This window comes from Electrophorus electricus, chromosome 10 (genome assembly GCF_013358815.1).
Source record: "Electrophorus electricus isolate fEleEle1 chromosome 10, fEleEle1.pri, whole genome shotgun sequence".
Taxonomy (NCBI): domain Eukaryota; kingdom Metazoa; phylum Chordata; class Actinopteri; order Gymnotiformes; family Gymnotidae; genus Electrophorus; species Electrophorus electricus.
Window position 1 is genome coordinate 15,713,163 of NC_049544.1, and position 72,089 is coordinate 15,785,251.

The window sequence follows — 72,089 nt, forward strand, 5'->3', positions numbered from 1 at the left end:
GCAAGGCCCTTAATTGCTCCAGTCATAGTTGTAAATTACTTTGGATAAAAGTGTCTGCTAAAAATGTAATTGGCAAATTTGTTTCTAAATAGTGAAGCTTCTCCTCTGTTTTACACATTGCCACAAACTTTTGACAACAGGCTGGGGAATCCAATTAATGCTATATTACATGGATGCAGTTGAATGTCCTCACTGTGTGTGACAGGCTGCACATGACATACACATACTGTATGTGGCTGTGGCATCCTAAGCATGAAGTGACCCAGTGTTGGACTGAGGTATACTAGATACAATCTCACCAGCTCCTTTGACACTGACTAATGTAACATTATATACTAAAGAGACAAGATTTGAATAAAGTCCAGTTTGGGATGTGTTTTTCATTAGAATTTATGTTATATAAACTTCTCTTTATACAAACCATGAGAGACAGTGTATGTATCTATTGTTATTAGACACATAAACTAATGAAGCCATGTAATAACTGTTCAGGATGCAGTATATTTAAAATCATAAACAAAATAACAAATGAAAGACAGCGTCTTTCAGTTTTTAGAATTTTTGAGGACCAAATTAAATTATGTGAACTTAAATAAACAAATTAAATCAAATCAGTATACAAATCAATCAACTAACCAATCAATGTCAGTTTGATGCAAATTTACTGAACAGATACAGTTCATTATTCTTTTGGTTAAGTGTATAAATATTACAGGCATCTTATTTGCAATCAGCAATATTGGAATCTAAAGGAAGCTAGTACTCCAGCAACAGGTACAGCTATTAAAAGGAATAATCCAGCATTAAATAACACAAATATGTTATGCAGTGTGTAAAGTAGTTTAAAAGTAGTGTTTTTTCAAGGTGTTTTTTGTCAAATACTTGACAAAAAATGACAAATATTATGCCCTGTGGAAGTTTATAGGAGGTAATGTAAGATCCAGTTTAATATCATGTTTGCCCTCAGTAATAAGATTCCCCCAGACACCCCCAGAGTTAGAACTCACTTTTTTGAATATTATGTTAAGGGAAATTCACCTTATTAGACAGACATGTCTGTGTATTATTGTATAGGAGAAGCTTCTCTAATATAAAAAAAAATTCAAAGGAAAGTCATGCTAATGGTACACTAAGCAGTGACACATCAGTTGCTCATCACACCCTACAGCTTCCACACCTCACCATCTGTGATGTACAAAAAGAATCAGTGTTGTGTCCAGTGTCCATCTCTGTGTTGTATGTGTGTATGTGTGGAGTCTGGTTGTATTCTGTTCCAGATCCACTTCTGAATTTCATTACTGAGATTCATGTTCTCAGGACCAATCACAAGACAAGATTCTGCCTGAGAGAGAATAAAAGGAAGAAGAAAGAAGGAGAAGACCAGCAAGGTGAGCCATGGCAGGAGAGCAGGGAGACTAGTGTTGGCTTATATTTGTACTCTGATAACTGACCTGGTGAATGACTTTGTTTCCCATTTTGGCTTTGCTCTTGTCTGCTGTTGCATATTTGCATATATTTCACTTTATTCCATTGCTGAATGTTCACTGGTAAGTAGGGAGTGACTGTCATTTTGTTTGGGGTGTGGGTTTTGTCTATGTTTATTCACCTAGGGAGTTAGCTAGCTTGGTTGTGTGTGTATTTTCTTTTGTCTGTGTAGGTTTAGTTATCATCTTTTGTTTCTAGCGTGGGTTGGTTTATTATTTTGCCCTGGGTCACTCCTGAAGTTACAAACCAGTCACACTGTCTCATGTGTATATACTGGAAGTGCGAGTGCAATATACCAGCTATCATTTAACAACTTTGGTCTCTTTAATGATATTTAATCATTTCTACTACACACTTTGTCTTGCAGTATTTCTCATATTTCCTGTTATGGCCTTGAGCCTAGACAAGGCTGTGACACCAGCACAGAAGATCTTCTTCCGTATCATTCTAGGGCAAACAATTAAGGGCAATAAGGATTGCTTTAGAGTATTGAGACACCTTTCAATTGTATTCAATGCGCACACAAAACAATGGCGTCTTAATAGAGCATTACTGCCAGGTATATTACCATAAAATAACTATGCATGTCTACCATAATTATGCTAAAAACTGCACCCATTATGCTAACTTATGGCCTCCTCTATAATTCTAAAACTAAGCATTTAACAAAAAACATAAATATTCTGAAGACTTCATAAACCTGTCAGGAAGGAAGGAAGGAAGCAAGCCAACTAAAAGAGGCAGTGGTAGCTCAGTGGTGAAGGTACTTGACTTGTAATCAGAAGGTTGCTGGTTCAAGCCCCACCACTCACAAGTTGCCACTGTTGGGCCCCTGAGCAAGGCTCTAGTTGTTCGCGCTCATAATTGTAAGTTGCTTTGGATAAAAGTGTCAGCTAAATGCCATCAATGAACAAAAAGAAAAGCAAACAGAAAAGTGCACTACAACAAAAGAGGCTGTATAACATAACAATGACTGTCAAAGTCAAGGATAAAAAAGCAGGCTTAAATAAAGAACAAGATAATGATTTCCAGGGGTTGTGGCTGCTAATTACCTCCCCTGAGGGAGGTGTGGACAAACAAAACTTTGACAAGTGATGACACAAACGAAACAAACAAAGTCTCCATCTTCACTGCTGTCGGCAGGGAATGGCAATGTGACAAAACCACACAAGAGTCAAATCAATAAAATTAATATCTCCTATTAATTTCTTTAGTGATTGCACCAAAGCTATAATGTGAACAATACCCTCCAGTGTTTCTCCAGTGTACAGTTGCATGTAAAGTCTTTAACTACACTTCAGTGAAAGATTGTAAAATGGTATTGCTTGTGTCACATAAACACATTTTCCAGTGTTGCTGCCATACCTTACTAAAGATCAAAATCCATAGTCTTAAAAAATCTTTGTACCAGCAAATGGCATTTGAGTTTGACATTTAATTTCACTATCTAGACCAAGGCTTGGCCTTACAATGAGTGATGTTTTTTTGGTTTTCACTAAAGATACAGGAGTAAGTTGTTCAGCGCCAGTGGGAACTGCTTTGAGAGCCATTATAAATATATAATCTGCATTTAGTAGTTGGACAGCCTTCACTCAAAGATATGCTATTTTTTGTTTTATTAACATGCGTGTTACCTCTGCTAATCTAAGATACATTTCCAAAGCATAAAACAAAAAGAGGCATCTCTGCTTATTCTGTATTTAACACAAGGTATTTGTGAATGGCCAGCATGTTCACATCTCAGATGATTAGGCACTATCAGAATTTGTCAGAAGCACTTGAAAATGTAAACCTCATAATTCTTCTTTTATTTTGTGTAAGTGAAATCCTGGCGAGTAGATAAGATGTTCCTTTTTATGCTGAGTGGGCAAGACTCTGTGAGGCAGGATATTGCAGTGACTTGCCCTGAAGCTGACACTTCTGTTGCAGGTGAACTATGACTAAATGCCCTGTTGGAGGAAATGGAACTTCAATCTCAATCTCCCTCAACAGGAAAAGAGTCAGTCCCACAAACAGTAGATATAGTGTATTAGTTATTTACTTGTGTCAAGAGGATTCATTCACATTGTCTATTCATGGCATTCTGAGAGGATTGAACTGAATTTGATGAAATTTCTGGAGCCATTTACTTTCATAGTTGACTTTAGGGTAAAAGGGTTATTTCATCTGCAGGAAGGAGAGAGGAAGAAGAAGATAAAAATAGTCATTATAATAGAATAGCAGTAAATTAATAATAATAGCAATAAATTAGCTGAGATATGACAGAAGTAGAGAGACAGAGACAGAGTGAAAAAAATGTCATAGATCAAGGATCTTAATGATAACTTTTAGATGATAGACTGTTGAATAGTTAGTTGTAAACAACAAAGGATAATAGCCTGGAAATACAAATGTTCAAACATAGTCATTGCCAGTGTGGTGTGCTTCACAAAACACATGGTATCCTTTGTAAATCTGAAACCCTAGGAATACTAGAGGGGTCCAGACATTCTGAAATAGTACTTTTTAATATAACACAATATCAACCTCTTAAAGCACTTCAGTGAAGTTTAAGTGAGTGCAATTTAACCGAGACTGTCCACTTTGTTTTCTTTGGTATGGTATTGAAAGCAATTTTGAAAATTGGCAGTTTGAGTCTTTCATAAAGATTAAAAATGTCTGTAAAATACATGCTGGGTGCTACATGCTGGCAAACATGTGCTAAGCCTCTGTCTGGGCCACCAGATTTAGAGATGCTGAGACATTTAAATGTCCATCTCACATTGTACTTAGAGACAGTGGAGTTGCAGTCATGTGGTTCTGGATGATTCTGACTGGCACACTCAAAATAAACAATCCAGCATTTATTTCATCAGGTGTTTTTATAGCTTTTTCAAATAGATGGCTCAGTTCGCCTTTTGTTATGGGAATAGGAGTTTATAACAATTTTACTAAAGTTTGTACAATATGTATATTTTATGGTATAATATTTTGGACAAATTAACAGGAAATGCATATTTGTTCCACTTTCTTGTAAATCACATTGTTCATTTTGGGATTCTTTTGGTGTATGGTAGCTTCTGTTTTAACATATTGTTCACATCAAATTTTCTTGTTTGTCTTTCTTTCAAGTCAGTGTTGATCAAATACTCCAATATCTGAATTTAATACTAATATGCAGGAATTATTATTATTTCTTAAGCACTCAAGCTGTGTTAATGTACTGACAGCAAATAACAGTTTGTGAAGACTGATAGCAAAGGTGCTGAACATAAAACACAAATTTAAATTTGTGATTTCATGACTTTTACTAAAGGCAATTTGATATAGTTAAGTGGGAATATGAATAAGTCATAACATTGTATTTTACTTGTAATGACTCCTTATAAAGATATAATCTCCTTGTACTATTTAATGAATAATCAAAATTGCCATGGCAAACTCTTTTAAGTGGGACAGACAACAAACTGTATACATTGAAATCTAAAAATACAGTTTATTAAGTAATTGTTCAGTCTCAGTATTGTGGTAAAGTACTACTGAACCAAATAAACAACAGTTCTGGTAAGGTTGCTAAGATTGCGTTAATATAATCAGACTAAAACATGTCTGCAAAACACTGCTGCACTCTACTGGTCATTCATCTTTACAGGTTTTTCTTTGAGAAAGAGGTAGTTCTTTGTTTTGTTACTAATTATAATTTTCTAGGGCATCTTAACTGTTTAAGTGATATTTTACACATATCTATTTATCTAATATATATATATATATATATATATATATATATATATATATATATATATATATATATATATATATTAGATAAATGTTGTCCCAGTGGTGATAGGGGTTACTGTGCGTGTGTGTGTGTGTGTGTTTTGAGTTAAATCAATGCTATGACTGAAAATGAAAACAAATGACATATAATTCAGCCCTATGGTAACTATTTTAGATATTGGATAAAACTAGGGTAGAGGAAAATTTCCATATTCACCTATTAGTTTGTTAGTTTATTGGGTATTGAAAATTTTTTTCTTTTTCATATTATTTAATATTTATTTCGTTTTCATATTTAGGCCTTTATTTACTGTTACACTATTTATTTTTATGTTTAGCTGTTCACAAACAAAAATAAATGCACTCAAGAGATAAATACATTACATTTTTCTTTCAAAACTGGCATTTAGGAACTCAAATAAAGGTTTTTTTAGGCGATTTTTAAAAAATTCCATAAACTAGAATTTTTATTTAAAAGTTTTTTTTACCCGTTACCTGTAATTTTCCCCCATAGATTGGGAACTAGCTAGGTTTAGTTAGCTAAACCAATTCACACAAGCTAGATAGCTTAGGTAGCATTAGCTAACCTACCATGCAAATTATTTCCTATTGTGGCGTAGTAGCTAGCACAGATAGTGTCTAACTAACCTGTCCTGTCTGTGTTTATTGTTTATTAACATGTTTTTCAGAAAAGAAAATCTGATCTTTTTGCCCATAAAGATAATCAAGATGTGTCAGAAACAAAGTTAAGCATTAGAAAAAATTGCCTTGTCTTCTTCTTCTTTTTTTTTTTTTTTTCTGTTTTATCCGTCCTGTCTCTGTGTGAAACATCTTAACTTTCATTTGTTTTACTGGAGTTGTTTTGCTTTTTACTTCTTGCCCTCTTACCCTCTTTACATCAGAACCTGACAGACTCTAGACTTTCCAGGTGCTTTTTAATCCTAAGACCTAAAAAGATTTCAAAGAACGCTTTGATGTTGTTATAGTGATCAAATAACTGTAAATCCCAAATTCTTTTTGTTCTCCTGAGAAAGGAGGTTTTGATATGAAATTGATCATTATTTTGGATCAAATCACTATATATATGACTTATAGGGTATTCAAATTTTAGTATTTCATATACTTCACAAATAGGGTATTAGTACAGAACAGAACTTGGAGAATAAGTGTTTTTCATGCTTTTACTGCGAAAAAGACATTTGGATGACTTAAGGTACTGGTACAGAATGTCTGAATACATGCCAGAGAAAAGCCTCATCGCAGTACTTAATGTGACAAAAGTTTCTGATAATTTGCTTGTCTGTGTATGTGAGGAGTCTCACAGATGAGAAGACTCCAGTGTGCCATATCCTTTAGGTTTTTTATGTCCGGAGATCTGAAAAACCAGAACCTTCACACTAGTAAGGCCTCAGTGTTCTGCAAGCTCACATAAATAAATTATAGGACTCTCAGGGCTATATGGAAATATCTCAGTTAACTCAGTTGACTTCTAAAAATGGCCTTCAGGTTAACCAGGAGGATGAAATAGGAATTATAATGATGGGCCATATAATGTCCCAGAAAATATGGCTTCTTGTCCAAGTCCAGTGTCAGATGGCTATGAGGAACATGTTCAGTATGGCTAATGGTATTGAGTCAAGCATGTCTTTCAGCTATTAGACACATAAATATAGATTGATCATAATTTTGTAATGTGTCCAAACTGCCTGCAGGGAAGGTATATCTGAGTATTTGATATGTGCACTTAAAAAAAAAGTAGTTTTTTTTTTATTTTGTTTTGAGCATAAAAATGTGACAACATCATATTAAGCTTTGCTAGTTTGGATGGGAGGGCATGTAAAGTGAAAGATTTTGGAAGTGTAATTGATCTTACTTTTCAGAGACTACCAAAGAAAAACTAACATTTCTGCAGAGAGACTTCTATAGATCTCTGTCAGCAGGTGAGAAAAGGTTTGGCCAAACCTTGCTGCTCAGCAAGTTCACACTACAGAAGGCTTTAGCTAAGAGGAAAAGTTATCAGTTCAATGTCACACACATGAGAAGCCTCAACAGTGTTCAGTGTGTCACAAAGAGTTTGCTATGAATTGCAATTTTTTTCATGACAATAAGGACCACTTAAAAGTCCACAATTATATTCATTTTTTAAAAATTACATTTATATAAAAATGTTTTGGCATAAAAGTGTATGTGTATGAGAATTGTTACATTTTGCACTGAGTGAATGTGATTTTCTTATCTTCTCCAAATCCTTTAGTCACCAGGGGCCAGTTTTTCAAAAGAAATTCAGCTAGATCAAAGTAATCAGATCACATCAAATAAGAAAATTACATTTTTCAAAAAAAGATATCAACATTTCTGATTGCACTTATTTGGATTTGCATTTTGTAATCCAAATCCAGTTATGAATCAGGATTAAATACATTTAGATTTTTTAAAACCTGGGGCTAAAATCTAGTTTAGTTTAATAAAAAACAACAACAACAAAAAAAAAAAACGGAATATGTTGATATTACATGGCAAGGTGGATTTGGTGTAGCTAAACAGCAAGGAGTGTATTATTATTTCATTGTTTTGGGTCAGAATAAGGGTCTGACTGTTTAAAAGAAGTTGGAATGCAAAGAGGTGTTTGCATTGTCCAATAAAAACACTTAATGAGACCCCATGACGGCTATTCTATCTGTTAATCTTTACTTAGCTAGTATCCTATATTGTGCTATGTAGTTCCATTTAGAGCAGTGATAATCTGGGTTGGTAATCTTGAAAATTGGGTATCTGGATCAGGGAGATCAAGTCCAATGTGGCTTTGAAAAAACCAACACAAAAGTAAGATTGATTACCTGATACTGGATAGCAAAACATGGGATTTCCAAATAAGGATAATTCTGATCTGGATTAATTAATTTTTTTTTATCAAGTGGGTGTAGATGATCCTATAGTAGGGAGGAACAGCAAAGCTGAACTCCTTTCACACCATGTATAGAGATATTGCCTCAAAATAAAGTACCTCTTAAAGATGACTGAAAGGTTTGTGGTATACATTTAAGGTTCATTTTTATATCCACACTTGTTTTTCAGAATATATTTACTAATGTAGTATAATTAGCATGAAGTCATATTTAGTATCATGCAACTCCTGAGCACATTTAAAATGTACTTGTGGCCTCTAAACAATGATCATTACTGCACTGTAAACAGTCCTTTATGATCACTTAGGGAATAAAAGTGTGCTGATAATTTGATATTTTATGTAGGAAAGTAAAAAACTGGCCATGTCATCAACAAAAAGGTCTTTACCAGTTAAGAACATACAAGGGATGTTGTGACATAAAACTGAACCACAGTAAGCTTCAAAATCCTTGCTCTGGATGTACCTAAAACTGCAGAATTGACACTGAGGGTTCATAGGCTCTGCAGATTTTGTGACCACAAAATAACAAATCTCATAAAGTTCAGGTGTCTCTGGTTAATAGAAAAAAACAAAAACAAAAAACAAAAAAAAACTATCGTGAGCACCAGGACTGAGGAGCCAAATGTGCTTGCACACCGAAAAAGAAAGTCAGAAGTGCAAGCTGTTAATTAAATCAATCATGCATGTGGAAGCGCCTATTCTCCGATTCTTTTCCGTCATTTGCCTGTAGGTGGTAGTGAAGAGCCACTAATTCCTACTGTAGGAATTATGTGCACTAAGAATTTTGGGAATAAATCTTTTGCAAACCTAGGTTTAAAATTAAGAAAGATTTATCATGTTAAATGGAGTAGGAACCACGTTAATTCATTAGGTCATTCATAACCACATGATTTCATTAGCATGGCTTACATGTGAACAAGCGATATAGCCTGTTTGACAAGGTATTCTTTATCATTATGTTGGTTAATTTTGGTTAATAGAAAATGGTAAAACAATAACGTTTCTATAAATATAATGAGGAAGTACGTAGGTTTGTAATGCTTAAGGCACATTTAGTTTACGCTTTCATTTTCATGCCAGAAACGGCACAGTGGCTAATTTCTCCTTGATTGGTTGATATTATAGAAATGTAAAAGTAAAAATTGTTACGCCTTCACTGCTTCAACTGTATAGGGTTGTTAATTACAACCTTCACTAGTACGGTAGTAGCCTGACGAGATCTGATGAACGGCAAAGAGTAAGCTTTTGCAGACTTGACGTCACGGGCAGCTACAGGATAAGAACACGCACCTTTGCGATATGGCTTCCTCCAGTGGTAGCATCTAGAACTTCTCTGAGGGATGACAAAAATTGTGTAATTTGAATAGTAGTTTTCTTTTTGAAACGCAGACCTGGAATTTCGAGGCATTTTATTGCGACAAGTTTAATACAAAAAGGTAAGAGTTTTGTCTTTTTTTCACAAATTCTTACTGCCTACTGTAATTCAAAAGTGTAGATTTGTATCTTAGTACCGTTACACGTCACTGATGTAATAATGGTTTTTATAATAGGTTTTCCTAAAGCGCACAGGAAATGTACAAAGTTCCCTAAATACCCCATAGCAATGTAACAACTTTTGTTTTTTGTTTTGCTTTATAATCTTCAACTAAGGCAAGTCATAACAAAAGAAAAAATGTTACATTAAGTTGGTTTATGTTTAGCTATCTTTTCCGCAAATGCCAATTATTATTAGTTTTTACGTAATTGTTAATTCTACAATAATTACTGCATTCTATGACATCCTCCTGTCGATTAATATTAGGAAGCTATTGATCTCTCACCCCCTCTGCAGGGCAGGTTGTTGAGTTACTTCTCTGCGCGCAACAAGGACATTATATATTGATCGCATAAATTGAAATATCATTTTCTGATTCCCCGTTTTGCTTTCTTTTTTCTTTCTTTAATTTTTTTTTTTTTTACATCTGGATTAATATTATTTAACTATAACACTAAATATAACATTCCAGAGATCAGAATAGTAAAGCTGAAATATACTTAACCTCCCAAGATCTCCCACGATTGCCTTTATACTTTTAGGGTGTTCACATGCAGAAAAGAAACACTAAAATAGCACCCTGTGTTTTTCAGTGGGACCATGTGCATTTTTTGTTAAATACAGGTTTTCCCCCAAGAAATTGATTTTTGGCCTACTTTTTAAAAAGTTAAATACAGTTTGCCTTACATTCAGAATTCCTGTTAAAGTTAAAAGTTCATGAGAGACTGGACAAATACTTAAGTTACACTATGACATGGTAATAGTAGATGCAGCTGGAGTAACAACATTTACCGGTCACATATTTCTTTCAGGTAGTATTATTAAGAATGAGTTATTCCATCATAAAAGCCTTTTGATTATACCGTAAACCTTGCTTTCTGATTTTTGGTTCTGTGTTGTTCATGGTTGCTAAACTATTAATTTTGCTGTAAGTAAAGATGAATGATCTATAATAGTGGTCACAAATGTCATGTTATTACCCATTTTGTGTAATGTCACTTGCTTAGCAAGCTTGGTTTCTAAAGCTACAGTCTATTCATGATTGGTATACTCATTTACAAATGTTTATTCTAGAAAAGGTGAACATGTCTAATGTGGTATATATTTCAGGTAAAGTGTTTCAGAATGAAAGTAGACATGAAATCAGGCTTTTCATGTTAAGTACTGAACAAGTCTAGCTGTTTCTGATTTATGGTTCCATGTCCTTGCCATCAAGAAAATATCTGCTCATAGTTGCTCATTTTTAATATAATGTATTAGGTTTGATATGTTAATTTAGTTGTCATTGAATATGTAATGTGTAATGTCACTTGTTCCATAATCTCTGTTTCTAAAACTGCAGGCTATTTTTTTTTTTCACTGGAATTCACAAATGTTAAAAAGTATAAAATGTATAAAAAGGTGGACATGTGTCTCATGTTTATACTGCAGCAGGACTGTTTTACATGAGGCCTCACTACTTATACATTTGTACATATGGTGATTAGGTTCAAAGGTGCAGCCACCTATGTAATTTGTGTAATTTCAGTGGCTTTTAGACCAAGTGTAGCAGTTCCCACTTGGCCAGACAAGGATGGGGTGAACCTGTCCAGTAAACATGCAGTTCCATGCCTGAGTGAGCTTCTAAAGGCAGTTTGTATGTTGTACCATACGTAAAACTTAGTGGCCTAGGGCATGGAAATTCCTCACTGGGGCAGAACTGTCTCAGTTTTCAGAGACAGAGACATATGGGAATGTAACAGACAGTGCCTCTTTTGGAAATAATGCCTCATGCACCTTATATTTATTTAGGTGATGTAAATAACTGAAAATGTCATATATCTTAATTTACCAAAACCCTGCACATGGAGTTTTGAGAATTATATTTATTTAAATGACTAAGTGCCTTGTATTTCTGCTGAAACAATCCATGTGTCCCATCAATATCAAGGAAAAACAATACAAAGAATCTTCAGTGCACAAAAACTCTGCTATGGCACATCACATTTAGTACAGGGGAATATCTGCCTTCCCCACTGTGCTCTGTGGCTAATCAAAAGCTCTTTCCCAGTGCAGAAGCTCACCAGCGGACATCAACAGGAGATATATATATATATATATATATATATATATATATATATATATATATATATATATATATATATATATATATATAACAAAAGCCAGGCTCCACATGTGGACCTAGCAGTAGAAAAATGTGTCTCCACATATTACCATCAGTAAAATAGTTACTGTTTCCAGCCTACTTTATTTCAGCTTGATTGAGCATGTATATGGAATTTTTCACCCAAAATACTAAAGTATGTAATATGTATGTAATATAATAATATTCCAATAAGGTTTCTTCACTCTTATAAACTGCCTGGCCAAAAAAAAGGTCACACACTCTAATATTTTGTTGGACTGCCTTTAGCTTTGATTACAGCAAGCATTCGCTGTGCCATCGTTTTCAAAAGCTTTGGCAACGTGACAACATTTATTTCTGTCCAGAGTTGCATAAATCTTTCTCCAAGATCTTGTATTGATGATGTGAGATTTTGACCACTGCGCAAAGTCTTCTCCAGCACATCCCAAAGATTCTCAATGGGGTTCAGGTCTGGACTCTGTGGTGGCCAGTCCCTGTGTGAAAATGATGTCTCATGCTCCCTGAACCACTCTTTCACAATTTGAGCCTGGTGAATCCTGGCATTATCATCATGTAATGTGCCCATGCCATTAGGGAAGAAAAAATCCATTGATGGAACAACCTGGTCATTCAATAAATTCAGGTAGTCAGCTGACCTCATTCTTTGGGCACATAACGTTGCTGAACCTAGACCTGACCAACTGCAGCAACCCCAGATCATAGCACTGCCCCCACAGGCTTGTACGGTAGGCACTAGGCATGATGGATGCGTCACTTCAGCCGCCTCTCTTCTTACCCTGATGCGCCCACCACTCTGGAACAGGGTAAATCTGGACTCATCAGACCACATGATCTTCTTCCATTGCTCCAGAGTCCAATCTTTATGCTCCCTAGTAAATTGAAGCCGTTTTTGCCAGTTAGCCTTACTGACAAGTGGTTTTCTTAAGGCTACACAGCTGTTTAGTCCCAATCCCTTGAGCTCCCTTTGCATTGTGCGTGTGGAAATGCTCTTACTTTCATTATTAAACATATCCTTGAGTTCTACTTTTGTTTTTCTATGATTTGATTTCATCACACATTTAAGTGATCGCCGATTATGATCATTCAAGATTTTTTTCGAAGATAATGTTTCCCCAGTGTCCTTCCACTTTTTAATAATGCGTTGGACAGTTCTTAACACGATTTTAATAGTTTCAGCAAACTCCTTAGATATTTCCTCTGCTTGATGCATGCCAATAATTTGACAATAATTTGATTAACATCTTTTCCATGACCACAGGATGTGTCTTTTTACATGAGAAGCTACTCACTGCATCAGATAGGGTTAAATAACTTGTTGCCAGCTGAAACATAATCACCCATGCAGTAATTATCCGATGGGAGGCGATTACCTATTTGCTTAGTTAAATTCAGGTGGTGATCTTTTTTTTTTGCCAGGCAGTATATTTATAAATGCAATATATATGCAGATGCTATGCATGAATTTTTAGATGATCAGTTAGGCTCCTTGCAGCAGGTATATCTGGCATTTGGTAATTGCTAAGGGAGGCAGGATGTGAAGGCTCCTGTATATTGCTGTCCTCTGTAGATGTGTATGAGACAGAAGATGGCAGAGCAAGGGCGTGACTGACCTATGAGCAAGCGCCCTTTAGACTGAGCAGAAATACATTCAGAACAAAATCACTTGATATTGCCCGGTTAGGGCACTCTATTGGTTCCTGTCATGTTAAGCTTTCAGGCCATAGTTATAAAAGGTCATGTTGTACTATAAGCTCCCACAGGTTTCTGCCCTTGGTGTTGGATCTTTTTATAGTTTGTCACATTTTGGGTAGCACACACCATTGTGTCAGACCCTATAAAGCACTGAGTGCCCATGCCCTTAAGAACATACTAAACGTCTCCTCATGTTATCTTTTTACAAGACACTACTCTGCAGCAACAATGGCTGTGTTACAGAATGTATTCTTATAACCCATTTTCTATGGCAAAGGTTAATGTGCTTTAATGTGCTTTTAGCAAAGTAAATGTGTAAACAAAACATGCTCTTTGCTAAGCGTTGTTAAAGTAAATGTGGGAAAGCAATACTTGAACAATATATCACAGGTCCTGCTTGACCAGGGTGCAATTATGTGTTATGCTACTTTGGACTAAAGTCAAATTATACCGAGATCCAGCTTAAAACTGACAGCACAGCTAATGTGTGAGGAAAACATCCAAACACTTGCTCTTTTTCTATTTTACTTATATTACAACTAACTGCAGAATAACTGCAAAATATACCTAAAGCAACCAGAAGAGGGCTGAATTTTGTCCACATATACTACTCTGCTCAGCTTAGCCCCTCCATAGGCTTGCCAGCACCCAGCTGCCCTGTATTTATTTTCATGTTGTGTTCACCAGCTTCCTACTTACATTGTTATTTTACTTGGCTGCAGTCTGTGGTCTGCGAGACAGCTCACAGACTTCACTGGAGCAGAGCATAAAATCAAGACCACATAGTTTTATGACACTTGAAAAAATGACCTTGTATAAAATATTTTCACATTATATATATATATATATATATATATATATATATATATATATATATATATATATATATATATATATATATATATATATATATATATAATGAGTCCTTTACCAAAACAAGTATGAAAGATGGGAGTGGACACAGAAATTCCATTGACTGTTAAAGTGACTGTATCATCTATGATGTTTTCAAAGTTTGGCGGACATACTGCCTAATTTAACAACACCAAATGACAACAACAGTGTCTTATAGATTGCAAGTTTCTTATTAGCTCCACTTTTTAGACTTTTCAGTATATATTTATATTAATTTTGGTGTTTATATTAAGTGGGGATTTAGAGAATAATTACTTATGGTGCTTATGGTATGCTGTGTGTGCTTGCTCCTTACCATCTTTGAAGAATGTGCATAATGAGTAAGAAAATGAATTCTTTTGGTGTCGGGGTGACATCAGACAGAAACACTTAGTATGGTTGATATACTATTGTTGATATAAAGTTGTTTAGGGGAAATATCATATTCAGATGACATTTTTAATTCCTCTTTTTCAGGATCCTGAAAACTGAAACTTAATTTTACCGAAGAAAATATTTTTAAAATGTTAATATTGAAGTTACTGACAGCAATACTGCTCCTCACCTTTATACAATCAGTAGAAGAAGAGGATATTCGGGCAGGTATGTCCATACTGTGTTCATTTCACACTAAACAATTTTTATTCATTCTGCAATATTAGCCAGATCTATAGTAGATCCATAATAGAGATCTATAGTACAGCTATAGTAAGGAATCTAATAGGTTCACATTGAATTTATAGGTCAAGGGTCATAGGTCTTTCACCATGTATTTATAGTCCTTTATCTGACTATATCTGTGTAGTTCTGTATTCCTATTTATAAATCATCTTGAAGTTTCTCAATAGATGTTATCCTTAAATGCTATTACTTTTTTTTTTTTCATTGAGATGCTTAAGAGCAGCGATCTTGCTGTGAAAAATATAACAAATCTGGGCCCCTGTATTCTGTAGGTTGCAGTACAGCTGTGAATGATCTTGTGTACATCATTGTTGGATCCTAGAGTGTGGGCAATGAGGACTTCAACAGAGCCAAATGCTGGTTGGCCAATGTCACCAGTGGAATCGATGTGAGTGCCCACTACACCCAGGTGGGAGTGGTGCAGTACAGTGACACACCTCGCCTGGAGATCCCACTTGGCCTGCACCAGACCACACACGAGCTCATTAGGGCCATCCGGGGCATCAGCTACCTAGGTGGCAACACGCAAACAGGCCGAGCCATCAAGTTTGGTGTCGACCATATGTTTGCCTCTTCCCAGCGTGGTGGCTCCGTTAAGAATCGCATTGGAGTAGTAGTGACAGACGGAAAATCTCAGGACGACGTGGTGGATGTCAGTGTGGAGGCCTGAGCTCAGGGCATCATCACGTTCGCAGTTGGGGTGGGCTTAGAGATCACCACCTTGGAGTTGGTAGCCATTGCGAACAAGTCGTCCAGTGACTATGTGCTATATGCGGAGGACTACACTACCATTGATCGCATACGCGAATCCATGCAGCAGAAATTGTGTGAGGGTGGGTTTCTGCAAAAAGACCAATTCAATCAAAGGTTTTGAAAGGCTTTGGGATTGCTTAGGGTTCTTGTGTAAGATGGGCAAAATAATGAATTCAGTGGATGTGCAGACATATGCATGTGTAGTGAGGAATAGCTCTAATATTGTGGCTGCGCTGGGGAGTTAAAGGCGTGTTTTACTAATTTTTTTAGTGCGCACGCACATTTCTTGTCATTTATTAATTAGGTGTACAGAAATAAATTCATGTGCAAGATGGGTGGAAAGGCATTTGCAGGTGCAACAGTATTTTTAATCCATTTTGGTTGAATACCGTGCTTGCGCTACCGCTTCCTCGGAGCTGCTCTTAGTGCAACACGGTATTTTCCTCAGTTCATGAAGGCACATAAAGATATGTTCTCACGACGAGATTTCGACCACGAACACCTCACCCTCCCACAAAAAAGTGTGTGTATTCGCTACCATGATGAAATTATCACTATGTCGCCGGCTCACGCTCTGCTTTTAAAAGGAATAAGAGGAGTTAATCGGATTGGATACTGTGACTCCTTTCAAGTAGGATCTGCAATAGACACCCAATACTTCTTACTGAATCTGTTACAACTATAGTTGGGGATTGGCCCTATAAACATATCTTACAGAAATTAGTTTGATTATGTCCAACAATAGTATTTTAATATTTTAGGGTGTTTTGATGAATTACACTATAACTTATTGAGTCAGCAAAAGTAAACTTGGAAGTGTTTCAGTTTGACCAGTTCTAAATCTCCATTAGGCTGAATATAAAAAAGAGATCTAGCAGAAGTTACTATTTAGAAGGGCCTTTCCAATGTGTTTTTTTTTTTTTTTTTTTTTTTAAATGACCCATCAAGATTTTATATTTGAACACATGGTAATATGATTTGAGTGAGTTGAGCAAGAATAATGCTACGATTTATGAATACTAAGAATTCATTATAAATAAAGCTTGCATTAAATTTCCTTATTTTGCAAATTTGTAAGACACTGAGTGTTGGTTTTATGTAGCAGAAGGGTTCCACAGCACACTTCTATCTTCTCTTCTTCAGAGTCTGTTTGTCCCACACATATTCCTGTAGCCTCACGGGATGAGAAAGGCTTTGAGTTGATCCTGGGGATGAGGATCCATACAAAGGCCAAAAAGATCCAGGGCTCCCTGATGTCAGAGACAGCCTACCTGCTGAACAAAGGCATAGACATTACTGAAAAAACAAGGTAGGAAAAATCAGTCAGTCCATCAGTAAATCAATCAATCAATCAATCTCTCTCTCTCTCTCTCTCTCTCTCTCTCTCTCTCTCTCTCTCTCTCTCTCTCTCTCTCTCTCTCTCTCTATATATATATATATATATATATATATATATATATATATATAACAAATTCATGCCTTGGAGCTGAGAGAAATCCTGGTGTCCTTTCCTGCCAATGACCATGTTGCTGTTGTGTTCTCACATACCTAATTCTGAATTACATCTGTCAGATACACATTTGCACTGCTTTGTGGTACACACACTCACAGTTTTGAATGGAATCTCAAATTTGTTTTTATAACCCCCACATGCTTTCCTACTGTGCTACTCAGAATGTTCTTATTTTTACTTATTTTCACTTTTTCACTTCCACTGTCTAAGTATAGCCTAGATGCATTAAAAGGAGAGGCCTTCTTCAGTATTTATAGCCAATCAGTTGTACAAAGATAGTATAGAAGACATTTTAATTAGCTGTTTTCTAAATCAAAAGGCCATATTTAATTGTTCCCACCCATATGTGTGAATCGTCAATTTGCTCCTATGCAGCCATGGTGTCTCTTCATCCTTCAGGCTCTTCAGGATCAAATGTAATGTTTACCCAGATGTGTTTATGACAATGAATGAAATAAATGAATATACCATAAAACAACTCAATGGGGATTTTCCTCCACATTCATTCTAAGGGAGATCTTCCCAGAGGGCCTCCCCCTATCCTACGCATTTGTGGCCACACTGAGGCTGACGGGTGCTGTGAGCAAGGAGAGGGTTGACCTGTGGAGAGTGCTTTCTAATGATCAACATATTCAAGTTGCTGTGACACTACATGGCCAGGACAGATCTGCCACTTTCATCACCACAAACACAGCAGATGGAGAGCAAAGAGTCACGATGAAAGCACAAGGCATTCAGGTTTGTAAAACGTTTTTCAGGTAACAAAAAATGCTCATAAATACTCAGAGACAATCCTTTTTACTATTTATCACAAGAAATGTTAGATAAAGCATTAGAATGATTTCGGTTACTCATGAATTCATCTATGTATCTTTAAACAGCTGGGTGAGCAGTTTAAAAATATCTGTAAAATACAAAGCACTTAGATGTTCTCTATTCGCATGCTTTCTCAAAGCTCTTTTGTAATATCTGGGGATGTTCCTTGTGTGACTGATGATGATGCTTTGGTGGAAAGCCACAGAGAACCCATAGGACAGGAAAAAAAAAAAGTTTCTACTTACTTTTTCATAGTGTTTAGTGTTTGAGAGTAAATTTACAGACCTATTTTCCAGGTAGCCCTGCACACCTTTGATAAGAAATTTTCCTGTTTAGCTGAATTTAGAAAAAGAGAAAAGTTCAGTCCTGTATTTTAAGACAGAATTTACTGTGTCTCTGAATTTTAGTTGTATCCATATTTATTGTTATGAGGACATTTTAAGTGAGAATTTCATCAAATGTCTATAAAAGCTTCAACAACAGAGGTGTTACAGTTGACACAAAATTATACATTTGTTTGCAATCTGTTAAATGAACCTTTCTTCTGTGCTGGGCAGAATTGCACTATACACAGTCTTCCTTGATTCCTGATGAAGAAATATACTTTTATAATTTTGAAATGTGTTATAATTCACACATAAATAATACATGCATAACAAATAAATGCTAGATTTCTTTGAACTCTCTTATAGTTAGTTTCATAATTAGTTAAGATGCCCATTGTATGCATTACCCAGCCTAGTTATTGATGAATGCAGTCACAATAAACATTTTTCTTGGCATGCACTTCTCCTTTCACCAGTGATACCTTTGGTGGGTATAAAAAACTTAAGAACAATCAAAAACTTGAGACATTACTAAAGTTTTACACCTCTGTCTTTGACTCATATATCAGCATGTCAGTTCTTCATTCTGGGAGAACCAGGAAAGTGCACAGTGGTGGTATAATTGCTTGAGTGCCGGCTGCATGTTGAGCTCAGCTCTAGTTTGATACACATTTAAAAGGTTGGTAAATTAGTGACCCACATTTTATTAGGAGTTTATTTGCCTTGCTTATGTCTGGACATGATAGGTCACTCTGGACTATACAATATATACTGTTTGTTTCAGACTTCTCAGTGAAAGAACTCTCCTCTTGGTCCAATTAATCCAGAACATATTTGTGTTCTTAATGTTATGCAGTAATTGGCTTCACATAGGTTGCATCATAACCTACTGTGTATAAGCCACTGAGAACCACTCAGCCAGGGCTGTGCTCTGGAAACTTCAAGTTTTTCTTAATATCACAAGGACTCTTTGATGGAACTTGGCATCAGCTGAAACTCCTGGTTCGGCCGAGACAGGTCTCCTGCTTTGTGGATGATCAGATTATTCAGGAAAATGATCTGGAGCCAGTTGTTCCCATTTACATCAATGGCAAGACCCAGATCGCCAAGCGCTACAGTGCTGAGGCCACAGTTCCTGTGAGTAACAATGAGAATATTGATTGCTCAAGTCTGACTCTTGACTTCAGAAATAGCTATATGATATGATAGCCTTGCAATTCCAGACAGCAGGATCTTATGTACATATGCAGTATAAAAGATCTCAATAACTTTTGCACAGCTGTATATATAGATAAAATAAAATATATTCAGATAGACAGTTCCCAGTTATGCTATAAAATCTGCAAGATGTTCATTGTACACAAATTTCAGTCCCCTAATCTATACATTATCAATATTGTAGAGCATTTTTGTTTCATGATTTTCTGTTTAAATTTTCATAGATAGAAGTCCAAAAACTGAGGCTCTATTGCGACCCAATGCAAAGTGAGAGGGAGACTGCATGTGAGATCTTGTCTGTGGTAAGCTTAAATGTTACAAATGACAGAGTTATTGATCTAAATGTTTGATTCAGCTAAAATATATGACATATATAAACCCCCTGGGTGGGCTCTCCTCTGCTGTCATTAGTCTCTACCTAACTTTTTTTTTACTCCTTCTCTTTCATTTGGATAGGATGATGAGAGGGTAAGTGAGATTTTTAGCATTATTCCTTCCCTTTGACAATCTGTGAATCTGAGCATGGTTACAGTCTGTGTTTCTTTCTTTAGTGTCCCCCTCATCGGGAGTCACCTATGGACATGGAGGAAGCATGTGATTGTGGCTGGGTAAGCACTGGGCCTCCTGAAGCACCTGGGCCAAAGGTCCATATTTCCCAGCTGAGGTTTCAGTACTCCTAAACACCAACATAAAGAATGTACATTGGATATGTTATGTTTCATTATTACAGGGTGTAAATGGCCAGGATGGACACCCAGACCCTGTTGGTAAGCCTGTGAGTACTCTCCAATGCTTTCCATAACCTACTTCAGAAAAGGTTTACATATCTGTTATCACAGAAGATCATTGTATTGGATTTATAGTATTAGTCATGTGACTATGATTAACTTTGAAACATATTGTTCTGAAGGGTATCAGAGGTGAGCAAGGAATGCCAGGAGATCCTGGTAAAACAGGGGAGAATGTGAGATCTCTGCCTAACCTATTTTTAAGGAGTGCTTTTTAAAGATGTGCAGAAGAATATGCTGTGCTCTAAACCACTGTGCTCATTCTACATTTCCCCACCCTAGGGTAAACCTGGTTTACCTGGGCTTAAAGGTGATCCAGGAATAAAAGGCAGCAAAGTAAGTTAATCTGAAATGATCTAAATTTGTCAGATCTAATAAGTCAGATCTTCACCAAAGAGAAGATAGTTCTAGAAATAGAGGTGATGCTGCCTTCATTTAATTTATTCAATTAAATTCAGGACCAGTACATCCTATGGTAGTGTGAATGGCATTATCATTCTTCCACTGTGTGGTACCGCACTAGTTCTGTGTTCTAATTTATTCTGTATCTACAGGGGGACAGAGGACAACAAGGGTTGCCAGGGAAACCAGGCTTACCAGAACCCAAGGTAAGACCAGACCCAAGCAGGAAAAGCTGTTGAGTCTTTCTGGCTGTAAGCCATGTGGAATTGAGCCATACGTCCCTATCTCAGTGGCTGTCTTTATGGCCTTCATTAGATCTCAAGGTTTGTTCTCCTGTAGCTCATCTGGTATAGCAGGTAGAACAAGGTGCTGTTAACACCAAGGTCATGGGTTTGAGTTCCAGGGAGGACACATACGGTTGTTCTGATAAACATGTATGGGATTGTGGATAAGTATGCCTCTCAAATGCTAAAAGAATATAGACTATTTTAAACAGATTCCTTGAGCAAAGCACATGGCAAGGAAACAAATGAACTTGTCTAGTGTGTAAGAGCTGACAAAGTAAGAAATGTATCAATAAAATAGCCACAAGGGAGTTTAGACTTCCCTTTATTGTAACCCAAGGGCCCTAATTCAGTGTGGCCAAACAAGGAGGCTGCTGGAAGACCCTGGGAAAAACACAAGCCATGGATTTGATCTAACATTAAGTACAATTATAAAAGGATGGGCTTTTCTGGTACCTTTAGCATCACCCGTGTCCAAACAATGCACTGATTTAAAAAAAAAAAACATCTTCTCAATAGTGACCTCAAGGTGAGAAGGGTGAACAAGGACTCCCTGGAGTGCCTGGCTCAAAGGTAAGCAAGCCTGATGTTCACAACTATGCAATTGCACATGACATGGCACACAGTAATTCCTTTAAAAGTTCTTTGGGTGGAAGCTTGAATTTGTGATCCCTAGCATGCTCTGCTGTCACTGCACGTTTCACAGCTATCCCAGCTGCCCTGAACCAACCATGTGAATGCAATATGCCAAACAGACTTACACATGGCTGGCCCTAAGAAATGCCAGATAAAATGAATCCCTGTAAACTGAATGTTGTGTCTCATTTCACATATCTAATTCAACACAATGGCTCAAAAACATGTCCCCTTCATGTCCCCTCAAATTAGTTTTTTTCATATCCTTAACACACAAGACACAGAAGTAATATGCTAACTTTCATTGGGTCACCTGATGTGGACTCTTGTCTGTGTGATAGTAATATAGTAGATTTCCTTTCCCAACAGACTCCCATTCTCCCTAGTTCATTCAGTGTCCTTAGGGGACTAATTTGTGTAATTGTGTTTCCTTTGGCTCATTTAAGAGTGGAATTTTGTTCTTGTGTTGCCTTGTCCTACTTTATCTCCTTAAAGTCCTGGATTTCTTATCCACAAGGGGATCCAGGGATACCTGGTATTATGGGAAGAGTTGGCCCAGTCGGACCAAAGGTCAGTCCCCTTTAAAAATGCTGTGGGGTGGCGAGGAGGGCATAAACTTTGTCATGGTGATGCATGTGAATTGTGTTCACAGGCCTGATTTAGTTCACTTGTTGAGGACCACATTCCACATGTCATTGTTTTGCTCTCTTGGGCTCGTAATTTCACAGTCATTAATATCAAACAAGGCGTGCTACAATTCAGTTCACGTCCTGAGATTTTGCAAAGTGAAATGGTATTATGCATTGACCTTTATTTAACTGTTTTGGTGCTTTACTAATCTATGCATTTTCGGAAAAAGATCTGTTTTAGTCACCAAGAGGCTACAATGATTGCTGTAAAATTAGCCATATTCGCTGAAAAAACCCCCCAGCAAAAAAAGCATGTGAAAGTTTCTCTAATTATTCCTCTCTGTGGTCAAGACACCCACAAAGACTTGGCTTCAAAAGTCCTTGGAAACGTGGTTATGTCTATGCAATGTAACTTGACTAAGCAATTTAGGTAGTTTTCCTGTTATTAAAATGATAGTTGGAAGTGTTCAGGTTTGGACCTGTGATGTAGAGTGGAGTGTATCTCAGAATGTGGGTAGACAGCTGCTGCTCCCATTTTGAAGGCACTCACACTTTGAGTTACTAATGCAAAACACATGCTTGCCATGGCTGAGAGTGAGTAGTAAGACTAAACAGTCATATGTTCTCACCCACTGTACACAAACACTTTACATCAGATGGCAGACCTGGGATGAATCTGCACTGTTTAATGCTTTCTATGCTCTGATATACATGATTTAAGTCACCAGCTAATTATCAGGCCCTTTATGAGCTGGATCAGGTGTTTAAAGGCATTAATGATCACACTATGCCCTCCCTTTTCATATTTGAATTGGGATACAATTACCCACAGGGTTTTAATTTGCTAGATTTTCATTTTTAATTTCTTCCACTTATGAACAATCAATGTCTCTGAGTGCAGTCTACGTTCATTATATTATCTCCAGCGTAACTCAACCAGCTCTGAGTTCCAAGCTTACCAACCTTGGAGTATTCCCATGGTAATCTTTGGCTACACAAAAACAATAAATAAAGTACATTGCAGTGGATAATGATTTACAGGAGTCAGGCTGTATTTCAAAGACAGAGCTGTTTCTGCTTAGTTTACGTATTTGAATTAAACTCCCAATTACCATGGCAATAATGACTATTTTTGCATGGAAAAAACAGGATATTACCTAAGGATAGCTTGTCATTTTATATGGAGAGAAGCCATCTAAATTGAAGCAGACAAATCTTTATTAAATTAACAGATGAAACAGTGAGACCACTGATTTCTATGCAAGCAATGTAAAATGTACTTTACGTACGTCCCTTCAAATCATTTAAGAACTAATTCAACAAAGCTAATATATAATAACAAATGTATAGTAAAGAACATTGATCATTTTCCTACTTACCATAGATGACTCTGTTTTGTTTGTAGTGAGGAAGTGCACACTGCCCAGTGAGGCTCACTGGAAGACTTTGTAGTATTATAACTTCATGGCCAAAGTAGTAATTCTGTCTTGTTTGATCATAGCTGAGCTGTGCTTGAACTGGATGAATTCAGTAGGATGAAACATAGAGGCCATGTTCTTGTTGGCAATGTGTTTATTAAAACATGGTTTTCTTAGCAGGAACATGAACATAACACACAGCTTTGTAAAAAATTATTTCACTTGGAGGTGTGTTAGATCAATACAACCCATATCATTTGATCACTGTGAGCAAAGGTGATGGCATGCACTAGTCCTGTATACATAAAGTTTATGCATTAGTTAATTAGTATTAGTAACTACTAATTAGTATATTAGTAGTTTATGCATTTGCAGTTTATACATTTGTTCAGTATTACTGGGAGTTAGCTTCAATTACTTCTACAAAAATAGTTTAGTATTTATTTACTTAATTATCTGGGCAGTGGGATGCACAGCAGTTATTGTTTTTTGATTAGTATAACTAACTAGACATAAATTAAAATATTCTGTGTAGAGTGTGTACAGTTTCAGTAAAACACACCATGATTATTCACTAAATCATTAAAAAATAGTAAAAGGCATTATATAAGAATAGTAATTAAAGAGAACAAGTCACAGAAGCCTTCAAAAATATATTTCATTTTTTTTTGGATTAACAGTAACACCTAAGCTCTGAGTTCAAGCCACTGAAAACATGCATCTACAAAAAGCATGTGTTTGGCTAACTATCCAGGGGACTTGTATATGGGATCATTTTCTTTGAAAAACAGGTCTTACTGCTGTTCATGGCAGTTTTTTCGACTGCCCAGCCCTACCTAGGGCTCATATACTTCTGGGCTCTGGGCAAATTGTAGCATTCTATTCAGGCTGTAGTGCATATGGTTAGGCATGACAGTTTGTTAAAACGTGGTGGCATGCTAAAACTGTTGTCTGGATTTGATCCAGAGTCTTGCTGGCTCCCCTTTACAGCATGTTGATTTGGAGCATATTTTTTCTTCAGCTTTCATAAATAAATGCTTCTGGTTCATGCACAAACAGTGTCAGGTGCAGAGGAACATGGCCAAATCCTCAACAAATGTTTTTTAAATAATTAACCTGTGTAGTCCTTTGGGTACTTTACTTTGGCGCAGGTTGTTCTTGGCAAGGACAAATGCTGTTGTAGGAGGAATTTCAATGGAACAGTTCACTATAGTGGGGCAGTTTTCTTAGTTTTGTTGAATTTCTAAATGGAGGTAAATATTATTTGTGGCTTTGCTGTGTGCTTGCTAACTGTTAAAATATTTCAAGCCTCTTTAAAAAGATTTCAAGACCCTTTTTATTGTTCTCAGGAAGTTCACTCTATTCTTGTTAGTAAGAGTAAATCTCAGATGAATAGAAGACTTTCATCTTATAAAATATCACAAGTACAAGCCTTTTCTTTTTGTGTGTGAAGTATTGGACACACATTAAAAATTTCTTTGGTCCTGTGTACTCCCACATACCACTATGTGAAGGCAATAAAAATGAGATCCAAAAATGCTGAAACGGGGGCCTTTCAGCATAAGGACAAGAATATCAGTCCCTCATTCCTTTCTGGTTAAAATAGCAATATGCAATAGAAATAGTCTGTTGGGTCTGGAGTAGACACTTCGTTTGAGTTTGTTAATAATATATGAAGTTTGTAAGTAGATGTTCATAACACTTTATTGAACTTTTAGATTACATATGTAAAGGATAGGTAATAAAAGCAATTGGGGGCCTCTCCAGTAGAAGCCCCTATTGATAGACATGATAATTAAAAAATATAGACATGCTAATTCAGTTGTTAGGAATATGAAATATCATGTGAAACCACAGCTGCTGACTCATGATGATAAGAATGACACACTCTATAGAACAGCAACAGTAATTTGTCTTCTACTCTAAATTTGGGCTTATAAACTTATAAACTTACAAATACCTGCATGCTCTTGTTTTCACAGCTGCCTTGGCTTGTAAACCATATATTTACAGTTGTCTCTAATTTCATATCCGTTCATCTGATTCTGTATCTTTGTAGTCTAAGAAAAAAAAACCCACTCTTTGTTTTTCCTCCCCTTCCTCTTTATCTCTCCATCATGTTACCCTCATATCATATCTGACTATATTTATCTTTCCCATCACGTTTCACCCTGCACTTCTCTCCACCGTCTCTACCTGTCTTCTTTCAATCTTTATCCAACTTTCAAATTCACCCCTCAGTTATTTTAAGGCTCTGCTTTTTTCATTTGCTTTAAGACATTCCTATTTGTTTGGATTCTCATCATCATCTTATTTGTTCAAATACTTGTTAGTTACTTTGTTCTTTTTCACTTATTAGTGGCTGAATCATTTACCAAAGTCTGTTTCTCTTCCACAGACTTTAACAGACACAATAGAATGGGCAGTGTTAGGTCAGTGGTTACGCTCTTTGTCTGATAATCAGAAGATTGCCAGTTCAAGCCCTGTTGGCAATGTTGGGCCCCTGAGCAATGCCCTTAATCCTCATTTGCTCATATTTATCAAAGTTGTTTTGGATAAAAAATGTCAGATAAATGTAATGTCTGCATATTTTATAATGAAACCAGTGAGCATTAACGGATGAATCTTATCAAAGTTGTTGCCATGACTCTTACATTTGTAAAGTTTTTTTGCAGTGTTTCTTCTTTTTCAATTTTTTTCTTTTTCAAATACTTCTTTCTCTTTGGTTTTACATTTACAAAATTGAGAAAATCTTTTCATGTTTTTAATCTTAAATTACATACCAGTTCATTTAGATGTCCTTTGATGACCTCAGAAAGAAGAATGAATAAACAATAGACAAAATAGACAAAAATATTTAAAGGTCTTTAAAAAAAGCTCTTTCAAAGGATTTTACAGTGACGTGGTTTAAGTGCAGCTTCTAACATAGAATAATATAGTGGAACAGATAACCTCCAATTGCAAATAATGGGCTGAAACCTCCCTTTTCATTGGATTACAAGGCAGTTAAAAAACCATAATACCACAGAAGATGCCTGTAAGGCCTCATATTAAGCATGAAGAATTATTCCCCTATATAGCATTGCATACACACAGCTGTCAGAAAACTAGGTCCTTTTACAGTTCAAGCAGAAAAGTTGCTGGATTGTTGTACTATCCAATTTTCATTTTCTTTTGTCACTGTAGCACACAGAGCTTCTTGTTCAATTTGCATGAAACTCATTTTTAAAATACATTTTAAATGAAGAAATGACATGTTTGACCTTTAGATCCCACAACCCCTCTGTGCATAATTAAAAAGAAATTGGAACATTACATAATGTTTATCAAAATGACACACTGCTAGATATGTTATAAACATGTAAGCAACTGGATTTAGAAGTACAAATTTCACTTACTCACTGATATATGTTAACTATCTTAAAATATGTCAATAACATGTTTAAACATGTTACCTTTATTCTATACTGTTGCTGTTTTATTGTATATTATGTATTACTGCATTAAAAGTGATAGTGTTTTTAAAGCTTGACCTACTTTTTGTGTCAGTCTGTAGAAAAACTAGGCTAGACTTTCACTGAGCTCTCCTTATTAAGATGTATTTGTAATATAACAGCAGTGTGACTTTAATGCCATAATAATGTCTGCCAAAATCAGTGAAGGTACAAATAATTACAGGTAGATCAATTCACAGGAACTGACTCCCACTTTGTAACCACTTCTGCAATTTCATCAACATAAATGCATAAACAATTTGATTTCATAGCAAAGAAAGGCTTTCTGCTGAAGTTCATATAGAAAATGACCCTAATATTCATGATTAAAAAAGGGATAGGCAGTGTTATCAAACAATATTATGCATGTTACTGTTACAACTCAGTTGTTCATGAGGCAGCCCAGAAACCTGTACCATTTTCTGAGATAAAGCAATTCATTGTCAGAACTCTACAGGAAATTGTATCACTACATTTGGCCAACATTATGCTTTAAATTGTCAATCTAGGATTCTTGGATTAGTTAGTATGCAGCATGTATACTGGATGTTTTATGTTGCATTTTTTGCATAATTCAAAAGTGAGTAGGAAGAGTTTACTGTAATGTTTACTATCATTTGCTAGTGATATTTTGTTTGTAATAACAAACGAGTTTCATGGTTTTCCTCCTTGGGCACTGTTGTTCCCATGTATTGCCAAGTAACATAATTGTGTTTTTGTTTGTGTTTCGATTTTGAGCACCTTGTCTGGTGATTTGTGTATCTCTGTCCTTCCTTGTGTCCACCTGTGATCAGTTTCCCTGTAATCATCCTCCGCCTTTTCCTGTATTTGTTGTCTGTTGTTGTAAGCTCCTTCCTAGTTTCCGTGCTTTCCATTGTTAAAATATTCTTGGACCAGTATATGGCTTCTGATTGTGGATTCACCCTTAATCAACAATGCTCAGCACTTGCTTCCTGACTCATCTCCATCTGTTTCACAGAAAGCCTTTAGCCTGTGTTACAACCCCAGTGTACTGTCTCGACGGTATTTATTGCTTATAAATGTTTGACTGATTTCTTTATTGCTTTGTCATAGCAGCCTCAAATCACATTGGACTGGTTTTAGATGTCCAGTTAAGCACTTTTCAAAAAAAAACAACTAATTTTCTGTAACTTAAACACCTTCATACTATCCTTTACTTTTGATTGTACTGTGAAAACACACTTAACTGTATAACTTTAAATTGCTTGATTACACTGTTTTGCAGATGAACTTGCTAATCTTCATGCTAAAGGAAAGTTATCTTCTAAATACCTAATCGAGGAGAAATTACATTCTCATTCATATTTGAGGTGTTGACATGATTAATTTGTGCTGCTATATTCCCTTTCCACTACTATGTTAGACTCTTTAGTAAAAGTATTGTATGGGACTCAGTATAAATAATAATTAATAAACATTCCTGCCTTGTTTTTAACAGGGTGATAAAGGAGACACTGGGTTGCCAGGCACAGATGGACCACAAGGAGTGCCAGTAAGTTGTTTTTCTTCCTGTGTAAGTGATAGCAATTTGGAGATGTACAGGTATATTCAGATGCATGCACACCTTTTCATCATTGCATATTTACTGAATGGGTGAGCACAAGAAAATGCTAACATCTGGTGCCAGATAGAAGATAAATGAAATAAACAAATGCACTCTGTTGCTAAGTTGGTCTATTCACTACTAAAGAAAAAAATCTTTCTTTCTTGGATCAGCGGGGTAATGTTAATGGAATACTGTATTTTATATTCAAGGAAATGTTATTTTACCTATCTTATATGGCTTGGCAATTGCAACTGCTACTTTTATTTATACATTCTACTTGAAAGTACCTAATTAATTAATCACTTAAATAATTAGACCCTTCCAATGCACATTCATGGTAATAGAGCTTTTTGAAAAATGGACCACTTCTTTACAGTGTTACATAAACTTGTGAAGGAAGAAAACATTCAAAATCAAACCTTAAAATAAGCATACAGCTAGGGCAGTCCCAGCCAGGGGCCTTGCCACAATTGTGTGTTAAAATCCTCAGAGCACTCTGCACTGCCATCATGTATCCCATAACAAGCAAACCTCTCTGAACATCCATGATGGAGCCACCATGTCAACATATGGAATATCTTACCTTCCAATCTCCTTACTCTCAAATGTTGGTATTTTACTCAATGGTACTTCAAGACCATGAGTTGTCAAAACATTCTATACACATGACAAATACACATAGACCTGCAAATGGTACTTTGAGTTTTGTTGAGTCCTTGGACATTTTAGCAATTATGACTAAAGACTAAAGTGGAGGCACTAAAGGTTTCTAAAGTTGCTTTCCCAAATGGAAAATTAAATTGGGTGAGGTGCATGCACATGTATTTAAAAGCATGTAATATTGTAACTAATTTTGCTTGGTCAGCATACGTATGTTGGACATGTCTTTAATGTATTTTTGGTTTAATCATTATATAGTAATTAAAATAATAACAATAAAAATCCCATTATTGCCAGTTATTTCTTCTTTATTCTCTTCCTTCATAACAAAAGGTGCTGAGGTTTGCATGATCACTAAGTTGCAGCTCCATATATTGGTAATGATATGAATATGAGCAGATATGGTTACTATAAGACTCACTTTACTCTTCAGATGTGATGACTTTCATTTCTGTCGCGTAATTACATTTATGGCCTTAATCTACTTCTCACTATCACACTTCCACAGTGTGTTACAGTCTTACTCTCTCTAGAGATCTCATCACCTTTGCTGTTTGATTCAGTGTTATCCCTCCCATGGAATAACCTTTTAGAGGGCTGCATGCACTTCTCTCACCATCAAATGAATCATTAACCCAGATCTTATGCAGGAAGCATCACTTCAAAGTGCCGCACCTGTTCCCCAATCCATCACTCCCTGCTCTCATCTCAGAAGCCCCAGCAAGTGAGATTGGGGCCCTTGATGTTCCCACCGTGCTGCTCTGTGTCTCACAGCACCGAGGAAGCTTGAGCTTGAGGTGCTTAATTAACCCCATGTCAGAAGCATTGCTGATATGGGTGGAGAGGGTTCCATGTATCTGGGTTGCATGCTTGTGAGTGCTGCTGTAAGAATTGTTATTCTCCATTTCAGTAAAATGACAGTAGATTGTTTACTACTGTCTGTGGTTCTTTGGGCTGCCAAATGCGTGTGCTGATAAGATCTGCATGTTTTACATTGGTGGGATGCAGGACCTGCCTGGAAGTGCCTCTCTTAAAAACGAACTATAAAGCCATCACGCCTCATAGTGTAACATAAAGCTATATATTTCTCTATAAAAAAGTGTTTATCCTCCCATTTCATCAGGGTATCAGACAGGGTGAGGCAGCTGTGCAGTCTGTGGCAGGGTAGAAGCATTAAAGTGCTAACGACTGTGTTTCATACTTCATTTAGTACTGCCAGTGATTCAAGTCTTCAAATCCTCCTTTTTGATCTGTTTTTAATTGTTTGTATTTTTAGTGTTTGCTTTCATGTTATTTTAATAATATAACTGATTTCTCCTTTGTGCATTTTAAAGGGTCTTTTGTATCTTTAGCAACAAAAACATATGATTTGGCGAGGTGTAAAATCTATCTGTGGTGCCATTAGAAGAGAAGTACTTTTTCTTAAACAGTTTTAACAGTTAATTGCTATCCTACATGTGTATGTAGTTATATGTATAGTCTGTAAGATGTGTGTTATGGACTTCTACAGGAAGCAGAGGAGACATGGTATCTCTGTTAAACCTGTGCAGTGTCCTGTAGTACAAGCAGGCAGTGTATGGACCTCAGACTTATTTATCTTATATAATCTATGTACCTGTCTCTGATCCTGTCATTGTTCTTGGCAATATCATCTGTTTAATGACTTAACCAGAAATTGGAATTTAATTGGTACCATTGCAGTAATGATGAGGTAGCTGAAACTAGAGAAAAGAATCATGATTAATGATAGGTACCCATGGGGTTTCTTCCTTATAGTGTGCACTATCACCTGGCACTCAAAGTGTTGGCATGTATCTGAGCAGTACAGTAAGGTGGATTTGCCCTTTTGTATTCAGGGTATTTATGGACTTCCTGGTGAAGTGGGGCCAGAAGGACCTCAGGTAAGGCCTCTTGCACTTCATGCACTTCAGTTTAAAAAAAAAAAAAAATTCATGACTCATTTCTTACTATTACTTGCTGGTTTTGCTGAAAGGCTGTTTAGGTGAAGAATACAGAAAGGCTGTGTATTATCATAAACCTCTTATTGATTTTCATAGAGCATTTTTTTCTCAAATATTAAATATTGCGCATGTAAGCATGTAATGAAAACATGTAAGTGCATGCAGTTCCTTGCCAGTTGTTGTAGCCACAATACAATGTTATTAATATTGGATTTGTCTCCGGAGCTTAGGGGGCCAAGGGACCACCTGGACAGAAAGGAACTCCTGAACCTAGAGGACCTCCAGTAAGTGAACATTTATTCTGAGCACTCCAAGTTCAGCTCTTTACCTTGTCTTCCATTTGTGACAATTGACCCGTTAAAACGTGAGAGAAATCAGATTGAAATTTCTTCCAGTCACCTTAAGATACAGTCATCAGTTCAGCTATAACAAAACAAGGCAGGGATGAGCAATTTGGACATAGCCAGAGTTTAATCACAAAATGATCAATGGGATTTGTAACAGAAGCTGGTAAGCAATGATAGTGCCTCAGCATGTCTAAAATATACACCAAGAAACACTCAAAGAATCAATAGTTGTCTGACCTCTGTTGGTGGGGGTGGAATATTGCAGTGGGCAGTGGTTCTGCAAAGTTTTTCAGTTACTTTATTACCACCATCTTCTGGTATTACAGTTTGATCTTCAGCCATACTACAGCCATACTTGCTTGTACTTGCTTATACACATATACAATATGTATTTACTACACATGTATTTCATTTAAACCTTCACCTGAACAGGATATGAACCCTACACAACACCAAAGCCTAATTTGCTATGGGACTAGTATAAACAGGAAAATATGAAATATAAAAAAGGGAAAAAAAATACAATTTTAATATCCAATTTATCAATAAGTATGAATTAAAACACACCCATGAAAATGTCAAATTTTCTTGTACAAGCCAAAGTGCTTTACAAACAAACCTGTCCAAACCCTCAAATTTAATAGCATTCTATGTTGCTTCCTCCTTATGATCAGGGATTGCCAGCTCAGTAATGACTACAAATACAGCCACCAAAGCAACAAATCAGAGACCAGAATTCAAAGGTTTCAGGGTGAAAGTGGCAGAATGTAATGTCACTGTAATGATTAGGTGACCCAGAGGTCATCAGGAACACTACATTCTATTTTGGATTATGAAGCTTTCAAAAATATGTTTTTAAAAACGCTACAAAAAAGTCATTTTTTCTACAATAACAATTTAATTGATTTAATATTTTTATATTAATCTAAATGTTATTTAAATTATAATGTGGCCTCTTTTCAGATATGTAAATATGGATACAAGGTAAAATATTTAATTATGTCTTCACAAAGGTCTAGGTATTATAGACATTTTGGAGAGAGTAAGATGAGATGAGATGAGATGAGATTAAATAACTAACACAGCACTGTATTATTCCCTTGATTAATGCCTATCAAACTAATGTTTTTAAAAAAATTAATTTTACATTTTCTGTAAATTGAACAGCACAAGATTTACTGATAAGAAAGGAACCAGCTGCATAACAACTGTGCAATTTTAAATAATTTCTTCAAAGCTGTTTTTCAAATGGTATTGTTACTACAACCAACAGTTTTAGGAAAATCCGTATTTATATTCACACCAAAATCAAGCTGAATCCAATTAGTTCTCTGCTTAATGTAGCTGTCACGTTTGATGCTCAGGAAAGCATTTCACCATATGTGCACTGTATTGTAAGAGTAGCTGGCACTTCTTATTTATGTAGCATTGTGATGCTAAAACAACGATACCATTTTCTAGTGCTAGGGAACTGCTACAAAAAAATGCTGTTACTAGCTGAAAAAAATTATTGCAGTAAGTAATTTAAATCAGAAATAAAGTAACTTTATATGATTTTGTTGTACCTGATTGCTGTTTTGTTTAATACCACAGTCATAATTTTTCCCAGAACTATGGTAAAGTGATAGTGCCTAAAGTGGGCAGACCATGTGATCACCAATGACCACAGTAGTTAAACAGTGTCTGTTTTAATCCTTTGGGGCATTCAGGGACCCCCAGGTCACACTGGAGCAGATGGACAAATTGGCCCCAAGGTTAGTATTAAAAATTGCCTGTTGCAATTATGCTAATGCACTGACTTTCTCTATTCAGGATTGTTATAGTTATATAGAGACTTCATTATCTAGTGTTCAGTGTTTGTCCAATGGCCAAGTGTGGGGGTGTGTTTGTACAATTTGGTGAATCCTGTTTACTTTTGTGAAGGGTAGTCCAGGAGAAACTGGGGAGGCTGGTCTTCCAGGTGCACCAGAGCAAAATGTGAGTTTTATATAGATCTTTTTCTTTACAAGAGCCAGCTTTGGAGCTTTGTTTGTTGCATGATTTCATGGTCATGGCATTTAGTTAAAGATCAGATGTGTCATAATGGTCTCAGGGCCCACAGGGTGAACCAGGCTTTCCTGGATTACAAGGTGCACTGGGTTTTCCTGGATTTAAAGGACATAAATAATCAAAAAAGCAGTCTAAGAGAAATGGCCAAACCTGATATCTATTAGCTATGTAATTAGCTTTATAGTTGCAGTACTATTCTCAGACATAAATATATGTGTTTCTAATAAAATACAAAATTAAACTTACATATAAATAGGAGTTAAGTGTTTAAACATGTCAACAGTGATAGGTGTGAAAATTTCAGCCAGGCTGATGTCAATAGTTTCGCTTGACCCAACTGTATTGTATACAGTTTGTAATTTGGTATCACAGGGGCAATAGGAGAACCTGGTCCAAAAGGCACTCAGGTATAGACACTCATCTGTTTATTTTGAACCTTACTTCTGCTAGTCACTTTAAAGTGATAAAAGTGAGTAGGATGTATGCACTCTTTACTGGACATAGAACTGTTAATATGTGTTTGTTGTTTTTGCGGAGATAAGATAATCTACTTCATTTGAATATTAATAAAAAATACCATACGGAAACCAAACGACCAGAGCTGCCACAAAAATTATTTGTTGTTTCATAGTGCAACAGTTTCTATGGCTTTCAGTACCTAAATCTGCACGGTCTGTTCCAGCTAAACTCAGGCAGCATGTTCTCCTAAAGGTTACTCTGAGCCTCAGGTTGCTTTTAGGCATTAAATGCTAATGATAACCTTTCAGCATCTAAGACCCCCTAACAGAAACCAGCCTTCATCCTTTTTCAGGGTGAAAGAGGCAGTGAGGGAGCACCTGGGGTGCCTGGCCTATCAGTATGTGCACATAAACCATCTGATCACCAGGTGGCAGCACATGGCATGTGGTTTTCCCAGCATTGCTGATACAACAAACTACAATAGTGTGGAAAAAATGGAAAGACTATTGTTTTAACATGATATACAATTACCTTATAACCTTTATTACATAACCACTGACAAACAACCAATTATACATTGGCCACAATCAACATTGTACATATTGTTGTACTGCAGGACATTTTACACACGACTTCTTAGTAACATAGATTCATTGCCTAGATTACTCTAGAATCTAAACTCGGATATTATGAGCAGTTCACATTAGGAATTGTATTCACTTTTAAAGAATTGAGTTGTAGTGACCTGGTACATGTGACTCTTGTACACAGCTTTCTTATATTTCATTATGGTACCTCTAGTTCTTTCTCTCTCCTCCTCTTACCAAGAGCAGGAAGGCCAGTTTTGTAATAAGATAAATTTTACTCTGTGATATTAATTTAGTTTAACAGGTATCTATTCCCTTCATTCCTTCTTCCCTTGCCAGGGTGAAGCTGGACCCAGGGGATGCAAAGGAGAGGTTTGTACAATTAGATGCCTGCATTACATTTAATCTATTCTGCCTCATTTTACAAAGGAAGCAAGATTGTCCCTTCCTGACAAAGAAACTAAAAAGAGTGAAGCAATTCAAAGTTGTGTCCACAGGGCATTTATACTGGACAGGTTGACAGTGATTGAGGTGGGTTTACTTCAGCTGGAGTGTAGGCAGGGTGGAAGGGGCCATTCAATCACTCGCACTCATGCTTCAAGAGGACGTACAGAACACATGAAATTTTGGTCCTGGTGGGACACAGCATTACACAGTTCAGTGTTTTCCTTGCAGTTTTTCTGGCATATTTCACTTTATCAAGAACATCATAATGAGATAATTAGTTGGTGGGATGAATCAGGTAGAAAACAGTCAGAGAGACAAATAAGTGTAATAGAGGCAGATCAGCAGTGTGGCTTCTCAGGAGTTTCCCCATCCATGTTTTACATTCAATGATTCTTTAAATCTGTGCTTCATTGTTTATATCACTGTGGCTCTTCTCTCCTGTTTAGAAAGGTATTTTGGGAGAACCAGGGGCTAGAGGTCCTCAAGGGAACAAAGGTGATACAGAACCAACAGGATCAGCTGGGTCTCGCGGCTCTCCTGGGCAAGATGGCTTACAAGGACAACCTGGTGTTCCAGGCTATCCTGGGAAACCTGTGAGTCTACCGACAATTCAACTGGCAGAATATTGCCTCGCTTCTGATTCAAAATGTATGGTAATTTTACTAGTGTATCCACAGCAAAATTCTTCGTACGGGAAAAAAGCATGTAAACTGAGTTATCAGAAGGTAATACAACCTTATCAGAAGTTAACACTTGAAACTCTGTTTTAAGTTAGTAATATTTTCTAAGATTTATCATGGATAGTGTTTTGAATGTATTCATCAAAAGTCAAAGAAATTAAAATACTTAAAGGAGCAATAAGTCATTTTCCCAAGGATTCTTCTTCACATTATGAAACAGTCATTAATACTGACACCCAGTGGGCTGGATGTGTGAGAGATTTTGTACTAAAGTTTTAAACGTCTGCCTCTGTGTGGGAGACTTGTTCTATGGAACATAAAGTGGTTTATTTGAGGACTTCAAAGCAAATTAAGTCTTTGTCTTGTGTGAGCTGCACTTTATAGAAAAATATAAAAAATAATCATCACTCAAATATTTTTGGTGGTGAAAATGACTTACTGTTGCTTTTAAAATAAAGGAATTTTAGTTCAGGTCCAAGCTCAGCTTTAGGGGGCCAAAGGGACTAGTTAGCATTAAAGCCACTGTTCAGGATGAAGCAATCAAGTTCAGGGATTACATCAGGAAGGTCATCAAGTGATGAAATGCTTAGTGAGTAACTCAATAAGTACAGCAGACACCTGAAGAGAATGGGAATGAGGAGGAGCTGGAACCAACATGGGAGGATAAAACTCTCCATGGTATGTACCATGGGCAAGTAGTGGAAGTGGCTGATATAGAATAATTCTACCAATGGATGAAAATGACTGGGTTGAAAGACAGCACTAATCATGGCAAAACAAGAACAAGCTCTGAATACAAGATCAATATAGACTGTGATCTACCACACCAGGCAAGACCCCAGATATAGGCTGTGCCCCTGAGACAATCCAGCACATAACAGCACATAACAAGATGCTAGCAGGCAGAGTGGAAATAGAATGCCATAACCAAGTGGCTGGCATAGTATACAAAAACATCTGTGCTGAATACAGGCTGGAATTTCCAAGGTCAAAGTGGGATACACCCCAGAAGGTGGTGAAGAATGCCTGAGTTAAGGAATTTTTTAGAGAACGAGAAGGAGGGAGAGACATATGTTTCTGACAGAGGTCATCAGCTGTGCAAAGCGTTTCTAAATTAGTAGAAGAAGTAGATGTTCAAATCATAACATTCATTCAATGGGGTTCTAAAGTTCCAAGAGTATAGTTCAGTTCTTTTATTTTGAGTTTCCTAATTTCATTACTGCCATTGCAACTGGGAATACAAACAGTTAATGCAATGTCCATTGGTATTAAAATAAATTAATGCAATGTCCATTAGTATTAAAATGCCTTGCCACTGGAAATTACAAATACTTAATTTGGATGCACTGAAGGCCTTCAACAAACTGATCAGCAAGCCTTCTCATGGTATATAACTCCCGCAGTAATGCATGAGGATGAATTGACCTCTGTCTGAAACATCCTGTTTCTCTGAAAAGCAGCTTCGTATAGTTTCGACACAGTGGCTTGTGGCTTCCTGGACAATCACAAGGCTGAAAACTATGTGGTGCTGGTTAAGACTCTAATTAAAAACTAAGGCAGAATGCGCTGCAGCATGTCCCTGCAGAGTCCATATCCTTGATGCTCATCTGGATAAATGGAAAACATGGGAGCTTACTCAAAGGCGCAAGGTGAGCACTTTCACTAGGATATACTGGATTTTGAACTGTATTACCAAGGACAGTATAACAAGATATTAGATATTAAGATATATTAATATTTTACACATTAGAAATTGGAATATATCACATAGATGCCGGGAACAAAAATGCTGTTACTTAGTGTTATAGAATAGAATTCAGAGAATTCAAATTTTGAAGAAGTGCCCAATGTATTGCAGGGGAAGTCTCCTTCTGATGAATACCTGAAAAAACTGTTTAGACATACTGAGATGTGAGTAACTTCAGTGAAGTTCAGAAGCTCACACAGGGCTAGTAAGTAATAACAGTAACTAGTAACTATACAGTGTCATAGTCTATGTCGCAACATCTGTAGAGATGTCAAAGGGAAGGTGCTGGCTTCTATAGATAATCAGCAATGTGAAATGATGATGTGAGAAAACCAGTTCCTCTTAGACTCAGAGCTGATTAGACATGTCTGATGGTAAAGTTTTTTAGTCTCATTGAAATCATGCCTTCCCTGGACTTTTCTCAGAATAAGCAATATGATTTCATACAAACAATTCTTATGAAGTTTGACCCACATGTGCTCAATATTGTTGTTTTTGTACCCACTTCATTTAGATCAGCTACCCCAGCTTCTGCAAACAATGACTCCTCAAAGCTGTGAGCCTTGTGAGACAGTAAAAGGGCCCCCAGGACAACCTGGAGCCCCAGGGCCAAAAGGCTCCACAGGTTCCCTAGGATACCCAGGCAGACCAGGCTCTCAGGGTTACCCAGGGTCAATGGGCTTGCGGGGGCCTTCAGGGGTCAAAGGTAACAGAGCCATACTATATCTGACAAAAAAGGATTAAAAGCTTGTGGTGAAAAATTGTAAACTGTGCATATACTGTTTGTGCAAATTAAGTGTAACTCTCAATAGGGGACATGGGTCCAAGAGGGTTCAAAGGTCACAAAGGGGAAGGCAGGCTAGGGCAGCCTGGGCCCACTGGACAACCAGGTGAGAGATCAGCATCTTATTAAAAAGTTTTGCTTAGAAAATTAATTGACAATATTCAAACTTTCGTTTTGTTTTTTTAATGACTTGGCCTGTGCAAATGATATTTGAAGCATAATGAAATGTATTGCTACCAATATTTAATGTAAAAAAAGCTACAACAACAAAAAATCTCAAATTGATCATGTCTTAGATCTGACACATTCTGTCTCGACTACAGGCATCCAAGGCCCACACGGGATTGATGGAATTGGCCTGCAGGGTCCTCCTGGAATGCCGGGGAAATCTGGCTCTCCAGGCACTCCAGGCAAACGAGGTGACCCAGGGCCAGCTGGAGTATGTGACATATCCATTTGCTACCAGGTCTACAATCTCAGGAATGAGCACTAGAGCAAAGGGCCAAACATCTGAAATACACAGACACACAAAATGGACTCATTATGACAAGCATCTCAGAGTGCCGATGCAGGATCACAGGATACCCTTCAGTGGTATTCAGCAGAACAATTATGAATTGTGAAAACTGATCATAGAGTAATATTTTTAGTGATCTTAGATTAACATATTTGTATGTCTTGGATAATATTGTTAAAGCAGTAACATTGAGAGGAATTTGGAAATGCAGTCCAGTACAGCTCCTGCTGCATTAGTGATTAGAGCAGAGGAAATCCAGTAGCCCTTTAATCTGATTGAAATAGAGGGCATTGCAATTAGAATTAATTTATCAGAATGGTTAAAGATACTACATTATGATCACTTGCCTATCAAATGTATTTATTATAAAAACACCAGGCAACTGGAGTTATCGCTCAAGTTTTAAAAATAAATAAAATAGGAAATGTTGAAAAGGCTACTTTTAGAGATTAGGTAATATGTACATAATAATCCTGTGTTGAATTCTATGTCTAATTAAATTCTATGTCTAATTAATTACTGGTGTATTTAATTCAATAATTGATGGGGTTTGTTTGGTTTCTGAATTTTTCATGTTTAGATGTACACAGCAAAATGTTTGGACATATTTGCACTGCCTGAGGGAAGCTACCTGTGATGGGACGCTCTTCCCCCCCCCACAAATCACGTGGTATGGCCTGCCACCTGCAGGGGGGTTTACTCTTGTTTGTGGCTACACCCCCGTGAGGGGACGCACCTGTACAGGGTTAAGTGTCAATTTTCGTTGGGCTATTTAAACCCCTGTTGGTGCTCCCCTCACTGTTGGTCATTGTTTGTTAGCATCTGTGCATAATGTTAATGTACATGTTCGTGTAGCCCTTGTTAATGTTTGTTTAGCTGTTGTGCCTGTGTATACTGTCTTCAGTTATGTGTGAGTTGTCCATGTTAATTATAGAAGTCATGTTATCCATTACTGTTATATGTGAGTGCCACAGTTACGTTGCATGTTAATAAATGTATTTCACAGTCATTGGCACTCGGGCATTCATCACAGAATGACCAACCACCGCAACTGGTGTTCGGGTCCACTCTGGAGGTGGAGGGGAACACCCCCAGGAATTTCTTGGGGGGGCCTACAGATATCGGGCCTGGGCCGGGGAGGACCGATATGCCCCACAACAACCAGAAAGAAGGCGGTTGTGTGGAGCCAGCGGGATCCCCGGAGGGCAGAGCTGTAGCCTGAGTCCCTTCCCATCAGCGGACTCGCCACTGAGACTGGAGGGGTCTGCCCAAAGCCTCGGAGGCAAATCGCCTCTGGGATGCTCCTAAAGCAGCAGGAATAAGGAGGGCTATTCAGGGGAAGAGCACGGCCGGAACCGGGGCAGACCTGCACCCTCACGTGTCCGTTGAGGCTGGGGACACGTTTACAGCGCCTGTGCTGACAGCAGGCGCTGCAGCACAGCGCTCGAAGTGTTTTTGTGTGGGCGCTTCTGTTTGTGTAAATGTGCGCCTTTTGTGTGTGTCTAGGCGCAGCATTTCGAGAAGCACTCCGGACTGCCCTGAGGGGGGCAGGGATTCTGCCATCCTTCCTCCTTTTAAGGGGTCTCCTGGGCTTGCGGTTCCTAGCCCGCCTCATGTAGGTTGGGCACCAGGCAAAGCCGTATTGTTTGTGTATTTGTAAATGGCAGCCTGGGTCTTGTGGTCCTGGAGAGGACATGTCAGCATCCGCACCCCTTGGGAGGGGGTTCTGTCACCGGACGCTCCTCCCCACAAGTCACGTGGTACGGCCTGCTGTGTGCAGGGGGGTTTACTCTTGTTTGCTGCCACACCCCCGTGAGGGGACGCACCTGTACAGGGTTAAGCGTCAGTGTTCGTTGGGCTATTTAACCCCTGTCAGTGCTCCCCTCACTGTTGGTCATTGTTTGTTAGCGTCTGTGCACAATGTTAATGTTCATGCTCGTGTAGCACTTGTTAATGTTTGTTTAGCTGTTGTGCCTGTGTATATTGTCTTCAGTTATGTGTGAGTTGTCTGTGTTAATTGCTGAAGTCATGTTATCCGTTACTGTTATGTGAGTGCCACAGTTACGTTGTGTGTTACTAAATGTATTTCACAGTCATGGGAATCTGTGTGTCCTGCTCCACGCCCTTCGGCACTCGAGCATTCGTCACACTACCTACTACAGTCCCGTGGACTGTTTGCACTTGTGTAGCATGTTGTCTGTTGCACTATTGTTTTGTGTTGCACCATGGTCCTGGAGGAACATTGTCTCGTTTTTGTTGTGTACTTGTATATAGCTGAAATGACAATAAAACCTCTTTGAACTCTGAACTTGAACTACCTCTATGATGGACATAAATTCTATAAAAAAAATGCATTATTTTGACTTTTGACTATTTTTAACAAAATGATTATTCAAATGGTCCTCATTTTTTTTTCAAATGGTCCTCAAAACTACTTTGGTAGTTTTAGAAGTTGAAATATATTACAAGTTCAACATATGTAATTTATTCCATGTAATATTTTCTTATTAAGATCTTTGGGATTTATGGTATTTTGCACTGAAATAGCAAAATATAACCTCAAAACAACTATGTACTTTTCAGATTATTTTACTTAGTCTAACTGATCATAGACAATGATACGACAGTGACCAAAGTATATGCAAAGATTATAAAAGTATAGGTCAAAATCATCATAGTTTTTGAAATGCATGTCATTTCTACACCATCTTAATATTCTTATTTAGATTTAGTCTGGCAAGGCTGGTTATGTGAGATATAGGGTAAAGTTAGTTCACTCAAAGCAACTTGCAAGCATTATTAAAATATATAATTAATCAAAATGTTTGTTTTTTTCATCTTTGTTTGTGTGTTTTCCTTATATGCCTTCTAGGTTTTGGTAGATATCTTATTTTAAAAAGCCTTTCAAAGGACACAAAAAGACAAGAGAAATTCAGATGGAGGTGTTTCCTAGAGTTTTGAAGTAGGTGGAGACATTAAAAGGAACCAAGGGATGATAGAGTAAATAACTCAGCTAGCAACTCACACACCCTAGATATTCCACTCTAGTCTGACATGCTTCTTTAGTCATTCTTGTCCTTGTGCTCAAAACAGCTGACTCTGATAAGTGCTCTGAGGTAAGTGAAATTTATTTTCTCTAATTTCTAGTTTGGTATATATTTAGTATATTGCTATGTCTTTACTATTGTAAATTGTATGTATAGTTGTCTTTGCATAATACATCATTTAACCTAATAACAGACAGTACTATAACCAACACTCTGTTGCACAGGTCGCTTGAAATATGGCAAAATACAAGTCTGACACATCAACTCAGGTCTATGAATTTGATAATGAAACGTCAATGACTTATACACCTCCATGTAACACAGATGACATTAATAATTTTGGTAAAAATTTTCTTCCACTGTTCTACTCTGCCATCTTCACCATTAGCATATTAGGCAATGGATTGGTACTGTACATCTTATATAAGTTTGAAAATCTCAGAGCCATCACTAACATATTCCTCATCAACCTGGTGGCTTCTAACCTGATTGTCATCTTCAGTCTTCCGTTTCAAGCTGTTTACCATTACCATGAGTGGATCTTTGGCAGTGTAGCCTGCAAAATGGTGGGCGGTGCCTACTTCTTGGGCATCTACAGCTCAGTCCTCTTCCTCACGCTAATAACTTTGGACCGGTACCAGGCTGTAGTTCATGCTGTGGCTGCCACAAAGCGTCGGCACAGCTGCTATGCCTTCACCATGTCTGCCATTGTCTGGAGTGTCTGTGGCATCGCTAGCTTGGAGGCCTTTTTCAGTCACGATACAGAGGATGACCTATTTCTGGGGATCACCTGTGGCAAAACCAGTGACTCCAAGGTCCTTGGCACCTACCCTCAGTTTGTGATATTTTTTATCTTCCCATTGGCTGTCACCCTGTATTGCTACATCAGGATTGGTGTAGTGGTGATCTTATCCCGGATGAAGGGCAAACACAGGACTGTTAAGATTATTTTTGTCATTGTGGTGTTATTTTTCATGTGCTGGACCCCATACAATGTGGTATTAATAATGAAAGAGCATAACAGTGGTGACAATTGTGATGACAGTCTTATTTACGTACAGTATATCACTCACAACATTGCTCACTTGTACTTCTGTGTCAACCCTGTATTCTATACTTTTGTGGGTAGAAAATTCCAGACTCATGTTCGTCGGCTGCTGGTGAATCAGGTGCCATGTTTAACAAGTCATATGACTGTCACCACAAACAGCAGATCATTTTCTTAGATGATTCCTTAGCCTATATGTGACTAGACCAGAGATGGCACTGTAATCTAAATTAATGCATTATTATTTCCTAAGTAAGAACTTCATAGTATATGGACACAGAATGAGTGCAGACTTTGAGCACATTGACAGAGAAAGAAGCTTCAAAATAAATTGCTCATGACTGAACATATTCCTTGTCCCTCTGCTTCAGTTAAGTAAAATTTGACTCATGGGTGTATGAGACTAATCAAGAGTAGATGTTTACATCCCAATGTCATGCTGTGATAATTGTTAATTTGTTAATCAGAATCTAGCTACTGCACTGAATGCTGTATGCCTGGGGTTCTCAACATTACCCTGCATAGTTTCCCCTTTCCCCTCCCAGGACCCACACACAGATCCAAAGGTCCAAATATCCAAATAATGAAGACATGAGGGACTTGCTAATGGCCTGACAAGTTGAATCCGGTCTTCTGGGAAAAGGGAAAACTTGAAATTGAGCAGTATGGTTCCCCAGGACTGCAGTTAAATGCCTTTTGTGTATATTTGCTCATGACAATATCTATTATCTTTGCACATTTTAGTAAAAAAAGATTCACTTGAATCAGTAGAAGCAATTTAGTAACTACAACTCCATTCACTTCATACTGAACCAATCCAGATCAATCTTGTGTCAGTTTTACTGTTGCATATTTTCCAAGACACTATTTCCAATTAAATGCAGGAAACAACAACTTTATTCTCCAGAAGTGGGATATAAAAGATGCCAATAGGGGTATTCATTATAACCCTGACATATTAATTTGAATTTAAATATATTTTCTGAACAAGTATGACTGATAATAATAATAATAATAATAATAATAATAATAATAATAATAATAATTATTATTATTATTATTGTTAGATTTTTACAATATCTAAAATCTAGTATGTTTATTGGTTTTATTTCACAACTGTATAAGAACTGCATTAAACAATTCAAAGGAAGTATTGTTTAGCTCTGGGCTTTTTACTATCATCCTGGTCACCACTCTTTTCATTACTGCTGCTGACAGTCACATAGAAATTTCACAGGAACAATGGTAAAATATTACATGCCACATCTGAGCATTTTTCAATAATTTATGTGAAATTATGTACTATTTCTAGCTTACATAACTAAAGCTAATTATGTGCTTTTTCCCCTTAACGCTAACATGTGGAACAAACATCCTTAGTCAGGATTTTTTTGTACTACTGATACATTTGTAATCAAAAAGAAATGTTACATTTGTGTTATCAGTGTGACTTCAGCAAATGGAGCTGCCTGGATCTTAGTTCAGACCACATAGGTGTGTTCACACAATATATTTGTATTGAACTCTGGGGCCTGAGATTTATTTTTCCTGTCAAAACTATAATAAAAAATATTATGTGCTACATGAATTTTTTTTGTTCTTGTTTTTTAATTACATGGTCCATTTAATCGCCTCTAGTCGATTGCCATTTATCTGTTAGCAACCTTCACACATGCTATATAAGTGTAATTAATAATAATAATAATAATGATAATAATAATAATATAATTTTGGTAAGGGATTTCTAGTTTGGCCTATTTACTAGAATCTAAACATGGTGCTATAAAACACCCATCTGCATATACAAAACACATGCACACACACTTAGAGGAAAGCAGACAGGAATTAGGTTCAGTTGTGTTTGGTTTAACTCTCCATATTCTCGTTTGCTTATCAGAATCTCCTTTTGGGGAAAGCTGTAGGTTGTGTTGGATAGTAGTTCAATATAAATGTTCTTTACTCAAGCACACTTAGTGGTATTTGTATGTTTGGGTTATGTATGTAGAGTTGCTCTGTTAAAGATAACAAGATGCATATTTTTATACTTATGCTCATCTGCTCAGTTTATGTCTATGTGGCTATATGTTCACATAGCAGGGTTTCTTTCTGTCATTCTACTGTTAACCTGTGACGGACGAGGGTTAAGCAGGATGCGGGGACGAGGCACGTCGAACATAAACATACGTTATATTTACAAATGAAACATACACGTCTTAACACAGACTACTTGGATCAGACACCGGCAAATTTGACGATACGAAACGAGACACGCATGACAATTACACACAACAGGGATCAGGTGAACGACAAAAGAGGCCTTATGTGTGGTGTTTATAAATAGGTGAATATACAACTCCTAACCCTCAGCACTCTTTATTGTGTCAGCTTGCACCTTCTGCTGTGCTAACTGCCTCTGGACAGCCTTCAGTGGTAGACAGCTGGCACAGGGACTCAAACTCATAGGGTGTGTAATGTACCTCATTCTGGTATAGTCTGTTCTAGACAGTAGGTTGCTAAGTGGCACCCAACATGGGGCCATGCACTGCTATATGAAATTTTAACTGTTACCTGCTTTTGTTTGGTGCTTTCATTTGTTACTGTTGTTTAGCATGGTGCCCCAGCAGCCTGAGGCAGTGGTGGAATGCTCACCTCCACTATATTTTACTGCCAGACCATTTGAAAGGACTCACTGACACCATTAATCATCTATATACTGAGACTAAGTTGGAAGAAGACGACTCAGTGGGTCGGCAACAAGACCCATCACACCTTCTCTTCCCCCTCAAGAGGATAGGAACAACCTAGCTGATCAGGTTCTGTGAGAGACTCAGCAGTCTGGAAGGTAAACAAGCTCCTACTGTAAAAATACACCAACTAAACTGGAACCTAGATAACCACCCCAAAATGTATAATCCCCTAAGCATGGATATATGGGTTAAATCTATTCACTGTTTGTCAAAACAGACTTGCTTGTGGGAACATTCCCAGTAGCAGAATCAGAATAGGGGTATGTGTCTGTAGCTATGCACCAAGCATTACATCAAATGACCTAACAGTGCACAACATAATTTTCTGGATTAAAGAGCAGTGGTGTACAAAGAAATGTGCACACACTTAGGGTGCGTGATGGGATGATACTTGATGGTTTTGCTAGTGATGGAAGGACTCTTGGTTAGTCCAGGTGGGTGCTGGGGGGACAGTAGTGTTAAATAAACTGAAAGCTCTTCTGCAGTCCAGAAGTGTTTGATTTGGTGTTCTATTACCTTCTGCTACATGACAGGATGCTAAAGAGCCTATGAGGGGCTGGGAGGAATCTTCCACAGTGCTGGTTGCCTTGTGCGGAATGTATTAAGTCATGTTGATGGAGAGTAGAGGTGCCAGTGATCTTGTCAGCCATTCTCAAAATTCACTGTAGGGACTTGTGATGTGAATGCATTTTCCATACCAGAATGTGAGTGAACTGGTCAGAGTACTCACAATTATTCCCGTGTAGAAGGCATTTTTGCTTATACACCACAGGAAGTGAAAATGCAACTGGGCTGGATCTCTTTGGTAGGCAGGTTGTGTGGAGAGTCCATGTGAGATCCTCTGTGTTGTGGACACTAATGAGTTTTGGCTTTCTCTGTACTTGTGCCACTGATGTGCAATGGAGAGTGCTCATTGTTGGTCCTTCTAAAGTTTATTTATTTCAAGTTTGTTTATTTATTTAACTCTGCATCATGGTGTAAAACTGAATTGAGCAGAAGCTTAGAAAATACACTATCATTACTAATAATCAAGTTTCAGCTATAAAGCTATGCAAAATATAAAAATGACAAAATATAATAAAACCATATCTTTAAAGACAAAAAAAACTATAACTGATGACATCCAAGAATTACAAGTATACAAAATACTACAAACTTAATAATCATAAATATTTATAACTGAGCATTAGAAATTCTAATAGCTGTGGCCAGCAATTGGCACTTATGCAGATCAGTTTATTTGGATTCCTTAGGCCCATGCCAAGCATCATTCCTCTTTTCCATGGAAGGAAGTCATTCATAGGAGCTGTCAGAGCAGACATGTCATTTATGAGGTTTACAGCTGCTTTTTGTCATCTTGACTGCAGTGGGAACAACAGGAACAGAGTTGGATTCGTCCATTATGTTAATTGATATTTTTTGGATGCGTTCTAAAGCTCTTGTTTTTTTTGTACATCCCTAAAATAACAATCAGCATATTCCAGACATCTGTGTTGAATATATTGTTAGCAAGTCTTCCTGGGGTATTCTGTTTATCACCTTAAAGATTAGCAAATGTTTGGAATCTTTTCTCACAGACTGGTTAATATGGAGATTGTTGTTTAAAGTGATTTACATTTACATTTATGGCATTTAGTCGTAAATGTAAATCACTTTACTAAGTGATTTCCCAGTGATAGCCCAGATATTTTGCATTTGTATCCACAGGAACTGTCTTGCTCCCAAAATTAAAGGAGCTGTATGATGACATAACCCCTCTTTGTGGGAGTTGAGATGTTGCTTCTTTCCAGATACTAAAGAATCCATTTGCAACTGCTCTTTGTTTTTGACCAGCCAGATAACTTCATAACCAATTGAGTAATTGCAGGGGGAGGTCCATTTGTTCAAGATGATTCCTGTGATCTACACGATCAAAGATGTTTGACATTTTGGGCAGCAAAACTCTTATGATAGTTGTTTCATTGCCTCAACCAGGTGTGTGTCGATATTACCAGAGTATTAATTGTGTTATCTCCTGGAGGATAACCATGCTGATTTAGATAGTACCCATCACTGTAGGTATGATCTTATTTAACACAAGTTTTTCAAAATCACTTCCCAAATCCTTTCTGGATAAGAGGTCTTAGGTACAGGGCAAACATTTGATGATGAGAGATGACAGGAGCAAAATCCTCTGCACAATCTCCCAGCAACCATGCACCACAGGCCATTTGTGTGTTAAGATTAGACAAGGCCTTCTTGACTTGTCCCATTCAACATAAACTCCAACAGATCTGTTGGAGTTTATTTTGGTTTTTCAAAGGTGCACTGACACATGAGGCTATGAATGTGCTAGGAACATGCATGACTCAGTAAAGTAATCATTCAATACTTCAGCCACAGTGTATTTTTTTTATTAGTCTTTTATAGTAGAAACACTGATAATCACATGAGAAAAAGATACTAGAGAGTTTCAGGACTGTAGTAAAAAAAAAACTTTGAGTGGTGATTATTCGGCCCAATTCCTCTTTGTTTCTGCTTTGTCTTCAAAAAGTAGACTATATCTGACCTATTTCCAATCCGAATTAACTATTCTGGTACCACCAAATCTGTGCAGCTGGCAAAGTGCCGCAAGTGAAATTACATACAAACATTTTGTCCCTCTCTATCTAGGAGGCTTGTAATGCTGTCGCTGTGAGAACGCATTAATGCGATTAGTACTACGCTTCTGGGAACCATGGTGCACACAGCAGTACCTGATTGCATATATGACCTGAGGGTACCTCAAACTGCTTGTGAAAAATAATCTCTCTACAGTGGGGAAATATAGGCCGATGTTTTTAAACATTGTGAGCCTTGCATAGAAGGAAGCAGAAGTGAGGCTGAGTCACTGGCTGAGAAATAAGAGCTTTGGTTGATGATACATAGTCATGCGATAGATGAAGAGAAGGGCATTGGTCAGCTAAGAGATTTCCAAGAACATGGAATAAAAGACTGAAGTGGGCTCTCACACTACTAAAGCACATGATGCAATGCATGTGAATGTGTCATATTATAATAGGAGCTAGTTACAGGAAATCTTGCTTGTAAAAAAACAACAACAATGTTCTCCCTTTGAACTGCATTTACACCACCCTTAGAACCAAGCAACTTACAAAGTATCATACCTGGAGTGTCTTTCTAACCAATGTTTCAATGGAAGTAGAGTTTATACATTTTATATATTCAAACAGATAAATGTTTTTTGTTTAAACACTCTTTTTGAAATTGATCTGGAAGTACTGTATTAAGGATACTAAATTGACAGGTATGCTTTTGCCATAACCTGATCACTCATGAAAAAGGTCAAAAGAGGCAGGATACAAGACTGGTACATTTACATTTACATTTGGAAGACTCATTCCTTACATTTGTAGGCTGTATCAAAAATATATTTTCTTGTTACAATAGATAGGTTGTAGATAAGTGTTAAAAGTTGGCCTACTATCAAACTAAAACCCTGACCTGTAGAGTAAGACTAGTGGAGGAAGCCTGGTAGCATAAGACAACTGAGTGGGAAAGGCATGAAGGCTTGTTTGGTAGTTACTCACAGAAGAGTTGATTCCCCCCCCCCCCCCCCCCCCCTGCCTTTTCCCTTCTTGAGAGGTTTCCAACCTAGTCTGGGAAATATTTTGGCCATTTCAGGATTAAGATCATAACAATCTCACTTTACTCAAAGTAGTAGTGCAATTGAATTATGGATTTAAGAAAATCTAATATTTAATTGTGTTTCTCTCTTAAATCTTAATTCTTAATGTGGCCAGTGTGGATGTGGTGCAAATTAACTTTTAATGAACCTGTCATATTTGTTCTGCAACTGCAAAAATACTGGTAACAATCCTGTCATCCTTCAATCTGAGAAACACACTATAACTCTTTGACTATAACTCCATTATAAATCTTTGGGGTATTAACAGATAATTGTCTTCTTTGGGAACCCTTGGTTCCCTAGTCACATAAAGTTCCTATGTTTTAAACTGCTCAAAGGACATGTTGGTGATGGTATTTGAGCCAACCTGGACTGATGTGTATCTTTCATGGGTGACATTTGGGTAGTGTTTTCCATGCTGCATTTTTGTTATTTACAATACCATTTGTGTAGCGTCATTGATATATATATATATATATATATATATATATATATATATATATATATATATATATATATATATATATATATATATATATATATATATATATATATATATATATATATATATATGAGAGAACTATTGTCTAGGAACCACTATCATTTAAAAAATTGCAAACACCACTTTCCTATAAAGTATGTATTCTGTGATGTGCATGTTTACTAGGTTAAAGTTTCTGTCCTTGATCATAGGCAAGCAGGGTAGAGGTATATAAATACAATCACAAAACCCTCCTACACACACATCCCTTCACATATCATATTGGAAAGTTAAATATATGATGCTTTATACCAAATGTTCACAGTTAAGAGGTTCATTATTACAGTAAAGGCTGAGTGTGTGTCATTGCTTAAAGTGGATGAATTATTCTAGGCTCTGTTCCTAAATTATAATGTGTCTTTTTTTAAAATGTGACTTTCTTTAAGTGTTATTTGCACAAGAATGCTTTGGGAAACCCAGACTTGGGGTTTCAAGGTTCAATACTGTTCATCAAAAATCCTTATTATTGCACTCATTCTGCTTAAAAAAACATTCCTCAAGATGACTGTATCAAAGAAACCTCTCAAGTAACACAAAAGGAGATCCCACATTACCTTAATTGGTTTCATTCTTATTTGTAATGGAACTGTCAACCTGTGCTCTTGTGGCCTATGAATAAGTGGTTTTGCCTAATTATGGGATTTAAACACGCATGTTCCTTGATGTACACAGTGCACTATGATTCACAATAGACTGCAAAATGTTCGGCTTGCTCCCCTGTTCAATTCCTGATTTTGATGTGTCTTGCTCTAAGATGGTTTCAGGTTTGGTAGTGGTGGTGGGGGGAGGGTTTAGGGATTAAAGATTGAGCTCTTGCCTTTTTAAGCAAGACTGTGAAATAAGCATGCACCTAGGGGTTTAAAAGCAATTTCCAGGCCACTGCTTCTGACATAGGTGTATGCTGAAAATCATACACGCGTCTGCATATCTGTCTCCACACCTGACTGCACCAAACTCTTTAACTATTCCATTACAGTAGCAGGTAGCTGCTGCACCAGGTTCAGCATCACAAAGAATATGCATTCTGGGGCCAAAGCTTTCCTTTGTTATATTTGCTCAATTGACAGATTTGTTCTTCATCCGATTGACTACATGGTAAAGAACTGTGGTATTGAAAAGTGTATTTAAACATGCATTTAAAAGCTATAAATATATATGAGTAATGAAGTTACAATAAGCATTTGTCTTTGGGAATGTCAGTAAAAGATGATCCGTGGAACTGAAAATAAACTGAGGTGTTTAATGGCATTGTAGGAAGTGGTCCATAAAGAGACAGTGCCTTAAAAGCCTTATGCTCTAAAGAACAGGAAGAGGCTGTACTCTGTGATTCTAAGTGCCACGCTATTACAATTTCTATTCATAGACAGCAAGCACAATAGTTCAGAAAAAGGTAAACAACCTCTATCTAGAAACTGTAAAAAAAAAAAACATAATGGGAAATGTTCAAACACAAGCAATTAAAACAACTGACTTATGCCCAGATGTGCACAAATTAAGTATAGCATGGTGCATCTATTGAAATCAACCAAACAGATTGTCCTGTGCTGTAGAGATATGACAAAGTTTTGAGTGAAACACATTTTGTAAAGTAGGGATATGTGGAAAGTTTAATCCAGGACCATTTCCTTTTATGTGGACCATCAGATTTGCCAAGACCAATGTCAAACCTGTGGAAAACTACAAGTTAGAAATCTTCTGTCCCTGCATAAAGTTCATCTGCATTATTGTGCATTATGCATTATTATGTAGAACATTTGAAGTTAATTTGGGTATCATCCTGAAGCTCTGTTTTCTGATTGCAATCTGGCACATCTGCCATTTTCCTCCCTAGATGTTTTAAGTGGCCAAATCTGCCATCCTAGACATGGGGTGAAAACCAAACCAAGCAAAACAACAACAAGAAGGTTTGGAAAACAGTGGTTTCAGATTGTAACTGTTAATATAATATTAAGTAGCTGTGCCAATTAATGTGCAAAGAAAATTACATCTCATTCTCATGTGTATGTGTACATGACTGCATCGACCTTTGGTTATACTAACATCTTTGTGCAGCAACAGCACAAATTATTGCCAATAATTTGGGCTGCAATGATAACAAAGGACTCCTACCCTCTACTGCCTCCTAGAGAACATCTTAAAGAGCATCTTAGAGAATTAATTCATTTGTCTTCAGATGCTGATGATGTTTCTGAAGCACTGAAACTCAATCAGAATTGACAGAAAGTGGGGAGAACAAGCACAAAGCTATTACATCTCAATTTTCTGGTTTGTTGACTGTACAGAAAGTGCCCCCCATGGTACCTTTTTCAGCCATCTCCTTGCCCTGTAAACAAGAGTGCCTGTGAGTCTCCCAGGGCAGAGTGGTCTGGGCTAGCATATGCGTGGGGGCTGAGAGACATGCTAACTTCTTAGGCAAGGCAATTATTGGCCAGTTTCACTATTGAACATGCTGCAGTCAGGGTTTAGGGAGAGAGGGAGGCAACTCCTTGAAGAAAGTTTTCTTCAAAATAGCCACCAGATGCACCAGAGTATAATATTTCCTCAAAGATGACAATGCTAAGATGTATAAAAACCACACTTTTCATTCCATTTGTTGAAACTTAATCACAGACAGGTTTTCTATAGTTGTACCTATTAATATTTCATTAGCTTTTTTGGTTAAATTCATATGGCTTGGTTTTTCACCAAATGTGTTAAATCATTATATTTATAAATAGTTAGAACATTTACATATACATGCATAACTACTGTTAAGCAAACATTTACAAACCTAAGAGCAAAAACTCTTCCTTCCATACAAGACGTCTTAATCAATGGCACCTCAAGAATGGTTCTTTGGCACTGGGTAGACTTGGACCTGAGTGTTGTTAACAAGGATGTGCCGAATTCATCTGCCACCTTTACAGGGAGACTACTGGTAGGCTTCAAGGATGAAAGTGTCTTAGTAAGCTGAAGACCCAGTGTATTGTTATTATATCTTGGATTGTTAGCTTGAGGTGAATCATCTCATTTAAAATGACATGGGAATGTAACCTAAATGCTTTCACACTCAGCATTTTGCAAAGAGTGGTCTCCTAGTGGTTAATTCACTCACCATCAGGACCGTTCATGCAAAAATAACAATTTTCTTTCTTTCCTGAGTAAACTTTTTTCAGAACCTTCATTGTACTGGCAACTATTTTCCAATTTACCCTGACAGATGTATAAGGATAATAAAACCATTGTGTCAGCATTTTAAAACAGAGGTCAAGAGAGGCCAAATATGCTAATTAACCTTTCCATCAGTTATAAAAACACTGGCCAACTTCAATCAGGCATCATAGCTGTAGGTGTGTTAGGCTAATTCAGTAGAGGCTACTGAATTCTCTGTTTATCCATATGCTTTTCTGTTTTATATTCAAGTCAAAGAACACTAAAAAATTAAAAGTGATTATACTGCAGTACAAGGGGGCATTTTATAGTCCTTGTTCTGAATGTGTCATCTTGATCATATTGATTTAGCAGTAAACATTTATAAACTTGGGCAGCACCCAATTCAAATTTTTCCCTGTTGAACCTTGGTTTTTATGAGAGAGTGATGTACATTTTGCACTTTTGCTCATTTGTTAATTGAGGTCTGACATATGGAAACATATTTTGCCAAGAGAATTGCAAAGGCTTAAAGTTCACCTGTAAGGCACTTTTGGAAATTAGTTTTTTATTAGTGTCTCATTGCTAGACAAAAGACGCGCACATTCTGATAGAGTAAGAATTTTAAGAAGTAGGTGTTAATTATTAAAAGCTTAAATAATCAAAGAATACTGTTTGATAACTTTTTAATTTCTTTCATTAATTTCTTTAATCAATTTCAATATTCACACAATCAACAGACTGGTTAATGCTTTGCAAGGTTCACCATGTTAGTCAAAAATGTTTACATGTATTTGTAACGTTGGGAGGCTTGGCAGGATGCACAAACGAGCTGTATGACACACAACAACATTTTATTGATAAACATAAAGACAATGTAGCACTTAGGCTATTGCAAGGTTAAACACCAACACATCCACCATTAAAGGAGAGACATTTATACATGCACATTGACGATGCAAAATGAGGAGCAGGTGTGAAACATGAGGAGGGTGTGGCCATACGGACGAACACACACACACACACACACACACGCACACACAGGGAAACATTTTGGAGGAGGGGCCGTACCATGACAGAGCCCCTCCTCAATGGCGCGACTCCTGGCGTGCCACCCACATCCCAAAGACAACGCCAAATGGCGAGGCCGGAGGACTGAGTGACCCGACACAGGCCAGCACAAGCAGGACAGAGGGGAGGAAGACAGGGACCAGGATGACAACAGACACAGGGACACTGACAGGTACAGGGTCAGATACAAAGGGAGACAAAGTGACAGACACATTAAGTGTGACTGGGACTGGCACAGTGAATGGGACAGGTACATTAATATAATTAAACAAAGGGTTGTGAATAAGTCCAGGGAAGCCAGCAGGAGTCCTAGCCTGTCCCCCAGTTGTCGGCTGGGTTGGAGTCCAACCAGCCGGGGCAGAATTGTCCTTCGCCGGCTTAGGTGGCAGCTGCTCAGTCTTTGGAGTATGCGTGTCGGAAAGTGCACCACCTGTTTTGCCCGTTTCTGGGGAGGGCACTGGTGCTTGTGCTCTGGGGCTATTTGCCTTAGGAGCAGGAGTGTCTTCCTTGGACAATGATGACGCTTCCTTGAAAGTCACATGGGGCAGCTTGCTTGCTCTGGAGCGGCACGGCCTGGGTGGAGCCTTGGATGGAACCTTGGGTGCTGGAGGCTCATTGCTCTCATAGTCTGCAGTGTCGCCAACAGAGGGAGCGTGCCTATGGAGGATCTCCTCCACTGTCATTGCTAGATCCTCCTCATGGTCAGACTTGGAGTCCAACTGCACACTAACATCACTGCAGACTAACATCCCCACTCATTCCATAATCACCAGAGCCCTTTCAGTGTTCCTCATACAAATAAACGGACCCCACGGAGTCCATACCTGAATACTGGTCATATTTGTACCAGTTCCGGTAGTCCATCAATGGTCTGTTGGACTCTGCAGAGTCCAAACCTGAGCTATACACAGGGCCCCCCCCCCCCCCCCAAAATTTCCAGGAGCACTCTCCCCTGATGGCCCAATCTAGAGCGTGCGGCTACGTGTCTTCCTCCCCTTTTTATTTCTCTTCCCTGGCATCCTTTGGCGGTCGGTGTTTCTGTAACGTTGGGAGGCTTGGCAGGATGCACAAATGAGCCGTGTGACACACAATGACATTTATCGATAAACATAAAGACAGCATAACACTTAGGCTATCGCAAGGTTAAACATCAATACATCCACAATTAAATGAGAGACTTATATACACATACAATGATGATGCAAATCGAGGAGCACGGGGGAAAACACGGGGAGGGCATGGCCATATGGATGAATGAACACACACACAGACACAGACATTAGGGAGGAGGGGCCGTGCCGTGACAGTAGTTATTTATATGCAGCTACTGATGCATAGGTTATGCTCCAGGTAGTCTTTTTCACTGATTAAGAACTTAAACATTGTAATATTAAACAGTGTAATATTACAAAGACTAAAGATATTGAGAATAAACCTTTGAAAATAAGATCCAATTAGTTATATATTAAGCATAAAGAGTTATGTCTATTCTTGTGGCCTAAGAGCAGTTGAAAAACTGGAGGCTTTAATTTTGTCTTATGAAATGACCAATGATAGGTATGTGCAGGAACCATTGTAATTCATTGTAAGTCAACAGACACACAACCAAAAATCACTGGCTGAAAGAATTACAGTAATATAAAGAAACTGTAGAGAAAGAGGGTGCAGTTTTAAAACCTTGAAATACAATATTTATATTAGCTTGAGTTCATGGAACCTTTCTTGGCTCTGTTTTGCTATTAAAAACCAAGAAAATATAGTCTTCAGTTTGAGGCTAGTCTTAAATTGTGGTCTCATATAAGCATAAAAGAGCACTGTAAAATAAATAAAAGCCATGTGTGTAAAAACCAAAGCCATCACCTCATATTATATATTATGGGTAATCGGTTGAAAGCTGAATAGTTAAATAAAGGTTTCTGTCTGTTTTTCCTCTATCTGCCTTACTTTCTCTATCTGTTGTTTTCTTTCTGCTCAAATCTCTGAGCAAAAGGCTTATCACTTAGGAGATACAGATTCATGGCAGAGTCCCATAAATCCTCCATGTTTTTAGAGCTCTGGCTCCCCAGGGTCAACTAAAAGCAACTCTTCCTGTGGCATTGAACACCCTTTTCCCCTTCTCTCTGTGGACAGCCATCTGTGATGGACAGATCAGTTAAAGTGCCTCTTGGTATTGTGGACAGGAATTCACCACCCTGGTACACATGCTCTCTTTTTCACATCCCAAATCTCTAAGCACATGACAGCACATACATGTTGCAGCTTCCTGGAGTTTATGACAAATAAGATCTGGCAGAGCTTCTAATTCTTTGTTTTTATGATCTCATCTGTTACTTGCATTTTCACACCTCCCTTGCTATTGGGGCAAATAAAGCAAATGGATTTGAAGCTACTGCAGGGACATTGCAGCCATGTGTTAGCTATAAACACATTCGATCAGGTCACTAGTTTTAAATAAACACACGCACTCACATCACCTCTCCCCTTTCTTGCTCTAATGTTCTGTAACTGAATTTAGCTCCTTTAATTTTCTCACTGGAATACTATAGTACAGCTAGAATAGGGAGAAGAAAATGAGTGTGAGAACTTTGGCTATGTTCGAAATAGACTACTACATATTACTTGCCTACTGATTGTTCCCTAAATCAGTTTGCTGTATACAGTATGCGACCATGATCATTTTTAAAGTATGCGAAAGATATACAGAAGATGTACTACTTTGGCTAAGCATTCCAGTACATGACCGGAGCTATCTCCGTGGTGTACTGCATCCTGTCATGCAACAGTGGTGGAAAATCTTTCACAAGTGTGCAGAATCTTTATACCTTCACATGACCTTGTAGTATGTTTTTATGTTTGTTGCATATTGAATACTATACAGCATACTACTATAGGAACCACTGAGTGCTGTCTGTATTATACAGTATGTAGAAGGCTATTTTAACATAGCCTTTTACTCCAGAGCACACTTTAAAAAAATTATTGGGGGTGTCACATGACCTGGTCATAGATAGCTGCTTGAAATTTTTGTCCGCTCCTAAACCTCCAAAATATTCTTTATAATATTGAATTCTGTGATAAAGGTCACACAATTTTTTGTAGATTATGATGTTCTCTCAAAATGACTTTTCTCATTTCTGCTCTACCCTGACCTCAAAGACCTAAAAAACAGGATCCTACAACATTAGGTGAAATGCCAGGCAAAGACTGCACATGCAACACGAGAATTCTAGCCAAAATTATGTCAGTCTTCCTTTGATTGGATAGTATTGATGGTTGGCTAAACACCATTGCCACATCTATCTCATCTTTGGGAAGTTCAATTACCGACCTCTATCAGTGTGTTCAACAAACCAAAAGCAGACTTGATGAGGCCAAAATCCAAATCTACATGCGTGAGGATACTAATAATAGCTACGCTGCTCTCTTCACTGATGAAAACCATGGAACAGTTTCAATTGAAGGTTGATGATCTTGAAAAAGAGGGCAATGCAAGAATTTAAAAATTGTCAACCTACCGTAGAATGTGGAAGGATCTGGATCACTTATCAAGCTTCTCCAAGAAAATCTTCCCTTTTGAGTATATCTTGTATCCAATTTTCATTCTCTTGACATAAAGCATGCCAATTGTTTTGTGACCCCTCCACCCACAACAGGCTCCCCACCCCGGAGCATTCTTGTTCATTTTTTATGTAAATCGGACAGTGAAGTGATTCTCTTGCGATGAAGAAACACAATGTGATTTTTAAATCCTTGCAATTCCCCTTCTATGTGGACCTTTCTGCAGAGGTGCTTTGAAAGCTGTGTGTGTTTGATATTGTAGCATAAACCATAGCATGACAGAATATGTTCTGGGGTTTCGAACACCCAGTTAGGCTAAGATGCCTTCATGAAGGGAATATTAGATTATTTGAGGATCCAGACTCTGCTGCCACATTTCTGAAATCTCTTGAGTCTTGGGAATGTGTGACATATTTTCATTGGAAGAGGACCTAAATACAGATCCAGCTATTTATTTTTGTTTATATGCTTGTTCAGTTGGTTGGTTTTATTCAGGCAGCTAGCCGGCTCAAAACTGTTAACCAGCTTTGCAGAGGGCGTTTTCTGTATCTGTTATGCTAATATTTAATAATGGGCGCCCCAGATGCCCAGTCACTCACTATGACATGCATACCATATACCTTTTGAAGGAGATTCACTGTTTGCTTGTTCAGTATGCAATACAAAGTGTGGTTGGAGATGTTTTTTTCCTTGGTGGTCTCACATACAGTGTGTATGGCTTGACCGTGAATCACTAGAGCACGGATAGCTTGACCGCTGTGTGCTCTCTGCTCATTACGTCCAAGATGACCTAATGCTGCGTTCAAATCAAAATATTGCATTTATGAGATGGGCGCACATGAACACCACCAAATTGGTAGGAAACTAGTAGGAAATGCAGATTTTTCCAACAAGGTCCGACTTTCTGAGTTGGTGTGCTAGTAATAAAAATAAAATGGTGGCTGCCGGTATGGATGCTGTTCCTACAAGAGACGGTAAAAGTTTTAAGCTTATTAGCAACAGCTTTATATGTTAACTGTACATTTCAAGCTTGTATATATTTTATGCACAACTTACACTTATGTGAATGAGGTATAGTAAGAAAGTTAATCAGAAGAACTCAAAAAGTGATGCCTCATGCACAGCTATTGATATTTTGCACAGATATTTTTGTTATGTACATTAATTCACCTGTTTCAGTAAATTTTCTTACAGTAAGACAAAATAAGTCTGTTTTTGATGATACAAAAACAAAAGTAAAAACAGTTTTGCATTTTCCCTCGACCAAAACACACTTGAACGCATACTGTGTTTTAATTACGACCTCTGAATTAGTAAATATGAATTTCCGAGCAGAACTTGAAGTCAGCATGAAGTAAGTGGACAATTATATAGGGTAGCGACCTGTCAGATGGGGACAGGGCTGGGGTGTTGGGGGGAAAAGTATGTTCTTTTTGTTTGTTTTTGATGTTGTCCACATACAATTGGTTCTTATTTCAAATATTATACATGGGATGTCAAATATTATATCTATTCGGATGGTACAGGAAACGCACCTTTCCGATGCTTATCGTGTTAAACTCAAATGTGTCTGGGAAAGTCAAATAATTTTTTCCTCCTGCAGTTCTAACAGATGTGGAGTAGCTACACTTATAAGTAGAAACTCACTATTCATTCTTGTTAAGGAAATACGTGACTCAGATTGTTATTATTATTTAGTCAATACTACAAGGGTTTGGCTTTTCTGCCTGGGGATTTTAATTGTGTTATTGAAAAATGAGATAGGTCATCTATTCAGTCATCAAACTTTAATTTCCAGTAAAGCCATTAATCCAGGCTGTCTCTTCTCCAGTTTAGTAGAAATTCAGAGGGAACAACAAGCTTCAGACAGGGATTTTGCCTACTACTTGAATCCGCAACAGTTGTACAAGAGGCTTGATTATATAAATGCCTGTCAAGTACAGTCTTGTTCAATTTGTCCCATATTGCTTGAGGTCACAGTCCAGTACATTTAAATTGCAATTTTAAAGAGATGTTACCAAAGAGACTGGAAGTTCAATTCATTATTACTGAATAATTAATCCTTTTGTAGAACTATTTGAGATTCAATCAAGCATTACTGGTCAGACATCCAACATTTTCCAGCATCATTTTTAGTGATGCGGAATGCCGGTAAAGCAACAATTCATGGTCATATTATTAGCGAGTCCTCTCAAAAAAAAAAAAAAAAAAAAAAAAACTGCATTAGGAGAAGGAGAGAAATGTAGAAGCAGAGGTAACACAACTAGAGCAACAACAAACTCCAACACAAAACAATTAGAATCTATTGGTTAAAGTAAGGGTACAGTTAAACCTCTACCACACTGTCCATTTAAATAAAGTCCTCTTCTTAATAAAATAAAAATACTATAAGTATGACAACAAACTAAGTAGTAGACTGTTAGCCTGTCATCTTAAAATGGTTTAGCACATGAAGTTTATAAAAGTGATTAACATGGATGATGGCATTATTGGCTATGACTCCCTCTTTATCAATGCTGCCTCAAGGTACTTTTATAAAAACATTTATTCATTCCAGCTAATTGTACAAAAATTGTACAAAAAAGTACAAAAAATGCCACCTTACTGGACTGAATCCCCTTGCAAACTATCTTGAAAGTGGACCTTTTTACTGCAGAGGAAGTCTGGGAGGCAATCCAGTATTTGCCTTCTAATAAAGCCCCTGAACTGGATGGGTATCCCACAGAATTTTATAAAAAATTTTGGTTTGAAGTATTGCCTGTCCTTATACCTGTATTTCATGATATGTGCAAGCATGGCACAATTCCAGATTCATGGAGAACTTGCTCAATTATTGTGATCTTGAAAAAAGGCAAACATCTATTGGAATGCTATTCCTACGGACCAGTTCGTTTATTGCATGTGGATCTTAGTCATCACTAAGGTACTGCCTCATCGACTGGAAACTCTGCTGCCATGATTGATACACCCAGACCAAACGGGCTTTATAAGATCAAGATAAGGCTCAGACAATGGACACCAAACGCCATGCATACTAGACCATCTCAGCAGAACAAAAGATCCCATGCTAATTGTATATTTTGATGCTGAAATAGCCTTCAATAGAGTCAATTGGGAATTTTTGTTTGTGTTTGCTGTTTTTGAAAGAGTCAATCTGGGACCAGTCTTCATTAATCTTATACTTTGCTCACATCCAGTTGCCAGAGTAAACACAAATAACTTCCTCCCTGATGAGTTTCCAGTTAGTAAGGGCTGTAGGCAGGACTGCAAACTCTCTCTTCTTCTGTATTCTCTGGAGATTGAGCATCTTGCTCAATCAGTTATGGCAAGCAAGGCCTTTTCTTTTATAAGAATTGAGGGATAAGACCATCGTATCTCTCTCTATGCAGATGGATTTCTCTTGTATATGACTAACCCAGTGAGTTGTGTTGGTATTGTACTTGATCTTATCTTTGAACCTAGTGGGGTCCCTGTCAATTTAATCAGTAATAACATCATAAAAATGGCCTTACCTCTAAAGTCAAGTCAAATATATTTGTCATTTGCATAAACATACAGGACATTCATGCACTGATATGTTTGTGGTGAGGATCGGGTAAATCCTGCAGCTACATTGACATTGATACATGTAACTAATAATGAGATGACAACAATACACTAAATATACACAAAATATACATATTATATAACAGCAAAGTAGACAAAATAAATGTGACTTCAGGAGAGTCCTAAGGAGGATCCTCCTGCTATTTGAATATATTAGACAAGTGTAATCTGTAAGTAAACATTACACTGTATATTAATAGTGACTATATGGAAATGTTCTAGTGGTGTGCTGCATTATATTAATAGTAATAGTGATAGTAAAGTGCCACAGTGATATTGGGAAGGCCTAACTTTTTCACCTCCTGTTTAAGAGCTTGATAGCCAGAGGGTAGAACTGTTTATCAGCCGGTTTGTTCTGGCATGTGTGTTGCGGAACCTCCTGCCATATGGCAGCACACTGAGCAGGCTGTGTGCTGCATGGCTACTGTCTAGACAGAACTTTTTGACTTTGCTCAAGCAGTGGGACTCAAACTTTGTTTCTTATAATGGATTCTGCAGTCCTCACTACTCTGGAGGGCCTTGCAGTCACTTGAGGTGCAGCTGCCATACCATACAGTGATGCAGCCTGAGAGGATGCACTCTATTGTGCATCTGTAGAAGTTGGTGAGGATGTCAGGGGGCAGATCAAACTTCCTGAGCCTTCGTAGGAAAAAGAGGTGCCGAGGGGCTGTGTTGGAGTGGAAGGATCAGTTGACGTTGCTGGTGAGGAGTACACCGTGGAACTTTGGCTCCATTGATGTATAGGGGAGAGTGTCTGCTCTTCTGCAGCTTCCTCTTCTGCAGTGTTACTGACATTGAAATGGAGGTTGTTGTTGTAGCACCACTTTGTTAGGGCACTGACCTTGTCTCTGTATGCTGACTTGTATCCCTCTGTGATGAGGCCTAGGATGGTTGTGTCATCAGCAAACCTGAAGATGTTAGATGTATGTTTGACTACACAGTCATGTGTAAACAGGGAGTACAGGTGGGCGCTGAGCTCACAACCCTGTGGAGCCCCTGTGCTTAGAAACAGTGGAAGAGAAGCTGTTTCCTACTTTCACCATCTGGGGTTTGCTTGTCAGGAATTCCAGTATCCAATTGCAAAGATGGGCAATTAGACCCAAGTCTGTCAGTTTTGGGATGAGTTTAGTGGGGATGATTGTGTTGACTGCTGAGATGTAGTCTATGAACGGCATTCTCACATATTTGTTTTTCCTGTCCAAGTGAGTGAGGACAGCATGCATTACGAGTGTAATGGCATCATCTGGAGATTTGTTTGGGCTGTATACAAATTGGTAAGGGTCCATGGGTCTGGAAGTGCCGAACAGTTGAGAGCTTTGACTAGCCGTTCGAAGCACTTCAAGGCTGTTGAGGTCAGAGTAACAATCTGGTACTCATTTAGGCAGGTGTCAGGTGATTTATTGGAAAGTGGAACAATGAAACAACTGGAACACTCTCTTAAAGCATGTGGGGATCGATGACAGTCTTAAGGAGAAATTGAAGATGTCAGAGAAAACTTCTGCCAACTGGTTGGCACATGCTCCAAGTACCCGACTGTGTACACCATCCGGACTAGGTGCCTTGCATGGGTTAACTGCCTTAAAGGTCCTGACCACCTCAGACACATTAATTGTTAGGGTGCAGCTCAACTGATCTACTGCGAGATTTGTAGCATGGGGGTGTTTGCCTCAAACCGAGCATAATGAGCATTTAGCTTCTCTGCAAGTAAGGTCGTCAACTCCCATCACAGTTTCAACTTCTTTTGTAGTCAGTGATCATGCAAAGTCTGTACCACAAACATCTAAGGTCAGAGTTTAGGTAGTTGGCTTTTACTCTGTCTATGTAGTCCCTTTTGGCTAGTCTGATAGTCCTTTGAAGGTCATACCTGGCCTTCCTGTAGGCTGTCATGTCTCCAAAGATGTAGACATCAGCTCGGCTCTTAGTTTGGCCTGAGCTCAGCATTGAGCCAGGGTTTTTGATTAGGAAAACATTTGACATTGACTTTAGGGACAATGTCATCAGTGCATTTACTGATGTAGCTCATGCTAGAGACTGTGTATTCACTGATGTCGGTGCCAGCTGCATCACATGGTTTCAAAGCAGTCCCGAAGTGTAAAGATGGCCTCCTCACTCCATTGATAGACTGATTGGAGAACTGTTTGTTCCTGTTTGAGTCTTTGTCTGCATGCAGGCAGGAGAAGAATAGCAATGTGATCAGAATTTCCAAAAGCTGGGTGGTCAAGAGTTTATAGCTGTCTTTGAGTGCAGTGTAGCAGTAATTAAGGGCTTGCTCTCTGAAGGAAATTTTAATGTGCTTTTAGTATTTTGGTCGAACCCTTTTCAAGTTTGCCTTGTTATAATCCCCAAAATCAACAAAAACAGCCTCTGGGTGGGTATACCAAAGTCCATTGATGTTTTCGTACAAAACATTCAGCACATGCAGCTTATCTGCTTGTGGTGGAATGTAGAACATAGAAAGTATGACTGACTGACCTGAATACTCTTAGCAGCAAAAAAGGTCTAACTTTGAATGTTATAAATTCGATGTCCGGGGAGCAGTGACAGGCTTAGATCACAACACCAGTGCCCCAATGAGAGTTCACCTTATCACATACCCTGCTGCCTCTGCTCTTGCCAGAGCCAGCCGGAGTGATGCCTTCGACTGGTACTGCATTGGACAGCCACGTCTCTGTGAGCTCTAGTACGCAGGAGCTCTCGATGTCACGTTGGAACTTGATCTGTGCAATCAGTTCCTCCATTTTGTTCTCCAGTGAGCAGAATGCTAGGGAGTAGTGAAGCGCCTTCTCCTTGTCTTTCATAAAATCCTGGTCTGTCTGCCTCTCTTGCTCCTCTTTCTACTCTGCCAGTTTACACATGTTGGTAAACAAAGAGGCAGAGAAACCACGAAGGGGGAGCCACTCATGTCTGTGTTATAGTCCTTCATGAGCGATGAACAAATGTTTACAAGTCAAGTCAAATTAATTTATATAGCATTTTTTACAAAAAATGTTTTCATAAAGCAGCTTTACAAATGTCCAAGTCCAAGCCCCCAGTGAGCAAGCCAAGGGCAACAGTGGGAAGGAAAAACTCCCCAGAGCATTAGGAAGAAACATTGATAGTAATCAAGACTCAAAAAAAAGGGGGAGGGGGGCATCCTCCTCTGGCTACCACAGTATTAACAATATAGACAATAAGGTACAATAATGTCTAGTCCAGTTTTCTAAAAGTCCTAGTCCAGTCCCAATGGTGTGTGCATGTCCAAAACCCACCCTGCATCAAGGGCAATGGAGAAGTAGTTGGCTGGGGTGGAAGTGCGGTGGGATACAGCAGGGGACACCAGGAGGTGGTGGGAGGAGCCATGGTATCTGAGACGGGTTGAGGCTCAGTAACATGACATCAGGGGTAGGTGCACCTTGGCAGAAAGAGAGAATAAATTATTAAGCATATCCAGGTATGAGGGTGTGTAAATTATGGAACTATAATGTGCAAGAATTGAGTCTAGCAGATCTAGCTATGGCAGCATAGCTAAAAGGATAGAGCCAGAAGGAAACACAAGCATGAGGGCACCCTGAAACATCAGCACTCTGCCACTCTCAGTCAAGAAACTTGAATGGCAAAAGAGAGGTGAAATGACAGCATGTGATTGGGACATCACAGAGGTTCATTGAGTGTAGTTAAAAGAGCTTTTTGATTGTAATGAATGTTCCTGAAAATGATAAGTGCAAAAATGCTAAGAAATAATATGACATCTGGGCCAGCTGCGCACCAGGAGGCTGGCGAGGTCTTGGGGCGGTGGGGTTCTGTCACACTTGGACAGCCGGCTAGCAGGAGAGACACACCCACTTCTGCTAAGGATCACAGCTCTTGCCTGCCCCATTCACAGTCCCTTGATTATTGATTGCCTTCACCTGTTCCTTACTCACTTTCTGCCACATTTAAACCCACAGATCCCAGGAGCTGGGGCTGTACATTAGTAGTCCTTCTGTGGCATGGCAAACCGAGTCTTTGCATTTCTCTGAAGAGGACTAAGGCTTCTATCGTTGTGCACCCGATGGATAATAAAGAGCACCTTTTTGCAACCCTGCCTCTTGCTTCCACTCAACCGCCTCCGTCACAGAATGTGCAGCCGGCTGGAAGCGAGGTGAGTAGCCCAGATTGGGTTCACCTGCTTGCTACCCAGAAGCAACAGCAGGAGATTGGGGAGCTGCGTTCTCTGGTTCTGAGTCTCGGACAGCATGTTAATCACCTGACCCCGGCACCAGAGCAGCGATCCTCCCCGCCTATTCCAGAAGGGATGAAGTGCCTCATCACTACCCCTGAGATGTATGGAGGAGACCCAGAGGAGTGTGCGGGCTTCCTAGTTCAGTGTAGTCTCTTTTTTGCATATCAGCCTCACCTGCCTGACCACGCCAAAGTGTCTTTTGTAATCTCCCGGCTCACGGGAAAAGCCCATACCTGGGGAGCCATTCTCGTGAGAGCAGGTGAGCTGCCTCCCCTTCTGGAGATAGTAGGAGGTCTGGTGTACAAAGTGAGGGCCCTGCTCGACTCTAGGCGATGAGGCGCACAGCTGCAATACCTTGTGGACTGGGAGGGGAACGGGCTGGAAGAGCAGTGCTGGATACCAGCTTCCCAAGTTTTGGACCCTGACCTTATCATTTCCTACCACAGGGTACATCCTCAGAGGCCAGCCGCGCACCAGGAGGCTGGTGAGGTCTTCGGGGGTGGGGGGGGGTTCTGCCAGCTAGCAGGAGGGACATGCCGATTGCCTTCATCTGTTCCTTACTCACTTTCTGCCATATTTAAACCTACAGATCCCAGGAGACAGAGCTGCACATTAGTGGTCCTTCTATGTCACGGCAAACCGAGTCTTCATGTTTCTCTGAAGAGGAGTAAGGCTTCTATAATTTGTTCTGTTGAGTGCTTCCATCATCGTGCACCCAATGGATAGAGCACCTTTTTGCAGAGGGAGGCCTTGAGTCAGGCCTTGAGTCAGGCATGCCATTAATCAGCCTTAACCCCCAACAGCTGGGCTACACCTATATAAGACTATATAAGTCACTCAGTGCTGGGTCTTTGCCAAAGTTCTGAGCCAAGCTCCTAGTTGGTAACTTTGGGTAATGAGGTCTGTGACCCCATCATTAGAGCATGGTTGCTTACTCAGTAAGCTGTTGGTGCTATCACCTATCTGACCTGGGTTCAAGCCCATGTTACAGAAAGACCCAGCTCAACAGTTAGACCTAGAACAGGTAAAGGTGGCTCTGACCAATCAGGGGATTACTGTTGGTGGACATGAGCAGGCTCTACAACAGATCACTTCTCAGTTGCAGGCCCTGACAGACCTCCTGACACAAACACCAGTGCTTAGGCTGCCCCCAAGTTGTGGATGTGGCAGAGCTAGCCCAAATCCTGCCTACCTCATGCTTGGAGCTGTTGCTCCCTGCCCCTGAGCAACTATGCTGGTGAGGCAGGAAGTTGTAGGGGGTTCCTCCTTCAATTCGTTCAAGCAGCAGCCCTCTTGGTTCCCCACTGAGTGAGTTAAGGTGGCATACATCATCTCCCTTCTGACTGGGTGGGCTTTGGCATGGGCCACACTGGTCTGGGAGCACCAAACGGATGTATGTTCCACTGCAGCAGAGTTTGCTGCTGCCCTCAAGTGGACTTTTGACACTGGAGAGGATACGGCTTCCCGTCTCCTTAATATATGTCTGTGGAAAAGAACGGTGGCTGATTATGCTATCAAATTCCACACTCTGGTGGTCAAGAGTGGATGGAAACCCACAGTGTTGATGGCCACTTTCCATCAGGGCCTCAGCGAGGAGCTTAAGGATGAACTGGTCCACTGAGATACTTGCACCTCTCTCGATGACCTGGTCGATCTGGTATTGCAAATTGACAGTTGCATATGGGAGAGGCACAGGGCACCGGGACCAGAGATCAGTCAAGGCTCTTATGGAGCCCCGCGTGCCCTTAGCCCTGTTCATGTGCCTGACAACTAGGGAGAGTCTGGACCCCAGCCAATGCAGCTTGGACACACTCGTGGGAAGGGAGGTGTCTGTACTGCGGAAGCTCGGGTCATCTCCGCCCAGCTTGTCCTGAGCTCCGGGGGAAAAGATAACATCCGTCAGGGGATGGAGGACCAACCAGTTCTCTCTGAGCTCAAGGGTTGTTCCTAAGAACCACAATTGCTTGGGGAATGTCTGAAACATGTCTCCAGGCATTTGTGGACTCAGGAGTGGTGGGCAACTTTTTTTGACGATGGGTTAGCCAACAAATTATCCCTGCAGCTGGTCCCACTGGACGAACCCCTACCCATTGCCACCATTGATGGTCGGTCCCTTGAGCGAGCGGTTGTTTGCCATCACACTCGTCCAGTCACGTTGAGAGTTGGCCCTCACACTGAACAGGTTGCGCTGTATATTATCTATCCATGCTCCCAACTTGTAACTGATATTGGGGTATCTCTGGCTTCACCGACATAATCTCCATGTGGACTGACTGACACAGTCAGTGCTATCTTGGGGTTTGACATGTAAGACCATCTGTTTGCAGCTACCCAAGCCTCAGTCTGGGTCCGGTCATGGTCCCAGTGGTCTGGACCTGTCTTGAGTCCCCCAGGAATACTGGTACCTCGGGGAAGCATTTAGCAAACAGAAGGCCCAACTATTGCCTCCCCACCGGCCATATGACGTGGCCATAAACCTCCTCCTGGGCTCCAGCTCCCTTAGTGGCCACCTATTCTCCCTTTCAGGGCCCAAACATCAGGCAATGGATGATTATATACAAGAGTCCTTGGCCCTAGGGTTCATCCAGCTGTCTAATTCCTTGACTGGCACAGGGTTCTTCACGGTCACGGCCTTGCCCTTCCACCGTCATTGAGGGTCCACCCCTTTCCACGTGTTTTGCCTTACGTCCGTATTGTGTTCAGTGGGCCCCTCCAACCCGCCGGGTCCGCGCATGGTGGATGGTGCACCAGCAGACATGGTCAAGCATCTCTTGGACGTCCAGCAGGTTTGTGGTGGGGTCCAGTATCTGGTGGACTGGGAGGGATACGGGTCAGAGCAGCTGTTCTGGGTCCACTCCTATCACATCCTGGACCATGACCTCATTCAGGTTTTTTGACGGAATGGTGCGGCTGGCCTCGGGGCGTCAGGAGCCGCCTCTTCTGGGGGGGTCCTGTAAAGGTCGGTTCCAGGCTGAGGCCTTGAGTCAGGCACACCACTAATCAGGCTTAAGGCCCAACAGCTGGGCTACATCTACATAAGCCCAGGCACCCAATCACGTCTCCTCCGCTCTTCAGTTTTCCCCCTCAAATCTGTCTCTCTCCCAAGGTCTTTACAGTTCCTCCCTGTTTTCTGGTTTTATTTGGGTAGTTTTAGTTTGGTTTTCCCCAGGGCATCGGGGCTGCCATTCTTCCTCTGGCGTCCTTGGTTCTCCCTTTTCCCATGCTCGGCATGATGATTAGTTTTTTCCCTCTAGTTTTGTCATCCTCCATTCCTTTGAAGGGTGATTTATGCGCAGGTAGTTTTATAGCTGCCGCAGTCTAGTGGGTATTTGTCCCCCTTGCAACAAAGTGGCCAGGGTTCAATCTCCACCTTTGCTTAGTTACTTTTCTAGTTTTGCCGGTTCTATGAACTAACTGGTTCACACACAGGCCCACCATCATTAGAGCATGGTTGCTCACCCAGTAAGCTGTTGGTGCCATCACCTATCTGACCTGGGTTGTTGTTGTACAGTTGTTTGATGACAGACATAAGGTATTTTGAAGCCTGGATTCTGGTCTCTCTAGCATGACTGCAACTGTCAAAGAAAATCAAATGGTCAAATTTGAAAAGGATACAGCATAAACAAACTGAGCTCATTATTTAATTATATCTTGTAGTATGTCACAAGTATTTGAGGCAAAGCAGGTAGGACTATATTGAGTTATGAAATAACTGTAGTTTGGGAGAAAGACCATGCCTGAAACTCCAGTATTTATACTCCCCAACTTCCCTGTTTTCTCAGTGATGAATCTTGCACCCCTCCTCCTACTCTACTCCTCCCTGGTTCCTGTACTTTAGTAAGGGGGGGTTAGCTTCTCTCACCTATGGAGGTCCCCCACACTTCCAGTCCAAATTTAACTTGAGTTCACCCCCTCTTACAGTCTCACAATCACTTCCATTCCAGCCTCTGTAAAAGATGCAGTTTTCTCTCACACTCAATAAAATATTGCTGCAAGTACATAATAGCTTTGGAGTTCTACACTTTGTTATAAATGTAATAATTGACTTTTAAACACTGCAACACAACAGGGGAGGCTCTGGCAGCCCCTTTGGGCTTCTGGGAGAATCAGACTGTTTATGAACGTTCATGTTTAATGTAGATGGCTGTAAACAGGCCTATCTTGGTCACGTCACATTTCATTCTTTACTAAAGAAAATATGGAGAGGTCTCTTTATGACTTCTTTCTGAGCTGAATTATATTTAGCTCTGCCTTATGATCCTCTGCATTTCATGCTCTTAATCACACCAATGGAAATGAGGGATAATTGAACAAATAAATCAAGCACATGCACACTAAAGCAGTTTGTGCTTTGAGTTGGTGGTGTAGAGGCACACATTTCTCTTTCTTTGCAGGAGCCTATTATCAGGCTTTCAACATATGAGTCACAATAAGGGCATCTATTATGGATTATTAGTCTTTTCTGCTATTGAATTACATACTTTCTATACATAAACCATTAATCATGCTCTCATCACAGAGAAATTTTCCATGAGTCCACTGATTTTTAAAAAAGATACAGATTTTCTGTACATCTGAGATAATTGCAGAGGCCATTAAATGTGTTGGAGTCTCTTTGTTTTGAAAGACCGCTGTGGTTTCCTAAGACAGTTCTAGTACACCCTCTCTTGTTTTTAAGAGAGCATGACGTTATGAAATGTCAACAGTAATAAATCAACTTCATCTTTAGCATCCTAACAAATGAGATGACTCCAGTGGCAGCTTTTCTGCCATTAGATAATCGATCATCTTTCTTTTTGGATCCGAATTGCTTTAGCCATCACCACACATGGGCATTAAGCTAAGCGCCCAAGCTCCTTGACAATATGATGAAGAGAGCAGCTCTGAATTAAAGTGAAGATTGATTGCTTTCAGGTACTATTGCTTTCCACTAGTCATACATCATAGCTGTCACCTACCCCTGCTTTAAAGTTAACTGGGACATGTGGTGCTCCTCTGTTGCTTCTCAGATGCTAATCCACTGAGGCAGCCCTCAGCTCTTATTTACTCTTTCCCTTCCACAGTATTTACACTGTGCCTGGGATGCAACTGTATTGCAAGGTCATGTCAGTTTGATGTGCTATAGGTTTGAGATCATAAGGGGATGACCTACCAAATAACCCATTTAGCTGCAAGATATTAGGTTGTCCTTTTGGGAATCTTTGTGTTAACTGGTCATGGGAATTTTGAATGCACATTTACATATTCCCATTGAAATTACTTCACACCTAGTATTTTATCCACAAATATGAGTAATAAGTAGGTCATGATAATTTATTCATGTCAGGTGTTATGACATGGTCTAAAGTGCCAGAGAGCCCTGATGTTGAACAGGTCATGTTTTTATTTATAGACCAGCTGCAACATTAAAACCACTGAAGTGAATAATATTAAATTATCTTGTTACGACAGCAACAGTAAAGGGATGGGATATAATGAGCAGAAAGTGAACAGTAACATTTGTGGGGATAAGGCGAGAGGCAGAAGGCAAATGTCAAATGTCAGCAAGACAAAAGGAGCTGATTGGACTACAGCAAGAAGCAGGAGCAGCACTACCAACCTGTGAGGATCAATGGGACCATGGTGGAGAGTAGATAGTTTCTAGTTTCAGGTACCTTGGAGTTCACATCTCGCAGGACCTATTCTGGTCCCACCACACCAAATAAGGCTCGTCAGCATCTTTACCACCTCAGACACCCAAGAGACTTCAGACTGCTCTCCAAGGTACTGTGGAAGTTCTACACCTGCACTATTGAGAGCATCCTCATGGGGAACATCAGTCTGGTTTGGGAACAGCACCAAGCAGGACAGACAAGCACTCCAGAGGGTGGTGCGTTCAGCAGAACTCACTCATACGGAACTTCCTGACCTACAGACCATCTATTACAAGCGGTGCCAGACAAAGGCTAGGAGGATTGTGAAGCACCCCACCCATCCCAACAATAGGCTCTTCTCTCTGAGGTCAGGGAAGTGCTTTTGCTTCCTGAAGACCAATACAGAGACTGAAGAGGAGCTTCTTCCCACAGGCCATTCAGGCCCTGAATCAGGGAAAAACACACCTCCTATATCTGCATCTCTCCTTATGCACCACTGTTTTCCCCCAGTTTGGACAGAGCACTGAAACCATTTCACTGTGAGTTATACCATGTATGACTATGTTTGTAACTAACCAAACTTGAAATGCAGGAGGCTAATAAACACAGAAATAAAACTGACATGGGGAAATCACTAAGGCAAAGTAACACTAAGCAAACAAA

The 72,089-nt window shown here is 38.8% G+C and overlaps 2 protein-coding genes across 2 annotated transcripts; both read left to right on the forward strand.

Moving 5' to 3' along the window:
• Positions 1–14,939: 14,939 nt before the first annotated feature.
• On the forward strand, positions 14,940–39,175 carry si:dkey-225n22.4 (collagen alpha-1(XXI) chain). The gene is given in 28 exon segments (XM_035530748.1): positions 14,940–15,018; positions 15,369–15,929; positions 16,993–17,158; positions 17,875–18,104; positions 19,469–19,641; positions 19,947–20,024; positions 20,179–20,190; positions 20,274–20,330; positions 20,453–20,497; positions 20,633–20,686; positions 20,793–20,846; positions 21,065–21,118; positions 22,328–22,402; positions 28,833–28,886; positions 31,457–31,501; positions 31,792–31,849; positions 33,589–33,662; positions 33,832–33,885; positions 34,001–34,071; positions 34,328–34,364; positions 34,769–34,813; positions 35,343–35,375; positions 35,897–36,043; positions 37,989–38,020; positions 38,022–38,041; positions 38,392–38,583; positions 38,690–38,767; positions 38,985–39,175. Coding segments are annotated over 28 exon segments (2,769 nt in total).
• A 3,040-nt stretch (positions 39,176–42,215) lies between these two features.
• ccr12b.2 (chemokine (C-C motif) receptor 12b, tandem duplicate 2) lies at positions 42,216–43,587 on the forward strand. Its single transcript, XM_027005942.2, has 2 exons — positions 42,216–42,294; positions 42,450–43,587. The coding sequence occupies exon 2, from the start codon at positions 42,462–42,464 to the stop codon at positions 43,449–43,451; it is 990 nt and encodes a 329-aa protein (XP_026861743.2). The 5' UTR covers positions 42,216–42,294; positions 42,450–42,461; the 3' UTR covers positions 43,452–43,587.
• Positions 43,588–72,089: the final 28,502 nt, after the last annotated feature.

What these genes read in the sequence shown, in the direction of transcription:
- ccr12b.2 (XM_027005942.2), top strand. Translation starts at nt 42,462, where the DNA reads ATGGCAAAATACAAGTCTGACACATCAACTCAGGTCTATGAATTTGAT.